The 72089-nt window shown below is 39.0% G+C and overlaps 2 protein-coding genes across 3 annotated transcripts; both read left to right on the top strand.

Moving 5' to 3' along the window:
* The first annotated feature begins 32172 nt into the window (after positions 1-32172).
* Positions 32173-33801, top strand: LOC127108460 (protein WHAT'S THIS FACTOR 9, mitochondrial). The gene is made up of 2 exons (XM_051045928.1): positions 32173-32386; positions 32701-33801. Exon 2 carries the CDS (start codon positions 32720-32722, stop codon positions 33791-33793), a length of 1074 nt encoding a protein of 357 aa, XP_050901885.1. The 5' UTR covers positions 32173-32386; positions 32701-32719; the 3' UTR covers positions 33794-33801.
* Positions 33802-35876: 2075 nt separating this feature from the next.
* LOC127108459 (uncharacterized) lies at positions 35877-41239 on the top strand. 2 transcript variants are annotated; one of them, XM_051045925.1, is made up of 7 exons: positions 35877-36035; positions 36131-36250; positions 37815-38020; positions 39095-39238; positions 39546-39763; positions 40382-40640; positions 40771-41239. In XM_051045925.1, the coding sequence occupies exons 1-7, from the start codon at positions 35960-35962 to the stop codon at positions 40897-40899; spliced, it is 1152 nt and encodes a 383-aa protein (XP_050901882.1). In that variant the 5' UTR covers positions 35877-35959; the 3' UTR covers positions 40900-41239. The 2 variants fall into 2 exon arrangements, with proteins under 2 accessions (XP_050901882.1, XP_050901884.1); XM_051045927.1 differs by having other exon boundaries at positions 35890-36035; positions 36135-36250.
* Positions 41240-72089: the final 30850 nt, after the last annotated feature.

Here is a 72089-nt window from a genome sequence, read left to right as displayed (position 1 = left end):
GCTATTATTGACACAGGTGCGACCCATTCCTTTATATCTTTGGATTGTGCTGTGAAACTTAAGTTAGAGATATCTGAGATGTATGGAAGTATGGTGATTGATACTCCTGCGAAGGGTTCAGTGACTACTACTTCAGTTTGTTTGAATTGTCCCTTGAGTATTTTTGGTAGAGACTTTGGGATAGACCTTGTGTGTCTTCCACTAGTGCAGATTGATGTTATCTTGGGAATGAACTGGTTGGTGTTTAACCGAGTTTCTATCAATTGTTTTGATAAGACTGTGATATTTCCTGAGATTGAGGAAGGAAAGGATTTGTTTCTATCAGCAAGGCAGGTGAATGAGGAAGTAGCAGGTGGGGCAGAGTTGTTTATGCTGTTAGCGACTTTAGAGGCTAAAGATAAACTGGTGATTGGCGATCTAGCTGTGGTGTGTGATTTTCCTGATGTGTTTCCAGAAGAAGTAAATGAATTGCCGCCAGAGCGTGAAGTTGAGTTCTCGATTGAATTGGTACCTGGTACTAGACCGATATCGATGGCTCCGTATCGTATGTCTGCTGTTGAGTTAGCTGAATTGAAGAGTCAGTTGGAAGATCTGTTGGATAAGAAATTTATTCGTCCGAGTGTGTCACCGTGGGGTGCACCAGTGTTGTTGGTTAAGAAGAAAGAAGGTACTATGAGGTTGTGTGTGGACTACAGGCAACTGAACAAAGTGACGATCAAGAATCGGTATCCTTTGCCGAGGATTGACGACTTGATGGATCAATTGGTTGGTGCGAGTGTGTTCAGCAAGATAGATTTGAGATCTGGGTATCATCAGATACGTGTGAAAACTGAGGATATTCAGAAGACTGCTTTCAGAACAAGGTATGGACATTATGAGTATTCTGTAATGCCTTTTGGTGTGACTAATGCGCCTGGAGTATTTATGGAGTATATGAATAGGATTTTCCATCCGTACCTAGACGAGTTTGTGGTAGTGTTTATTGATGACATTTTGGTGTATTCGAAATCTGAAGAAGAGCATGCTGAGCATTTGAGAGTGGTTTTGGGAATTCTACGAGAAAAGAAGTTATTTGCTAAACTGTCTAAATGTGAATTTTGGTTAGAAGAGGTTAGTTTTCTTGGTCATGTGATTTCAAGAGGTGGTGTTGCTGTTGATCCTTCTAAGATAGAAGCGGTATCTAAGTGGGAAGCTCCGAAGTCTGTTGCTGAGATTCGAAGTTTTCTTGGTTTGGCTGGTTATTATAGGAAATTCATTGAGGGATTTTCCAAGTTGGCGCTACCGTTGACAATGTTGACTAGAAAGGGGCAAGCGTTTGTTTGGGACTCAAAGTGTGAAGAAGGTTTCCAAGAGTTAAAGAGAAGGTTAACTACTGCTCCTATTCTGATATTACCGAGTTCGTCGGAACTATTCGAGGTTTATTGTGATGCTTCCTTGTTGGGTTTGGGTGGCGTGTTGATGCAGAATAAGCAGGTTATAGCTTATGCTTCGAGACAACTGAGGGTTCATGAGAGGAACTATCCGACACATGATTTAGAGTTGGCAACTGTGGTTTTTGTTCTGAAGTTGTGGAGGCATTATTTGTACGGATCAAGATTTGAGGTTTTCAGTGATCATAAAAGTTTGAAGTATTTGTTTGACCAGAAAGAGCTAAATATGAGACAGAGGAGATGGTTAGAATTTCTGAAGGATTATGATTTTGGTTTGAATTACCATCCGGGTAAAGCAAATGTAGTGGCTGATGCATTGAGTCGGAAATCATTGCATATGTCTATGTTAATGGTTAAAGAGTTGGATTTAATTGAACAGTTTAGAGATTTGAGTTTGGTGTGTGAGAGTACTCACAATAGTGTTAAATTGGGAATGTTGAAGTTAACGAGTAATATTTTGGATGAGATCAGAGAGGGTCAGAAATCCGATATGCTTTTGGTTGATAAATTGACTTTAGTGAATCAAGGTCAAGGTGGTGAATTCAGAGTTGATGAGAATGGTGTTTTGAGATTTGGTAGTCGGGTGTGTATTCCGGATGTTACTGAGCTTAAGAAGAGCATTCTTGAAGAAGGACATCGTAGTGGTTTGAGTATTCATCCTGGAGCTACGAAGATGTATCATGATTTGAAAAAGTTATTTTGGTGGCCGGGAATGAAGAAAGAAATTGCAAGTTTTGTTTATTCCTGTTTGACTTGTCAGAAGTCAAAGATTGAGCATCAGAAGCCGTCTGGGCTAATGCAACCGTTGGCTATTCCAGAGTGGAAGTGGGATAGTATCAGTATGGATTTTGTCTCTGGTTTACCGAGGACAAATAAGAATTTTGAAGCCATTTGGGTGATTGTTGACAGGTTGACAAAGTCGGCTCATTTCATTCCGATCAGAATGGATTATCCGTTAGAGAGATTAGCTGAGTTGTATATTGAGAAGATTGTAAGTTTGCATGGTATTCCGTCTAGTATTGTTTCGGACAGAGATCCTAGATTTACGTCGAAGTTCTGGGAAGGTTTGCAGAGGGCTTTGGGAACTAAGCTGAGATTGAGTTCTGCATATCATCCGCAGACTGATGGTCAGACTGAGAGGACGATTCAGTCGCTAGAGGATCTTTTGAGAGCTTGTGTTTTGGAGAAGGGAGGTGCTTGGGATTGTTATTTACCTTTGATTGAGTTTACCTACAACAATAGCTTTGATTCGAGCATTGGTATGGCACCGTTTGAAGCTTTGTATGGTAGGAGATGTCGGACACCTTTATGTTGGTATGAGTCCGGTGAGAGTGCTGTGGTTGGACCGGAGATTGTTCAATAAACTACGGAAAAGATTAAGATGATTCAGGAGAAGATGAGAATTGCTCAGGGTCGTCAGAAGAGTTATCATGATAAGAGGAGTGTCATACCCCAAAATTTGCCCGTTGGTATTACAAAGCATTTTCCAAGACCCCCCGACTTATTCTGCAAGGCACCGACATCAAGCCCAGCTCACAACAGGCCCAATCCAAAAGGGGCCCAAAATAGCTTGCTCGCTAGGCGAGCAATCCCTTCGCCTAGCGAATGCTTCGTCATGACACTCGCCCAGCGAAGCGTCAGATCCAGGAAAAGGCCCAGACCTAGTTTGCTCGCTAGGCGAGCAATTCCTTCGCCTAGCAAAGCTTGCGAAGTTTGAGATTTTTGGACCTCATTTTAAGCCCATTAGGTCACCACTACCTCTGCTATAAATACATGCTCCACTGCCACGGAAAAAACACACACAGACGGACGAAGACGGACGGAAACACGCATCCAGAGGGAGAAACACAGAAACCCTGCTGATCCAAAGAATTCAGAAGGCGGAAACCCTGAAGGCCGCTTACTCGCTCCGAAGCTACCGCCGTCCAACTCAATCCGGCTCGCCAATTCAAGGGTACAACTTGATTTGCAAACAGGTTAGCCTCACTATTATTCGCTTTAGCTTCTTAATTGGCATATTCTTAATTGGCATACGATTATCATTTGGTGTCCTTATTTTGCATGTGGTATCACTTTAGTATTTTAATTTGCATGTGATATCGTTTTGTATTTTCAATTGGCATATGGTACCACTTCATGTTCTTAATTTGTGGATTATAATTGAATTCATAAACATTTTGAAGTCTTGCATGAGAATTTAAATGTGTTTGCCTATTGTGAAACTGAACCATATAATGGTATGTTGGAGGCCATAAGCCATGCTGCAGGTTGAGGTCATAATGTTCTCAAATTTCAAACCCGTGGCCGCTCGCTAGCTCATCGCTAGGCGAGCCCGCAGCGAGCCTTCGCTGAGCCTTCGCTAGGCGAAGCAGAGGCGACCGGGCCAGGGGCTGCTTTGCTTTTTGCTGCCTATTTCATGTTTACCTAATGATGATTCTGCATTATTTGACCTAAAGTTCCTGGCTGCTATATTTATCTTATGATGCAATTTCCAATTGTATTTTATGCTTTAATCCGTGTGTTCATGGTAAAGGTTAGCATACTTCCGAAGAAATAGCCGGCTGATACTCCGCTTTGTGCATGGGAAGCCTTCATGGAGGGGGATCCTAAATCATTTCACTTTAATGTGAAGATCCATATTGATTGCCTAATTAATTTTACTATATTAATTTTTAATGTAATGTGGATTTTAATGTATCGATTTAATGCGGTATCACCATAATTACCTAATGAACCTAAAACATGGACTTTAAATAAATGATATTGGACCTCTCTTTATTACCCCACGATTATATAATACGGTCATGTCCCGCGAATATGGGGATATCCTTAGTAAAGACCCTTCGGTAAAATCATCATAGTCCCTCGGATGTTGCCTTCGAAAATACGATATTGTCCCTCGATGACCCTTCGGTATAGCCTACGGTTAAATGATGATAGTCCCTTCGAATGCTAAGGTATCCTCATAACTGTTGCCTTCAATGACCAGCTGATGACCCTACGATGACCCTTCTACATCCCCAGGATAAAACTACTTACTTCTCAATAGTAAGGACAGTTTTACCCTCATAAGGATAGGAAATGCCCGGAAAGACCTCGGACAGGTGTAACCTTAATTGCTCATTCATAATAAAAAATATTTTTCACACCTCACACCTTTCAAACATCTTTTTTGGAAAATCACCACTTAGCATACATCCGTACTAGGATCATTGCCAAGTTATATTTTTCTAAACTACTTTCAAAAAAAAAAAAAAAACTAAATGAGATAACCACTTTGTATACATTCATGCAAGAATCATTACAAAGTTAAATTCTCATTTTTCAAAACATTTTCTACACATTTCTCAACCACCTTTTTCAAACAAAGAAAACATAAATGATTGAGTAATTAAGAGCCCATGGATAACCATGGATACAAAGGGTGCTAATACCTTCCCTTTGTATAAAGTACCTCCCGAACCTAAGAATTTAAAATTAAGGTCTTTCCTGTTCTTTTCCACCTTTCCTTAAGGGATAAAAGAAAAGTCGGTGGCGACTCTTGCTATCCGCGACATTGCGATAAAAAGCAAAATACCCCAAGTCAGTTCACCGTATGACAGAACTGGCGACTCTGCTGGGGACTACAAAGAGAGGTCCATCTAAAAAAAAATCATTTATGTTTTAATTTGTTCTTTCGTTTTAAGGGATTGTCTGAGTGAAAGATCCTACACCCGGATCTAGTGTACCTTAGGTAAGTAGCAATAGATCATCGCGACTATCCGGCGTATACTGGAATGGTTAAAATGATGGCTACGGTTAATGTGACACTTTGGTTGTCCTGATGGTCCTCATGTTATTTGAGGAAAAATTTGGCTTCCGCGTGGTGTCATCAAAGCATTAACCAGACCTTTAGAACCCTAATTGACTCATCCTAGCCATTAGAAAGTAGTGAGATAACTGACTTCGGTTCCGACTGAGGTTGGTTGATACTCGATGCTACACTCTTTGAGATTGGACTTTAGGAAAGCTTCGGTCAACCACTTGGTGTTGCACTGAAGTGGAACTAAAGAAAGGTCGATGATCTGAGATCCTTCTAGAACCCGGTTACTATTCTAGGACAGGTTGAACCAACCAAACTTCAGTGGGGAGGGTACTTACCTATGGAACTCATGCAAGCCTTAAAACCTAGGGATGATTGTTGTGTGACTTGCTTGTGCTTGCATAACATCATAACATCATAGCATCATCATACTAACCATTTCAAGGACTTAGGAATTTAGCTTTGCTCTTTGAACAGGTTATGGCTTCCAGGAAGACTATCCGGATCAATCTTGTAACGATCTCTCCTCAACTCAAGGATTTGGTGTCAGAACTCCCAGATCATGCTCAGTTCAACAAGAAACATGGTCATCTCCTCAATCTGGTTACCACTGGTTTCAAAGAAGATATGATGAGAGTCCTATTCCAGTTCTTCGATCCTAAGCATCATTGCTTCACTTTCCCAGATTATCAGTTGGTACCCACATTAGAAGAATTCTCCCAGCTGCTTGGGATACCTATCCTGGATCAAATACCCTTCAGCGGTTTAGAAAAGATGCCAAAGTCTGAAGAAGTTGCCGCAGCTTTACACATGACGAAATCTGACATTGAGACCAATTGGGTAACAAGAAGTGGAATTAAAGGTTTACTTGCCAAATTTCTGATAAGTAAGGCCCGAGAATTCCTAAAAGTTATGAATGTCCATGCTTTTGAAGACGTTCTAGCATTGATGATCTATGGTTTGGTGCTATTCCCTAATCCGGACCAATTCATAGATGTGAATGCTCTTAAGATATTCCTCACTCATAACCCTGTGCCTACCTTGCTTGGAGATGTCTTGCATTCCCTTCACACTCGTACTATGAAGAAACAAGGGACTCTCATGTGCTGCGTACCTTTGTTGTCTAGGTGGTTTATTTCGCACCTTCCTCAATCAATCTTGAAGAATGATCAAAATCTGAAATGGTCCCAAAGGATAATGGCACTCTCCCATTCAGACATCCGTTGGTGTTCTAACATCAGAGAAAATGTTATCATCATCGACCGTTGTGGAGAATTCCCTAATGTACCCCTCATGGGGATAAGAGGAGGTATTACTTATAATCCTGCCTTAGCCCTACGTCAGTTCGGGCATGCTCGAAGAGACGGTCCACATGAAATGATTATCCAAGGTATAGTGTTTGACTATGACAATGACTCTCAAGGTCTCCGCCAAAGGTTTGTACGAGCTTGGGGCATGGTGAAAAGAAGCAATTTAGGCAAGAAAAATTTTATTCCTGTGGAGCCTTATCTCAGATGGGTACGTGCCAGAGCTCGTGAACTTGTCATGCCATATCTTGCAGACGGACCATTGATTGTTGAATCAGAGGTCGAAGGAGGTACTTCCCAGATCATTCCTTACCCAGATATGCCTACTGATGTTGAGGATTTGAAAAGATCCTGGACCCAGTTGAGAGAGGAGAGAGATACTTTCGAAGCTCAGTTCAATGCAGAAAAGAAGAAAGTATTAGAGCTCACCAGTCAGCTTAATGAGGAACGAAGACTCAATGCATATCTTCGCCCAAAAAGAAGTCGCCCCTGGGAGACTTGAGCTTTCATTGTATTTTACTATTATTCCTTTTGTAATGAACATTGATTAAAAAAGTGGCAATAAACATTTCTCTCTTGTTGGTGATTTATGCAAAGTTAAATTCCAAAAGTCCTTGAAAACATTTCATGCATTGCATCACATAACATTGCATAACAGGTATTCTAAAGGACCATATTCTCACGGTCTGCCTCTTAAACAGAAAAATGGATCTCGAGCAAACTGTCAAAGATCTCCAGACTCAGAATGCTCAGTTCAAGGAGATGATGCTAAGCTTATCCAAGGGGCAGGAGGAACTGAAGGCTCTTTTGGCCGAAAAGAAGAAGGACAAGAAAGCTGTGAGCTTCATTAACCCGGGCAGAAGGCGTAAAGGACAGGCTATGGGAATCAAATTTGGAATCCCGAATGGCCCAGAAGAGGGGGCGGAAAAGGATTCAGAGGAGGAGGACGCTGATTTCTCTAACCCTGAGGATGAGGATGAAGAGTATGAAGATGAACAGTACTCTCCAAGAGATGATAAGTACAAACTGCTGGAAGAACGCATGCTAGCCATGGAGGGTCAGAAGACACCTGGTCTGGATTTCGAAAGTCTGGGTCTGGTCTCCGATGTGACCATTCCCCGCAAATTCAAAATCCCCACTTTCACTAAGTATGATGGTGCGTCTTGTCCTCAGATGCATCTAAGGGCCTATGTGAGAAAGATTCAGCCGCATACCACTGATAAGAAACTGTGGATCCACTTCTTCCAAGAAAGTCTGTCTGGCACTCAGTTGGAATGGTATTATCAGCTCGAGAGCTCTGACATCCGCACCTGGACTGATTTAGCAACGGCTTTCTATAAGCAGTACCAGTACAATTCTGAATTAGCACCTACTCGGCTACAGTTGCAGAATATGGCTATGGGATCTAAAGAAAGCTTCAAAGAGTATGCTCAGAAATGGAGAGATTTGGCTGGCAGAGTCAAACCCCCTATGACTGACCGAGAGTTAGTAGACCTGTTCATGGGTACCCTGACTGGCCCATTCTACAGCCACCTACTAGGGAGTTCTTCATCAGGTTTCACTGAACTTATACTGACAGGTGAACGGGTGGAGAGCGGCGTTCGAAGTGGAAAGTTACAGGCAGCTACTTCTACAAGCAGTAAGAAATCCTATCATGGGAAGAATGAATCGAATGCTGTGTATGGTCAGAAGAATCATAATAAGAAAAATGGTGACCATGCCGTTGGAGCAGTGACAATCGCAGCCCCGCCAGCTCAAAACTTCCAGCAAAGACAAGACAGACCAAGAAGGCAGTTTACCAAGCTCAATATGACTTTAGCACAAGCACTGCAAAGCATGCTGAAGGTAAATTTAATCACTCTCAGAGGTCCTCCTGCAAATGTCAACACTGCTTCGCCTCGTTATAATCCCAATGCCAGGTGTGCATATCACTCCGATAGCCCTGGGCATGATACAAACGATTGTTGGCTGTTGAAGAATAAGATTCAGGACATGATCGACGCTGGGGAAATTGAGTTCGAGCCTCCGGAGACTCCTAATGTCATCACCGCTCCTATGCCTAATCATGACAAGGCTGTTAATGCTCTCGATGACAATCCTCTCATCACTACTGTAGCAGACTTAACATCTCCTCTCCCAATTATAAAGAGGAATTTATTGCAAGCTGGTTTATTTCCAGGTTGTACTGAAGATTGCAATCTCTGCATACTCCGGCCCGAGGACTGTTTGAAATTGAAGAATGGTATTCAACAGCTGATAGACGATCGTACAATTCTCTTTGAAAGGGTTTCTAAGACGGAAAACCCTGTTGAAGAAGTATCTGTGATTGCAAGGTCCAAGGTTCCAGTGAAGATTACTGCTCCCAGAATACCTGTGAAGATTATTGCTGAACCCAGAGTAGCTCCCATGATCATTACTGCACCTGGCCCGATCCCGTATTCCTCAAGCAAAGCCATTCCGTGGAATTACGGAGGTGATGTTTACATCCAGGGTGTAAAGCAAGTCGGCAATTCTGCTAATCCTAATGATATTGTTGGGACTAGTAAGGTTACCCGAAGCGGAAGGATCTTCTCTCCAGAGATCTCACCTCCAGTTCCCGAAAACCGAGGAAAGGAACCAGTCAACCCTTCTCAGTCAGAGACACCGATCGAAGCTACTACTGAAGACGTTGCCAAACGAGAAATGGAAGAAGTGCTGAAAATCATCCGCAAGAGTGATTTTGATGTGGTAGAACAGTTGGGGCATACCCCTTCCAAAATCTCGATGTTGTCCTTGTTGTTGTCTTCTGAATCTCATGCCAATGCCTTGATAAAATTCCTGAAGACTGCCCATGTACCTCAAGAGACCTCCGTCGATCAGTTCGAAAACTATGTTGCTAACCTGACTGTTGACGACGGCCTAGGCTTTTCCAATGTTGACCTGACACCAGCAGGAAAAGACCATAATAAGGCCCTGCATATTTCTATTGAGTGTAAGGGAATCACTTTGGCTCATGTGTTGATTGATAATGGCTCTTCCTTGAATGTGCTACCGAAAGTCGTGCTCGATAAACTTGACTGTAAAGGCATTGAATTGAAGCCTAGTGACATTGTGGTGCGTGCTTACGATGGTGCAAAGAGTGTTGTCCACGGTGAAGTTGTTCTCCCTATCAAGATAGGACCTCAAGTCTTCAACACTACCTTTCATGTAATGAACATTCGCCCCGCCTATTCCTGCTTGCTGGGACGCCCTTGGATTCATGAGGCAGGTGTTGTAGCTTCGTCTCTCCATCAAAAGCTGAGATATCCAATAGAGGGAAAGATCGTCACTGTGCGTGGGGAAGAAGAATACATTGTCAGTAGTGTGCATACCTTCAGATACGTTGAGATGGATGGTGAATTCTTCGAGACTCCAACTCAGTCATTTGAAGTGGTTTCTCCGCCCGATCCTGTCCTTAAGCCAACTCCCCTTGTGCCCGAGGTTATTCGAGCTCCTCCTGCTATGATTTCTCTGAAGGATGCTCAAGCTGTGGTCGAAGATGGTGGATGTACTGGCTGGGGTCAACTGATCAACGTACCGTACAAGTCTGACAAAGCTGGTCTGGGATTCAACTCTGGAAAGATGGTCAAAGATCAAATCAATGCTGTAGAAGATGCTGACAGTGATTGCGACCTGGATAGCTGGATCTACCCAACAATTGGCGACGGACTCAATAATTGGAAGGCTGAAGACACTATCCCGATCTCCTTTAGTCAGGAGTAATTGCTATTGTCCATTTAGTTTTGCAAATCTTTATTTTTTCAATTGAACTTCTTAAAGCATTGTGTCTATACCCGGGGCACAATAGCTAATTTGTTAAGGGTTTTGTCATTTCATAAGCATATTCATATTCAATAAATCAATGGACTTTTTCGCATTCAAATATTGCGCTCTTTATTTTTCCTGTCGTCTTTCAAACAAGCTATGCATTCTTACACACACTCACGTCATAAATCGCAGATCCGTATCCACTCTGGATCCTATTGATAATAATTCCGCTACTGTTCATTATGACTTTGAAAATCCGATCTACCAAGCCGAAGATGGAAGTGAGGAAGATTGTGAAGTCCCTGGAGAGCTTGCCAGATTGTTACTGCAAGAGGAAAGGACTATACAGCCGCATGAAGAGTCCCTCGAAATCGTAAACCTGGGTACTGAGGTAGACAGAAAAGAAGTCAAAATAGGAGCAGATTTGGAAAATAGTGTCAAAGAAAGATTGATTCGGATGTTACATGACTATGTAGAGGTTTTCGCTTGGTCTTATGAAGACATGCCCGGGTTGGATACTGATATAGTGGTGCATCGACTGCCAACGAGGGAAGAATGTCGTCCTGTTAAGCAAAAGGTTCGTCGCATGCGTCCTGAAATGTCCGAGAAAATCAAAGCCGAGGTTATGAAACAGTTCAATGCCGGTTTCCTAGCCGTTACTTCTTACCCTCAATGGGTTGCTAATGTGGTGCCAGTGCCAAAGAAAGATGGTAAGGTGCGAATGTGTGTGGATTACAGAGATTTGAATAAAGCGAGTCCCAAAGATGACTTTCCACTCCCGCACATTGATGTTCTGGTAGATAACACCGCTCAACACAAAGTATTCTCCTTCATGGATGGTTTCTCAGGTTACAATCAAATTAAGATGGCACCTGAGGACATGGAGAAAACTACGTTTGTGACGCAATGGGGTACTTTCTGTTACAAAGTAATGCCATTTGGTCTAAAGAACGCCGGGGCAACATACCAGCGTGCTATGGTGGTTTTGTTCCATGATATGATTCATCATGAGATAGAAGTATATGTGGATGACATGATAGCTAGATCTCATACTGAAGAAGAGCATCTCGATCATTTATACAAACTGTTCGAGAGGCTGAAGAAGTACAAGTTGAGATTAAATCCGAACAAATGCACTTTTGGAGTGAGATCCGGTAAACTCTTAGGCTTTATTGTCAGTGGTAAAGGAATCGAGGTTGACCCGGCTAAAGTGAGAGCTATTCAAGAAATGCCAGTTCCCCGTACGGAGAAAGAAGTCAGAGGTTTCTTGGGACGCTTGAACTACATTGCTCGATTTATCTCCCACTTGACCGCTACTTGCAAACCCATCTTCAAGCTGCTGAGGAAAAATCAAGAGATGATATGGAATGAGGAATGTCAAGAAGCTTTTGACAAAATCAAGAAATATCTTCAAGAACCTCCAATTCTGATACCACCAGTTGAAGGAAGACCTCTAATCATGTATTTGACCGTGCTAGAAAATTCAATGGGGTGCGTGTTGGGGCAACATGACGAGTCTGGTCGAAAAGAGCATGCCATATACTACCTTAGCAAAAAGTTTACCGACTGTGAAACAAGATACTCGCTGCTCGAGAGAACTTGCTGTGCTTTGGCCTGGGCTGCTCGCCGACTAAGACAGTATATGTTGAATCACACCACTTTGTTGATTTCTAGGATGGATCCCATCAAATACATGTTCGAGAAGCCTGCCCTCTCCGGAAGAATAGCGAGATGGCAGATGATCTTAACAGAGTATGATATCCAGTACACTACCCAGAAAGCAATCAAAGGAAGCGTGCTGGCTGATCATTTGGCTCATCAAGCGGTGGATGATTACCAATCTATGAATTTTGAGTTCCCAGATGAGGATGTCATGTTTGTTACTGATAATGAAAAACTGAAACCAGATGAAGGACCCGAGTGGGGATCCCGATGGACTATGGTCTTTGATGGATCTTCTAATGCATTGGGCCATGGTGTTGGGGTTGTACTCATTTCTCCCGAGGGTTACCATACGCCTTTCACGGCTAGACTATGTTTTCATTGTACCAACAATATGGCTGAGTATGAAGCGTGTATTTTTGGACTCAAAGCTGCTATAGATTGGCGAATCAAGTTTTTGAGTGTATACGGAGATTCGGCCTTGGTAATCAGTCAGATCAAAGGAGAATGGGATACTAAACATCCAAATCTCATCCCTTATCGAGAGCAGGTAATGACATTAATCCCATACTTTGAAGAGATCACATTCGAACATATCCCACGAGAAGAGAACCAGTTGGCAGACGCATTAGCTACCATGTCATCTATGTTCAGGGTCAGATGGGGCAATGAAGCTCCCAGGATTACCATTGGACGGTTAGATGAACCAGCATACTGTTATGAACTTAACACTGAGAAGGTACCGGAGAAACCTTGGTTCCACGACATAAGAAGATATTTGGAAGCTCAGGAATACCCTGAAGGGGCATCCATCAATGACAGAAAATTCCTGAGGAAGTTCTCCGCTAAATTCTTTCTGAGTAACGGAGTATTATACAAACGTAATCATGATTCGACTTTGCTTCGCTGTGTGGATAAGAAGGAAGCGGAAAGGATTATGGAAGACATGCATGACGGTATTTTTGGGACTCATTCTAGCGGACATACAATGGCCAAGAAGATTCTGAGGTCAGGGTATTATTGGTCTACCATGGAAGCTGATTACCACCATCACTCCAGAACCTGTCACAAGTGTCAGATCTATGCGGATAAAGTACATGTGCCTCCTGCTCCATTAAACGTGTTGACAGCACCTTGGCCCTTTGCAATGTGGGGCATTGATATGATTGGGGAGATTAAACCTACTGCTTCTAATGGACATCGCTTCATCCTTGTCGCTATTGATTACTTTACCAAGTGGGTCGAGGCCGCCTCATTTGCTTCTGTCACCAAGAATGTGGTGGCACGGTTCATCAAGAATAGTCTTATTTGTCGATATGGCATCCCTGAAAGAATTATCACTGACAATGGTACTAATCTGAACAACAAGATGATTACTGAACTCTGCACGCAGTTCAAAATTAAACACCATAACTCCTCTCCGTACCGGCCAAAGATGAATGGCGCCGTAGAGGCTGCTAATAAGAACATCAAAAAGATCATACAAAAGATGACAGTAACGTACAAAGACTGGCATGAGATGTTACCGTTTGCTCTCCATGGTTATCGCACTTCAGTACGCACTTCGACAGGGGCAACTCCTTTCTCTTTAGTCTATGGAACGGAAGCCGTTTTACCAGTGGAAGTCCAGATTCCCTCTCTAAGAATCATGAAAGAGGCAGGCTTAGATGAAGATGAATGGATTCAGACACGACTCGATCAGATAAATTTGATTGATGAAGAGAGACTTGCGGCTGTTTGTCATGGGCAGATATATCAGAAGCGCATGACCCAGGCATTTAACAAAAGAGTCAAGAGACAAGTGTATCAAATTGGTGACTTGGTGATCAAGCGTATCATTCTGTCCCAAGGTGATCCCAGAGGCAAATGGGCTCCCACGTACGAAGGGCCATTTGTAGTTAAGAAGGTATTCTCTGGTGGAGCCATGATACTTGCTACAATGGATGGCGAAGACTTCCCGCATCCTGTGAACGCGGACATAGTTAAAAAATATTACGCATAAAAGAGACCCGCTAGGTCGACGTACCTAGGCAAAAGTAAAGGCATCCCGGCGAACCAAAAGGGTTCGGGCAAAAATTAGGGATAAACATATAAAGACGTACACCCGGCAAGTCGAAAACCTGAAAAGGCGGCTTGAGCAAGAAAGGGTATCCCGGTGGACTGAAAACCTGAGAAGGCGGTCCAGGCAAAAGTTAGGGATTAAAGCGTATGACTATGTCCCGTTCTCAGTCAACTTTCATCCAAGTTCAAGGGACTAACCAAGCCAATCACTTCTATCCGACAGTAGGGGATGAGATGCTTGAAGACATAATGGCAGTAGTAGACTTAAAATCAATAGGACTTTTTCTGCATAGCTTTCTCTTTGTTTTTGACAATTTCCTCTTACTAGGATTTCTGTCTCCTTGTACACAATTTGCCTGTTTATAGGCCTCCTTTCAAAATCAATACAACCTTCTTTCAAAAAAAAGATACTTTTGTTTTTACTTTTTCTGTTTTGGTTGCGTAAATGTCCATTGATTTAATTTGAATTAATATGTGCATTTGAATATGACCAATGTTTACCAAAATACATGCATAGAATAGCAATAGCAATTACTACCTTACTTCAGGATCAAGGAAAAGGTCTAATCATGCTTCCAATGAATCCACTACCAATTCTCTTCCCCCCAGCAAGCCTGTTTTTTTCCCCAGAAGAAGTTGGCAGTATTCCCCGGCACAGCCAGCTATTCCCCAACAGAGGTCGGCATCATCAGACAGATTGATCATCTCATCCATCCCCAGCCAGGCTCTGTTGAATATCTCTACCATCAGACAGAAATCAGAACCCCTAGCCGAGAAAGGGTCCTCAACACGAATATCTCCAATCAGTAGATGGGGATTTATTTTCCCCAGTAGAGTCCCCAAGCAGAACTTCTCATACGCATAACTCATTCATTGCATCATTTCACAGCATACGCATGCATACAACATTCGCATTTATTTTCGAAAGCATAAAACATCTCATGCATCATGACATGGCATAAAGCTAACTTTTCTTTGCAGGTTAATTATCCTCCTGATATAGTCAAAATAAAAGGCTCATCCAGGCAGACGCCTTTATCAATCATAGACAAGATTCAGATACATATTCCAGATGCAATTCATGGGAACATTCATTCTGACAACACTTCGATATCCTCCTAGCGATGGCATCTTTAAGCCCATCCCAGACATTTATTGCAAGTACAACGTATACAGATACAGCCTAACATACGGTTCGTTCTGATTCAGCTCAACATCTGACTCTCAACAACTCCAATACGGTCTAACGTACGACCCATTTGGACCTCCAGCTCAGATACGATCTAACGTACGATCCGGTCTGATCTTCAACAACTCAAGTATGGTTTAATGTACGACCAAGTTAAACCTCCATCTTCTCAGGTGCTACCTTCAGACAGGTACATTCCTGAATGGTAGTCGAGTATACGGCTACTCCCTTTCTCAGGTGCTACCTTCGGACAGGTACATTCCTGAATGGTAGTCGAGTATACGGCTACTCCCTTTCTCAGGTGCTACCTTCGGACAGGTACATTCCTGAATTGTAGTCTAGTATATGGCTACTCCCTTTCTCAGATGCTACCTTCGGACAGGTACATTTCTGAATGGTAGTCTAGTATACGGCTACTCCCTTTCTCAGGTGCTACCTTCGGACAGGTACATTCCTGAATGGTAGTCTAGTATACGGCTACTCCCTTTCTCAGGTGCTACCTTCGGACAGGTACATTCCTGAATGGTAGTCTAGTATACGACTACTCCCGTTTCAGCAGCTTCAGCCTAACGTACGGCTCATTCTGCAACTCAGATACGATTTAGCGTACGATCCATTCTGATCTTTCATCCCCAGCAAAGTCATCTGCCTAATGAACAACTCCCTCTGGTATTCAGACACGGTCTAACGTATGGTCCATTCTGATCCCTTATCCCCAGCAGTATAGTATACTCTGACTCCCCAACGAAGTCAACAGCATAATGGATGGTTCACTATACGGTCTGATGTATGACCCGGTGTGGCACCCATGTCTCTAGATATCGTCTAACGTACGACACAATCTGGAAATCTCCTCAGCAAGTTTCTTGGGTGGCATCTTTAAGCCCATCCCCGTCAAGACAAATGAACAAGTGCAAATTTTTGGGGCATTCTAAGTGTTCAATAATCTTTCACCTCCAGACCACGAACGGCACCTACCATTCTACTCTCTCGGTTCAAGAATATTGAACAGGGGCAGCTGTCATACCCCAAAATTTGCCCGTTGGTATTACAAAGCATTTTCCAAGACCCCCCGACTTATTCTGCAAGGCACCGACATCAAGCCCAGCTCACAACAGGCCCAATCCAAAAGGGGCCCAAAATAGCTTGCTCGCTAGGCGAGCAATCCCTTCGCCTAGCGAATGCTTCGTCATGACACTCGCCCAGCGAAGCGTCAGATCCAGGAAAAGGCCCAGACCTAGTTTGCTCGCTAGGCGAGCAATTCCTTCGCCTAGCGAAGCTTGCGAAGTTTGAGATTTTTGGACCTCATTTTAAGCCCATTAGGTCACCACTACCTCTGCTATAAATACATGCTCCACTGCCACGGAAAAAACACACACAGACGGACGAAGACGGACGGAAACACGCATCCAGAGGGAGAAACACAGAAACCCTGCTGATCCAAAGAATTCAGAAGGCGGAAACCCTGAAGGCCGCTTACTCGCTCCGAAGCTACCGCCGTCCAACTCAATCCGGCTCGCCAATTCAAGGGTACAACTTGATTTGCAAACAGGTTAGCCTCACTATTATTCGCTTTAGCTTCTTAATTGGCATATTCTTAATTGGCATACGATTATCATTTGGTGTCCTTATTTTGCATGTGGTATCACTTTAGTATTTTAATTTGCATGTGATATCGTTTTGTATTTTCAATTGGCATATGGTACCACTTCATGTTCTTAATTTGTGGATTATAATTGAATTCATAAACATTTTGAAGTCTTGCATGAGAATTTAAATGTGTTTGCCTATTGTGAAACTGAACCATATAATGGTATGTTGGAGGCCATAAGCCATGCTGCAGGTTGAGGTCATAATGTTCTCAAATTTCAAACCCGTGGCCGCTCGCTAGCTCATCGCTAGGCGAGCCCGCAGCGAGCCTTCGCTGAGCCTTCGCTAGGCGAAGCAGAGGCGACCGGGCCATGGGCTGCTTTGCTTTTTGCTGCCTATTTCATGTTTACCTAATGATGATTCTGCATTATTTGACCTAAAGTTCCTGGCTGCTATATTTATCTTATGATGCAATTTCCAATTGTATTTTATGCTTTAATCCGTGTGTTCATGGTAAAGGTTAGCATACTTCCGAAGAAATAGCCGGCTGATACTCCGCTTTGTGCATGGGAAGCCTTCATGGAGGGGGATCCTAAATCATTTCACTTTAATGTGAAGATCCATATTGATTGCCTAATTAATTTTACTATATTAATTTTTAATGTAATGTGGATTTTAATGTATCGATTTAATGCGGTATCACCATAATTACCTAATGAACCTAAAACATGGACTTTAAATAAATGATATTGGACCTCTCTTTATTACCCCACGATTATATAATACGGTCATGTCCCGCGAATATGGGGATATCCTTAGTAAAGACCCTTCGGTAAAATCATCATAGTCCCTCGGATGTTGCCTTCGAAAATACGATATTGTCCCTCGATGACCCTTCGGTATAGCCTACGGTTAAATGATGATAGTCCCTTCGAATGCTAAGGTATCCTCACAACTGTTGCCTTCAATGACCAGCCGATGACCCTACGATGACCCTTCTACATCCCCAGGATAAAACTACTTACTTCTCAATAGTAAGGACAGTTTTACCCTCATAAGGATAGGAAATGCCCGGAAAGACCTCGGACAGGTGTAACCTTAATTGCTCATTCATAATAAAAAATACTTTTCACACCTCACACCTTTCAAACATCTTTTTTGGAAAATCACCACTTAGCATACATCCGTACTAGGATCATTGCCAAGTTATATTTTTCTAAACTACTTTTAAAAAAAAAAAAAAAAAAACTAAATGAGATAACCACTTTGTATACATTCATGCAAGAATCATTACAAAGTTAAATTCTCATTTTTCAAAACATTTTCTACACATTTCTCAACCACCTTTTTCAAACAAAGAAAACATAAATGATTGAGTAATTAAGAGCCCATGGATAACCATGGATACAAAGGGTGCTAATACCTTCCCTTTGTATAAAGTACCTCCCGAACCTAAGAATTTAAAATTAAGGTCTTTCCTGTTCTTTTCCACCTTTCCTTAAGGGATAAAAGAAAAGTCGGTGGCGACTCTTGCTATCCGCGACATTGCGATAAAAAGCAAAATACCCCAAGTCAGTTCACCGTATGACAAGGAGGAAGTCACTTGAGTTCCAAGAGGGAGATCATGTGTTTCTTCGTGTTACTCCGATAACTGGTGTTGGTCGAGCTTTGAAGTCGAAGAAGTTGACACCTCGATTTATTGGTCCTTATCAGATTTTGGAGAGGATAGGGGAAGTAGCCTATCGTGTCGCTTTACCGCCGTCGCTTGCGAATTTGCATGAGGTTTTTCATGTGTCTCAGTTGAGGAGGTACATTCATGATCCGTCGCATGTAGTCCAAGTAGATGATGTGCAGGTGAGAGATAACCTGACTGTTGAAACATCACCTATGAGGATCGAGGATCGAGAGTTGAAGCAGTTGCGGGGTAAAGAGATTGCCTTGGTGAAGGTAGCTTGGGGAGGACCAGCAGGTGGCAATGTGACTTGGGAACTTGAGAGCCAGATGAAGGAGTCTTATCCGGAGTTGTTCGCTTGAGGTATGTTTTCGAGGACGAAAACTCTTTTAGTGGGGGAGAGTTGTAACACCCCAATTAAAATAAGATAATTATTTAATTTAAATTAATATTTTATTTATTAATTTAATTGAATAATTGGAAGTTTGGATTATTATTATTATTATTTTGGAATAATCATGATTGGGTTATTATTTTATTGGAATAAAATAAGTTGGAATAATAAAAAGTCCCATTTTTTGGTAAAAAGGTTATTTTCACGTGAAAAGAGAAAAGAGGCAGAAAAGGGAAAAGGGCAAAAAGCCAAAGAACGAAGGTTGAAGGAAGGGAAAGCTTGAAGCTAACGGAAGTGCCGGATTAACTCAGGTAAGGGGGGTTTATCATCGGTTAAAGGGCATTATGTGATAATATGTACTGGGTAGTGATAACCATTGTTTTACCTCTGATTAGATTGATGCATGAGGAATTTGTGAACTTTTTGGATAAACGAAATTGGGGTATAATTGAGAAAGAATTCGTAGGAATTAGATGTAAAAGTGTCAGATTTTGTGTAATCGAATAAGATATGAATTGTGTTGAAAATATGAACGATTTCTGTGTAGAAATTGGACTGTGGAAGGTTGGATTGGGTAGATCTCGTAGCAGAGAAAGCCATTGCAGATCTGAGAGTTCTGGTTTCTGGTCATACGCGTATGGCACTAGGCAATACGCGTATGAGATGGCTGGTACGCGTATGGCACTAGGCAATACGCATATGAGAGGGCTGGTACGCGTATGGCACTAGGCAATACGCGTATGGATGAGGAAGATGATGTTTTGAACGTGTTTTGGTCTCTGTTGGTACGCGTATGAGGATGTGATACGCGTAGCATACGCGTATGGGCGTGGGCATTACGCGTATGGACTTGGTCAGGAATGGGCCATACGCGTATGGACATAGGCGATACGCGTATGGGCAGAATTGTGATTTTTCTGTGCTGTTGTTGTGCAGTTTTTGGTTGTTTAGGCTGAGTGATGTACTTAGCTGATGTATGATGTAGCAGGGATCATTTCCCGTTGTTTTGAGTAGTATAGGTATTAGTAGAATGTGCTAATACTGTATTTGATTATGTGGCATGATGTGATATGCTTTTGGTGATAAAATGTATTAATGATGTGTGATGATAAGCATGATTGCTGTGAATGTATCAGTTATGTATGCATTTGTGAACAGACTGTTTTATGGCTCAGAGTGTGAGCTTATGTCTATTCTTGAATTGTTGTTGTTGTTGTTGTATTGCTAGGTGATTAGCATGCTTATTCTAGCCTTTGGGGCTGTAGCTAATTCCCATGGTGAGGAATTAGTGAGTGAACCATGGTGGGTTTGTTGTTGATGTTTGCATACTAGATGATTAGTGTGCATAGTCTAGCCTTCGGGGCTGTAGCTAATTCCCATGGTGAGGAATTAGTGAGTGAGTCACTAGGTCTCAAATGAGTGGGACTAGTGAGCTTAGTAGCCGTATCTGGAGGGATCGGTGAGCTTGAACTGTATGTTCAAGAATAGTCGGTACCGCATATGTTGAGTCTCATTGCATAATGAATGTATGGCATATAATATGAATGGATGTATTCCAGTATTATATGGTTATTATGTGTTGTGTTGTTGATGTTTGAGTTAGTACTGCCGTTGCTGAGTGTGTAGTCTGGTTAGGGTGAATAAATGCGTATTTACTTAACATTACATAATGTTGTATAATGCTTATTATATTGATTGAGGAACTCACCCTTACATCTATTTTTCAGGTAACGAGCAGTGAGTTGAGTAGAAGCTAGTGCTATGGAGTCTAGTGTCGTCCTTAGTGGGTCATGCTCTGGTAGATGTAACATCGGGAGGGAATGTTTGACTATGTTTTCATTTAGTTGTTGATTCAACTCTACATGTAATGTAGTACATGATTTGAATGTCGATGTTTTGTACCCGCTGCGAATTATGCAAAAGAGTCTTATTTTGATTTAATAAATGAGCATGACAGGATATTTTGATATTTGTTGTGAAATGATTGTGTGACACCCTTCGGGGCATAATTACTCTGATTGATATGTTATTATTTTAATTAAATATTTTGGGGTATTTAGAAGGGTGTTACATCTGGCATGTTAAAGTTACAGATCATGACTCTCACTCGACCAAGCGTATGATCTTGGAGTGGGTTCGACTTGCTATCATGCATAACAAAAATATATACCAATTTCAGATGAAAAATTGTTAGTCAATACATATATAAAATTATTAGCTGAAAGATGATTAAATTGTGTAAGCACTACTACAAAAAGTATATTCCACCACGGTTGGAATTATGATTTTATCACGGGTGATGATTTGTGGTAACAAAGGGTGAGATAGTAAGTGAGCTACTTACCACCACAGACTATTGGTTGTGGTAATAAACTGGTGGATTTCATACCTAGCGACAACAATTTTAGCATTTTTTTAAAAATTAGATACCACACTACTTTTTACTATAGTTGAAAGAACCAACCATGATGAAATATATTGTTTTTTTTTAAATATATATTTTTTGAATTTACATAAATCTCATTACATTTCTGAATTTTATGAACTAACACAGATCAGAACACATCAACAATATATTTGTGAATCTCCATAAAAAAAACAATACATTTGTGAATCAAAACTAAAATGTCTACTATTATGAACCAAAAATATATATTATTACATCAAAACCAATATGGCACCAAAATGAAATGCATTTTATACACTAGTATATTAAACAAGTAAACAACCAACAAACAAAATTATTGTGCACTAGCTTCATTATTCTGAATGGAGCAAGATGCACAATGTGATCATACGTCTTTAGGTGTCTTGTCTCTAAACACCTATAATTTCAAATAATAATAGATGTCAGTATAACATTTATTGACACACATGTATAAACTCTTAAAAATTATAACAAACAATAAATTATGAATAAACTATAAAAAAATATATTTACTTGTTAGTTTTTCCATATGTCTAGCATACACATAAAATATATCAACTTCTTCATATGAAATATGTACATGTGTTGCGAAAGAAGGGGTCTTTGAAATATCAAAATTAAAATATTGATTTTCATCACTATGCATAATGTGTTTTATGTAACACCCCAAATTTGACATATTATAATTTTCATATATGTATAAATATGTCACCTTATGAATTAGTAGTTATCATTCGTAGATGATTCTATGTGAAGTGTTTGTGCTATTATTTATGATGAATATTTTTGTGTGCATTAGATTAATAATAAATATATAATATTATTGTTATTGTCTTATTTTAATGTATTATTTTACAATAAATTATACTTATATATTAGTGACATTTGATTAGTTTCTCTTATATAAGTATTTTCTAAGATGTGATAATTTTATAAGATTGATATAAAGTATTGGTAATATATTTTAATGTTAGCATTTTAATTGTTTATAAAAATTATAGTATTTTAATATGATAATATTGAATAATAATATTTTATATATGAGAAATAAAATAAAATAAATAGATATATGTATTAGTGATTTGATTAAAAAAATAAGAAAAATTTGACGATAGAAAAGTTCATTTTATCTTTATGGAGTTTTCCCCCTTTTTTATAGAGGTAAAAGTCATTGACTGTGCATGTATCCTTGAGAAAAATATCTTTATAAGATGCTGATCAAGATCAAGGTAAAAAATAAAATCAAAGTATAAATGAAGAGACTTAAGCTGAAGAAGCAAACCTAGAAAATTAAGACCTACCATAGAGTGGAGGACTACTAAAGGTCATCCAATTCATAATGTCATTGGAGATATTTCTAAGGGAGTTACAATTCGAAACTCCCTTAGAAATATATGTAATCATATGACTTTTGTTTTCCAAATTAAGGGAGTTAGAACTCGACACTACTTTAGAAATATATGGAACATGTGACTTTAAACTAATCATACATAGTTCAAATTTCCCTTTCAAATTATTCACTCTTGCCCACCTCGTGAACCTTCTCTCTTTCTCTCCCCCCACTCTCTCTCTAAAAAAACATTTATCTCCCTCACTCTCAAGTTCTTCACACACATTAAAAAATGAGCCAAAGATCTAATGATGCTAATTCATATGAACCAAAGGCAATTATAAATTCTTATGGGGTTAAGATGTTTGGAGTCAAGATATGAGATAAATCTACAAAGAAGACATCTAGGATTTCTAGATCAAACAACAATATTGATGAACGTGATATGATTCTCAACCATGTACTACTGTAAATGGTTGTTTCAGTTGACAATTTAATAAGTAGATCAAAGAGTGTTGCCACAAAGAAGAAGAAATCATCTGAAAAGGTTAGTACCTCTGAAAAGAAACCACTTATGCATGTTGCTACGAAATTTGATTCCAACCCCATTGGGAAAATCATTAATCATGTTGAATTCACTCTTGAGGAACCACATGTGGAACCACATGTTGAATCACATGTTGATCCATATGTTGAACCAAATGATGAAACATATGTTCCAACATCTGATGAACCACAAACTGAACCCCCTACTGAACCAACTATGGATATTCCTGTGTTTGATACTTATATTGTCTAAAAATGTACATGTGTGTGCGTGCTCCCCCTGCAAGGATGGGGAAACTCAGAGGCGCTAGTAGGTATATTACACGAGTGAGATGATGTCTATCTCACAGTGGCAAGTTTCCATGTACGGTGGTTTTTGAGGCTATTTAAAGTACCAACTCACATGAGGTGAGATGCCCTGCTGGCAGCCAACACGACTAGGTTGTAGGTAGGTGGTTAGAATGATGTTGTTAGGGTTACTCGGAGTGGAGTGCTCTCTAAGTAATGTTGAGTCATAGTAAGTGTGTATCACTTGAGTATTTATCCGTTTGAGGGATGAGGTATTTATAAGGATTCCTTATTCCTGGGGCTTTCTTGGAAAAGTTCGCCGCCCACCTAGTCAAAAGATGGACTATTGAATTCTTATTTTCAAGGGATACATGGGTTAGTAACTATCTTAACTTTCCCACTATCCCAAACATGTATTATCCCATGTTTATTCTCCCAGGGGCGAGGAAAACGTAGAGGGCGAGGTGGTACCTCCCTTCGGGAAGCCTTGCGTCGTCACCCCTTTCCTAGGGCAGTCCCAAGTTGTCGTCCTAGGCAAGGTTATTTGCAAATATAACATTACAATACCCGTCTGGATGATACTTCATCTAAAGATTTGAGTGATACGGAACCTCATCATGTAGAGGTTGAGGCTAAAAGTAAGAAAAGTAAATATAATGATAAAGACAATAAGGGTGATGATATTCCCATTACCCCAATATCATGAAGAGGATTATTGAAAAATTTACAAAGTCTCAAGAGAAAAATATAGATAAACATGTGGTAAATATTGATGAAGAAACTAAAACTAATGAAGAACCTATTGTGGCTGTGATGAGAAGGATTGTTAAATCTGTACATGATAGAGTCAAAGACAAGAATAAGCAATTCATAAGTCTGCTAAGAAGGCAAAATAAAAGACTCCTAAAGAAAATCCCATGAAAAAGAGGAAAGTAGAGGGAAAGGTTACTAAGGAGAAGTATTTAAATAGATAATTTATGCAAACAAGTGACTCTGAGACAAATGATGAACCAAATGTCTTGGACATTGTGATCTCTTATAGGAGAAAGATTAGAGGAAAAAGAATTCATGTTAATATTCCAGTTGTTCCTTTGGATAATGTATCCTTCCACTCATAAGCAAGTGTGAATAAATGGAAGTATATGTTTAAGAGAAGAATTGCTTATGAAATAGAGCTTAGCAAAGAAGCTCTTGATTGTCAAGAAATTGTAGATTTGCTGAAGGATGTTGGACTAATGAAGCTTGTGTCAAACATTAGTCTTTCTTATGAGAAATTGGTCAAGGAGTTCATTATAAACATATCTAATGAATGCAAGGTTGAAGGAAGAAAATAATTTAGGAAGGTTTTTTTAAGAGGTTATTGTGTGAAATTCTCACTTGAAATCATAAATGAGTATTTAGGAAGAAACAAGTCTGCAGATTCTGATGATGTATCATCTATGGACAAGATAACTTCAGAAATAACTGTTGGACAAGTCAAGCAATGGCCAAAGAAAGACATACTCCCTTCTAGAATCCTAAGTGTGAATTATGCAGTACTAAACAGGATAGGTGCAACCAATTGGGCACCCATAAATCATAGTTCAGGCACCACTTTTGCCTTGGCTAAAATGATCTTTCAAATAGGAACCAAGTCTAAGCTAAAATTTAGAGAGTATGTGTTTGACCAAACCATGAAACATATGAATTTCTATGTTGTGAAGCTTCCCGTAGCTTTTCCTTGGTTGATAATTGGAATTATCTTGAAGAAACACCCTAATATTGTGCATACTGAAGAAATGAAAAGTAAAAAGGAAGTGCCACTAACTCTTAATTATAGGTTTTTTGTCGAAACACATGTTCCAAACATTGTGGTGTCAAGAAATTAAGATAAAGTTGGTGATGTAAATTCTCTCCCTTTATCCAAAACCACCAAGAAGGATATACTGCTTGAACTCAAGGAAGTATCAAAATTCCTTGAAGAAACTATCAGATCAAGCACCTTAAGAAAGAAAAATATGGATAGGCTGATTAAAATGATGTCCAAAGAAGAGGATGATAAGGAAGAATAGGGAGCTGGAAGTTCATAATCCTCAATTGAAGAATAAGAATCAAGCTCTGAAGGTTGAGGTCATCAAGCTGGAGTTGGTTGTGCTGCTTCTGAAGACAACTATTTTAAAGAATGATGTTATGGTATTTTTGCTCTTGTATATGGGCGTGTTTTTTTGTGGTTCTGTAATGATCCTTTAATAATGAACCTCTCGCATTATAATCATGATTTAGTACTCAACTTATGATTTTGTGATGCTCTGGTTTTCTTTGTCTAACCTTTTCTAAATTGTGGCAAAAAATAGGAGTAATGGTGTGTGCTTGCATGCATGCTTGTGTTGTAAGCCTTGCATGTTATGTGTGTTATCTTCTGCTGCTGCGTAAGTTCTGGATGTGAAGTGCTACTTTGTGCTCTATTTTAATAGTTGTGTGCTCATATGCTGAAACATCAGATTTGACATCTAACCTTCAACTATGTGAGCTTGTGTGATGTATCTTGCTATTGTTGTATACTCAGATATATGTGTATGTGTGTATTCTCCTGAATGAGAATTGTTTTGATTTACTCCTGCACATCTTGTAGAAACGTTGTAAGTTGTTTTAGCAAAAAATTATCAAAAGAGGAGATTGTTGTTCCTTTGTTGGCTACTTTAGCTAAAACAACACGGGAAAAACAAGATGAATTTATGAAGAGGCAACATGTGGGACAAGATGACCCAACACGTGTACAACATATGTCCTCAGTATGGACAATAAATTAAGTGAGTATGTTTGGACGTGCTTTGACTGACTCCAAGAAGATTTGTCATTTATGTTTTGTATCTTTTAGCATTATGAATTTAAGGAAGATGGACTAAAAGATTGTCCAAGACCAAATCAAATTGAATGAGATCAAATCTCTCAGTGAACATTAATGAATAAGAAAATCAAATCTGCATCTGTTTTAAATTAACATCAAACCAAGAATATTTTACTCCATACCCCTACACTTAGACTCATACCCCAACAATTTTTTAAAGATACAAATTTTATCCTTAATTGTTTTTAACCAATTTACTATTTCATTTTTACCATTCAGTTGATACTTCCGAAAATTACACATTCCATCCTCGTACCGGAACTCCTGGAAAAAGACTTCCGGTATGTATTTTTTTCAAACCGGAAGACTTTGAAAAAGACATCTGGAACACTACAAACAGTAAATCGAAAGACTTATTGAAAGAGTTCCGATTCTTTTTTAAAAAAACATTCCGGAACACTTATCGAAAGAGTTCCGGTTAACAAAGTGACACATACCGGAACTCTTCCTTGAAGTCTTCCGGTATTATTTTTATGTATTCCGGAACTCTTCTTTGAAGACTTTCGGTTTGCTTTTTTTTAAACTTTTTTTTGTTGACATTTTTTTTATTTTACAGGAATGGAAAATCTTCCCCAAATATGCGTAGATACTTCTGATGCATTTTTAACGACTGGAAGATTTGGTACACGAGAAGAGGTGATCAAATGGATTAAAGAGGTTGGAATCGATAACAAAGTAACCGTTATTATCACTCGTTCAGATACTGAAATAGGCAAGAGAGGGAGAAGTAACAAATTAATATTTGATTGTGATAAAGGTGGGAAACACAAGGATACTGATAGTGGAACCCAAAGTGTGTCCAAGAAATATGGATGCCCATTTAAAATCAGGTCAACTCCCGCGAAAGATGGGTCTGGTTGGAAGATTCATGTAAAATGTGGGTTCCATAATCATGGTTTACCTGATAGATTAGAATGTCATTCCTTTGTTGGTAGGTTGACCACATATGAGAAGCAACATGTCGCTGATTTGACAAAGAGACATGTACCACCTAGACACATATTGCTTTCCTTGTAAGACCAAGATCCAGAGAATGTCACTCGGATTACGCAAATATACAAGCATAAGAGTGTGATACAAAAAGAGATAAGAGATCCTAGAAGTGATATACAATATTTGTTTAAGGTTATTGAGGATGTAGGCTATGTGTATTGGAGTAGAAAAAAGGATGATTCGGAAGTTGTGGGAGAGATATTTTGGGCCCATCCTGATTCAGTTTAGTTGTTGAATATTTTTCCTATTGTGTTAGTTATGGATATCACCTACAAGACAAACAAATATAGACAACCTTTGTTTGAAATTGTTGGCATGACATCAACCGAGTTGACTTTTGCTGTTGCATTTGCGTATATGGAGTCTAAGCAGACAAAGAATTTTTGCTGGGTATTAGAGAAACTTAAAGAATTGTTTGTGAAGAAAGATTTGTGTCCACACGTGATTTTGACAAATAGAGATCTTGCTTTGATGAAAGCAATTGAAATTGTGTTTCCCAGGTCGATTAATTTGCTATATAGATTTCACATTAACAAAAACGTTGGTGCAAAATGCAAACAACATGTGGTGAATGACCTGCAAAAGACGATAGACACATTATGGATGGAAGTTGTTTGGGATAGTGATGAGGTTGAGTATGGTCAACGGTTGCGTCAACTTGAGCAGGCATGTGTTGATTATAGTGGATTTATTAATCATGTGAAAGGCACATGGTTGACTCCATATAGACATAGATTTGTTGGAGCATGGATTAATCGAGTGCTACATTTGGGTAACACGACGACTAATCGATACGTGTTATAATTTTTTCTATGTATTTTTTTTTATGTGATATTTTTAATATTTTCAATATGTTATTTTTAGGGTTGAATTTGCTCATTGGAAGTTAAAACAGATGTTATGAAACAGTATAGGTGACATAGTCAAATGTTGGGAAGCTATGAATAACAACTTGAGATTACAACTGGGTAACATTAGAGCTTCTTTTCAAAAACGTTTTTACAAAGTTGAGCACGCGCACATAAGTCTATTTTATGGTAATTTGCGTGGTTCAGTGTCTCGAGCTGCTTTGAGACGTATTGCTGAAGAGTTATTGAGAGTTGATTATCTTGGAACTAACATGCAAATATGTGGTTGTACTCTTAAAACATCTTATGGGTTACCTTGTGCTTGTGAGTTAGGAAGATATGCACTAGGTGGTATACCGATACCCATAGACAAGGATAGGTCAACTTTGTATGACAAGTTATTTTGTAATCGGTTGTCAGAAGTGAGAGAACATTTGATGATAGAATCATTTGGTTCACAACCACCAGAAAAATGGTTGACTCTACCAGATATAGGTTACTTGATAGCGAATCGCTATAATGTTGTACTTGTCTGTTTAGGCAATCCGTGCATGACTTTCTTTCCCATGACAAGTTCACATTCACCAAATGTCTCCATTTATTGCATTGATTTTGTTAACCAAAATCATTAGGTTCAGGTACATATTTAATTTTATATGACTTACTGTTTTAATTATTTCACTTTATTAAATATATGTTTTAATTATTGTTATCAGGTTAACATGAAAGAGGGATTTCCGTTGCCACCGGTCACATTAGATTGGAAGAAGTTTCGTTGTCAAGCAGCAACGTCTTGGATGTTAGGATTTGCAGGATGCCTACAACATTGGCAATTACTTACGCCTATATTAGCATGGATATATAATCAAAACATGAATATTATATTATGTCTATTATATTCAGTTCTAAAACTTAATACATAAATCAATGCGAGCGAGAAATATGCAAAGCTTCAAATAAATCAGCAAAATATGGATCTTCCTCTTCGGCATTAACTTGTCTCAGATAACGATGACTCAATGTAGATACACGAGCCTAATTAGGATCAGATGGTCCTGTGTCATAAACAACAACTGGTACCTCTCTTGGTTCGTCACGATGGGGATGGACCAAACGTGAATGCGAAACACAATAATACCACTCTAGATAACCATCTTCTATATCAGATGGAGTGGTGGTCAGGATAGTTGGACGGATCACAACAATAATGCTATGATGGTAACCAATCCAATCAACATCAATATCAGTAGCCATCGTACAATCAAGAGGTGGGGATTGAACATACTGCTTGTACCCGAACTGACGTAAACATTTGTCAGGCAAGTATGGAACAACTGTGTCACCCCACTTCAAACACCCCCTGTAAAGACATAACTCATCAAATTGACGCCATCCTCTATGATCCTCAAATGGACGCCATATGACGTCGGTAGGTGTCAGCTCGTCCAAAATAGGTCGTAAATCATCCATCTTCAGGACTCCTTGCCTATAGGACCATCTCATCGTTCGAGGAAGACCACAATTATCAGCTGGTTTCCAATTCTCTCCTCTTTTTCCAATAGTTGAAAAGTACTCGTGAATCCATCACTGGTACAAAATAAAAACATAATAAACAAAATAAATTAAGTTAACATACTTTATAAAATGAATTCAACACTTAATAAACAAAATTAAATTATATACCTGTAGGAGAGTAGGATATCCATCGAGCTGCTTGCAACTAAACATGGACGCATCTCTAAGGTATCTGTATAGGGTAACCAATGCAGCTGCTCCCTAATTATATCTCGAACATCTATCTAAGTCCGTAAACAGTAGGAGATATCATGCCTCTACAAGTGTAAAGGTCTTGTCGGCAAAAATTGTGGAACCCACCAACATCAACAAATATGCTCTAGTCGCATATGCCCAACTAGAAGCGGCTTTATGTTGTACGAATAAATCGTATAACCACTCCAAATTATTATAAGAACCTCTGCAGCTACAAACATGTGATTGTGCCTCACCATGTGACACTCCTAAGTAGTCAACAGCAAGTTCAACAACAATCTCTTCATTGACATCCTGAGGACTCCAGAAGACACCTCTGATGGGCAAGTGAAGCAGACATGAGACGTCATCCAAAGTAATGCTCATTTCACCAAACGACATGTGAAATGAAGATGTCTCTAGATGCCATATTTCCACAAATATAGATACCATATTTGTGTCTATCTTGTTCAAACTACTTCTCTGAAGTGAAGATAATCTAGACCTAGATACTCAACTCTCCACCTGTTGTGGAAAAGCTAGTAGAACCCTCGTTGTCAGCTTTAGCCCGTGTCCAGCAACCTTTAACTCTTTCTTCGGACCTCTTTCATAAAAACAATTAAAACACATATTATAAAACACAATATAAAATATTCAAATATTATTCAATTTTAAATATATCCCGTTTATTTACCTCACCAAACCATAAATGACGAGCAACATGATACTCGTACTTTACCAAAAGAGACGTATCGTACGACCCTCCTGGATATCCAGCCGGCTCTGCTGCAGATGAAGATACGCCCTGACCTAAACTACGGTCTGGAATCCTACCATTTGCACCTCGTGTTCGAACCACTATAAAAAAAAAGTTATAACAAAATAATTATAAAAAAATATTATAAATTAAAAAAAAAATAAAAAAAAAAAGAAAACACACCGGAACACTTCTTAAAAGAGTTCCGGTGTGAAAAAAAATTAGGTTGACTACCGGAACACTTTTTAAAAGAGTTTCGGTTTAGTGAATGCAAACCGGAAGTCTTTAAGAAAGAGTTCTGGTATATACTCTTCAAAACCGAAAGACTTTCTTAAAGATTTCCGGTTCAATGTCCCAAAACTGCAGCGAACCGAAAGTCTTCTGGAAAGTGTTCCGGTATATATCTTGTGAACCGGAAGACTTACTCTCAGTGTTCCGGTTTACAAGGCCAAAATTGCTCTTCCGGAAGTCTTCAAGCGCAAATGAAAAAAACTTTCATTTTTGAAAAATATATCCTATTTATATGAGGGTATTTTGGTTCAAAAAAAATAATTGTAGGGGTATGGGTACAATTGTAGGGGTACGAGGTAAAATGTCCTCAAATCAAATCTGGTTGCATTGAATTCATTGCCCAAGTCCAGCAGAAGACTTGCTATTTAAGATGACTCTCATCTTCAGAAAAGTCTTTGTAAACCTCTAGAGAAGCATGCATCCAAAGCATACACCATAAAGTTTTTTTCTTTGAGTCTTTGTATTCTTATTGTTCGTTGTAAACCTCTAAAGAAGTCTAAACTAAATATTCAAGACATAGAGGTAGATTGTTAGTTGAGCTGCAATTCAACATCTTTAATCTTTTGAAAACATTGATCAATAGGATAGTGACGGAGAGAAAGTGAAAAATATTCTCATATTTAAGGGAAGTCCTAAATAAAAAGACACGGGTAATATTAGAAAATAGACATTGAATAAGGTTTATTCATCTAAGATTAATTATACTATTACTACTATGAGTGAGTTTTTTTTCCTAAAGTTTAAAACCCCCAAATATATACGATAGAGTGAGTTTTTTTTCCTAAAGTTTAAAACCCCCAAATATATACGATATTGCATTGATATGAGTTAGCGATTCTCTTGTTTTATTTATGACTTTATGTATTATATTCCTACTATATTATAAATTGTTTTATGTGGTAGATATTATTTATGACATTGTGTTCAATATTTATTCTATGAAAAAAATAATTTTCCACTACTCATATCTTTCTTTAACATAATAGTCCCAAATCCAAAAGAACATCTATAAATACCGATCTTCATAATTGAAGAAGGATATCAGAAATACAAAAAAAAAAACGCGGATACATATACTCTTTTGCAACCCTCTACTAAGAATGTTTTTAGCAATAAGACCATAAAGTAAAATGAACTGAAAATTGATTTTTTAAGCAAAATTGAAAACTGAAGTTTGAGAATTAAATATAAAAAACAATTATGCTTTCTTCTCCTTCAAAGAGTGTCATTTATCGCAACTTGCAAGAACGAAACTCCACCGCTCTACCAAAACAACAAAAATGCAGTTCCATTCCTCGCACTGATCTCAACTCGCCAAATTCAGTTAAATCCGGCAGGAAATCGTAGGCGCATCCCGTCGTCGGCCGCCAGAAACAGTGAGTCCAGATTTTCCAATTTCATATAGCACCCGAGGATCTAATTCCGTCGCGATAGCGTACCATATAATCGTGTTCTGATTTTTCTTTTAGGGTTTTAAAGTATTATTATAATATGATTTTTTTTCCAGTAATTTGCAACGGTGTGATTTAATAGTTTTGAATATTTTAAATTCACATATGGTTTCAACTCTAATGCTAAGACCAAGTAGATAACTGATCTGAGTAGTTTTATAGTATCTGTATACAAAAGTTATATAGTTTTAGTCTAGAAAAGAATTTCTACCCTATGACAGAGTGTTTCCACTTTACAGGGTAGTGAGCTGGTTGTTAATGGCTCGTTCCTCCAAACTCTATCACCAGTTCAACCACATTAGGACTTTCGTGAATGCGAGGGTTAAATGGGTTCGAGATCCCGATCTTGACACTGCAGTTCTCAAAGAGAAAAATCTCAAACACGTAATTTCTCTCAAGAACCATATTGTTTCGTCTCCTTCCAAATCCTTATCCATCTACAATGCCTCTATGTTGAAATCTTCGCTCGACCTTCCTATGACAACTATCAAATTCGTTGAGAAATATCGTCATGTTTTCTCTCAATTCCAACCGAGTCCTGGTCTCCCCCCACGCGTCAAGCTCACTACTCAAGCTTTATCGCTCCATAAAGAAGAGATGGAAGTACATAATTCTCCCACTAACCGTGAAGAGACTGCTCGGAGGTTGGCAAGGCTTCTAATGCTTGCTGGCATGGCGAGATTGCCGATTTATGTAATTGAGAAGCTAAAATGGGATATGGGTCTTCCTTATGATTATGTTACAACTCTTTTGGCTTATTACCCTGATTATTTTGATGTTTGTGTGGTAAAAGATCCATCGTCTGGGGAAGAAGTGCTTGCTTTAGAACTTGTTTCTTGGAGAAAAGATCTTGCCGTGTCTGAGTTAGAGAAGAGGGTAATGAGCTTGAACTATGGTGCGGATAAAACAAGACATGATATTGCATTTCCCATGTTTTTGCCCACAAGCTTTGCGTTAGAGAAAAGGGTGAAAACCTGGGTTGAGGGTTGGCAAACATTGCCTTACATTTCTCCATACGAAAATGCATTTCATCTTGACTCGAATAGTGACCAGGCAGAGAAGTGGACAGTGGCAATTTTGCATGAGTTGCTTTCTCTTTTAGTGTCAAAGAAGACAGAAAGAGAGAATTTGATTTATTATGGAGAGTGTTTGGGGTTGGGCTCGAGATTTAAGAAGGCTTTGGTTCATCATCCTGGTATATTTTACATCTGTAATAAGATTAGGACTCAGACTGTTGTGCTTAGGGAGGCTTACAGAAATGAGTTTCTGGTTAAGAAACATCCAGTGATGGGTATGAGATATTGGTACATTCACCTCATGACGAAGACGTAGAAGCACCATATACAGGTTGACTTGAGGATGATGATGAAATTGAAGTTTGGCAACTGAACCTGAAGTGTATTCTAGCTATGGCTATGAGCTTCTGGTTAAGAAACATCCAGTGAAGGGTATGAGATATTGGTACATTCACCTCATGACAAAGGCTTAAAAGCTCCATAAACAAGTGGGTTTGGAGGATGATGATGAAATTGTAGCCTCGCTTCTGAACCTGAAGTAGATTCTACTTCAAACTATCTAACATAGTAATGAAGCAAAATTTCCAAGTTACTTATTTTTGCGACTGACACACTGATTATTAAGATGTTTCCTTTGGAAAATATTGATTGCAAGTTCAAGAGCTATTTATAAACCTAATTTTCATGAATTACTATATTTATTATGCAGTGTGTTGGAAATTCGTGCTAGCTGCCAAAGTTTTAAATTTTTGACAAATGCAGTTGTGGTAACTGACCGCAATTTAAAATCTTAATAGTTGGTTGGTACTAATGCTAACGAGGTTATCAGTCACCGTAAATCATAGAGGAATGGATGTATGCCATGCCTAAACCACTATTTGTGTATAATTTTCAGTGTTGTATGAATTGTGGCTACTGGCTACAATAGTGGTTGATTGTAGACAAACTATGGCTGTGATTAACAGCCCTGTCTTTGATTTTTGCCACGGACAAAATACATGTTTGCCCACTTTAAACATTACCGTGTACATAGGGGCTTACTTGCTGCCCTTCAACGATTGCATACTGAAGTGTTTTATTGTTAGCTTCTTTTGTTTGGTGATGTAGTCATACAAAGAAGGACCGATCTCTATCTATCCTCTGCAATCCACCTATTACTTGGCCATACTTGCATCCAATGCATCTAATCTGAAAAGGGAAAAAAGATACTTGAGTTGCTTGTGGAAAAAGAGGCCATCTCCCAAGCTGAATGATATTATGATAGCTATACTTAGTTAGACACTGTTTATCTTTTTTTGATATCTGTTATAATTATAGTAACTAATATCTAGATGTTTTTCAGTCTGTTAATGACTGTAAGATACTAACTGTTAAATAAATACCTTTTAATCTCTATTATTCAGATCATAATATATGGTTTCAGATTCAACATACATGTTCCATCTGCACTTTTCTCTCTATCTTAGATTCAATCATGGTTGAATGTCTATTACATGGTTTATAATCTCTAATTTCAGAAAATTAGGAAAACAGGCAAAGATATCAGAAATATAAATTAAATCAAGTACATTTCAACACCAGTCAAATCCGTCCTTTTCACAGCTCGGTTGAATTCTAAGTTTAGCAATAAATAAATAAATGTAATTTACATTTACAGTGAGATTATAACATTGCTACTTCCCAAGTGCATGCATTTCTCTAGGTACATGTCTAATCATGTAACGGCACTGCCTCTCAAGCTGGAGCATACAAATGAATGCTCTAAGCTTGGACCAAATAAATTGAACTCTTTTCCCCCATAGGGATTTTGTGAAGATCTCTATTAGTTGATCACTAGAGCTAACAACTCTATTGATGAACTCCTTAGAAATAACTTTCTCAGCTGATCTTCTATTTATACTCTCTTAGCAATAAATATATAAATAGAGACAAACATAATTTACATTTACAAGGAGATGTACAGTATTGTTACTTCCTATAGTGCATATATGATATTCCATAGGTTCATGGCTAACTATATACAACAATCTGAGTATAATTGCTGTACAACTCCCAATACTAACAATAATTCCATCATAGCATCTTTTGGCACCTAAGTTTGACTATAGATTATTGCCAACTAGCCTGTTCCTGTCCATTGAAGGCCGAAGATAGGCCGACCTGGGCCAGCATATTTTGGTTAAGCTAAATTACAATTATTCACTTTTAGATATAATATGCCTTAAATTCACACAATTCTCCCAATTTTTCAAACGTAACATATTTATTTTTTGGGGGGGCCTAACCCGAAGAATTGTGAATGGAAAAATTTACCATATTTTATCAAAAATTTTCTGTCATCTAATTGTAATTTTAGCATTAAAAACATCATCCTAAGTTCATTTTCTATTTTTGTGCAGCTACGGTGCCTTTGGTGGCAGGGCATTAGTTTCTTCCACTTCTTTTTACATGGTATTGGACATCAATTGAGCATTTATGAAGCATGAAAATGTTCAGTGGTTGGCGTCGTTTTGCTTTTGGTGTTCTATTAATTTTACTCCTTACTCACCTATTTTCTGGTAGGCAATCCCTTTCAGTTTTTTCTTTAAGCACAAATCATTCTGTGTCGTATATAATTGATCTTTACAAGTGAACTTGATTGTATTCTCATCAGTCAGAGAGCTGAACAGCTCAAAAATGGCAGAACCCCGTAAACAACTAAACAAGAAATTTGATCATCTGGTTCTTGGTCCTGCTGCTGGCCAAGGCTTGTCAAACCGTTTGCAATGCCAAGGTTACTATTGTCTATAAATTAGTTATTTAAATTATGGTCTATTCTTGAATATTTTTGCTCAGAATGATGCCATTCCTGATAGACTGTCTTAAAATCTTCTGTTGTATCTTATAATGTTACTGACGAGCCACCTTGCACTATGAGTAATAGCATTGTGAAAATTGTCTTTGGGATTTTAATAATATAGCATTCACAAATGTTGAATTGGTGTTAGTTTTTCTCAAATGCCCCATATTTGATATCATCTTAAATGTAATTTAAGGTGCTAAACAGTTTTTTTTGTTCTTTTATTTCATTAATGTAATTGAGGAGTTAATATCAATTTGTGCTTTGAAGTGTTGTTGTTTCTAATATATTACCATGTTTAATGCTGTTAAAGGTAAACCTAGTGCTATTAGGCTCCTAACATGGCATTACCTAGTAAGGTTTGCACTCATTGGGAATTTAGGAGTCAATTATATGCGCTAGGCAGTTGTTTAATCACAAAATCATAAAATTGGGAATGTGTTATTATTGGTGCAGTTTTTTATTTTTAAAATTGATTCTCAGTCTCATTGATTCTCTTGTGTTTCTCTGGTCTGGTTATTTTCCTTTTATAGTTCAATATCAACTTTCTCATGAACCTGCTTTAGCAGAAATTGTAAATTTTACAAAACCACTCTTTCCAATGCGACATATCATGAATTGGTTGTTATTATTGTGTAATGGGACTGGTAATTTGAACCAAATGGCATAATACTTTAGAGCAAGTTTGTGGATCACCTTGATTTCTAATAAATCTTATTCTGAAGATATTTATATCTCAGCATGTTCTTAATTTCCTTTATTTGTTTTATATAAGTTTCTTCGCATAGCGATTGTCATGTTATCAATCTCGGATTGCGGTGCGGCCATCTTCAAAAATGGAACGGAACGGGATCGCAAAGCGGAACGGCCGATATTTTAGTGACGCGGATACTAATATAGTTAATATTAATGAACACATAATTGTTAAAAACTAAAATAAATTAATCAAAATTCATGAAGTATTCATATTTAGAAATAAAAGTCAGAAGTCTTGAGCAAAACACGTTTGCAAATGCAAATAAAATTCATTAAATATTCTTGTTATCCTTTAAAATGTAAGGGTAATATCTTATAACAGCTGACGCGGCTGGAGCAGCCGCTTTGACTTGATGCAGTGTTGTTCTGAATCCAATCCCATTATTGTGGTCGTTTCAGCCGAGTCACCCATATGTGACGGAACGGCACAACCTGACGCGGTTTTCTTGATTTTGCTGTTCCTTGCCGGGATAACGGCCGGAACGGCCGAGTTTAACAACATAGAGCGATTGTGTAAGTAAGGAATTTTTACTTATGTGTGATGTTTGATAATCTAGAAAAACTTGTAATTGTAATTACCTATTACATATTTACATCCAATAAGTATGGTACTTTTTGTAGATTGTAAATGTTTGAAAATTTTAATTTTTTAGGTTTCACATTTTACTCCTTATTAAACGGTCCCTATTATTTTGGTTTCTATTTATTCTTGTAATGCATTTTACATCTCCACAATTCACAGGATCAAAAGCTCTCAACAGGACCCATTCTTCAAATGACAGATTAGGTGTAGATGGAAGTATTACATTTGTAACTGTCTTTACTATTTATAATTCTTCTCTTGATAGAGTAGATGATAAATCATCAAAAACAGTTGTTGGCAACACTTCATATAATAAGATGGGCAGGTCAATGGCTGTGTTGAATGTCTTCATTAACTTCATTCAGGTAACTGTTAAATGAATTTTGTGGGTCTGTCAGATTGCGAAGAGCTTATTTCCTTTGGTTATTGTTTCTACGGTTACTTAATTATCAGAGTATAGTTTGGTTAGGTGTGTTGTCTTCGTCAATATTGATATATATATATATTTTGAAGTTTATCAACTGGAAATAGTGGAACGTTCTTGTCTTTTTCATAACTTGACACAGTCAACATGATTTGTTCTGCCACATTTGTACAAGTATGTACTTGTCAAACTTTGCCTGCATATAGATTTTGTTGATTGATAACTAAGGTAGCTTGATTGATTTAATAGTAAACATCTTGGTATTGTATATTGTACAATAACAAACTGCTTTGAATTTGTATTATTCATTATAACCTTAGCATGAAGTCTATATTATTTGAATTGTATTAGGACCCGTTTGTTTTGGCTTTTTTTAAAAATGATTTCTATAGTGCAACATAATTTTGTGAAAAAAAATTTATACTTAAACTTTTCATAAAAGCTTCAAATGAAAAATTGGTTTGAATAGCTTTTCATAAAAATCATTTTTGAGATACAACTTTTTGAACAAAATTGCGATTTCGACTATGTTTTATTCTCCAATAATGTATGCTTATGTTATAGGATGTCAAAATTAGTATTTTAATTTAGAAAAAACGAATATAAAAAAACTCGTAATATTTTGAAAAACGGTTTTATGAAATCCATTTTTAAAAATACAAAGAAAAAATCTATTTTTTTAAAGCTGAAACAAACAGGCCCTTAGTCATTTGGCAGGCCCTTAGTCATTTGGCAAAAGTCTAAGTAATTTTGAGGTAAATGGATAATTGAGATTTTTCTGTATATATTTTATATACCACACGAGTATGATATGACCCAATAGTGGCTAATGTTTGACCAAGTACATCATCAACTAGTATTTTATAACTTTTTGTTGAACCGAATTTTATAAATCTCGTAACTGTGTATACGGTCCAAATATTGGGTAATTCATATTGTCATTCAGCCTTAAGCTCATTCTGACAGTTATACCAAACAGACATCATTTAACATTTGGTGTGTGTAACATATGCAGGTAGTAATGCCCCAGAGCGACGTGATTATTCTCACAGACCCAGTTTCTGACCTTTCAGTGCACAGAAATAGGGTCTCTCTATATCCCATACAAGGTGAATATTCAAGAGACAAGTTGATGCTTCAAAGGATCAGGTCTTACATTGTAAGATCACATTGTATCCACAGTATATATAGATCTTTTTTGGTTAAAAATAGCTGCTCGTCTTTCCCCTTTCATTCTTTGTCTGTCAACTAAATGCAACATCAATACTATAGCAGTCTTTTCCCTGAATCACATGCACGGAAATAGATCATAGGTGCTTTGTATCTTTATCATTCTTTCTCTTCGGCGTTATGCCACTCTCAATCTCATAGTTCTAGTAGTCTTGTACTCTTGTTTTATCATTATCTGTGAAGATGATAAGGATGTTAAAATTTATATAAATAACCTTTTGTTTGCTTCGTTACAGACCTTTTTAGAAACAAGACTTCACAAGCTTTCTCAGAATCCAAGGGATATCACTCACTACATCTTCACTGATTCTGATATAGCAGTGGTTGATGATTTAGGGCAGATTTTTCGTGACCATCCTAATTTTCACATGGCTCTGACCTTCAGGAACAACAAGGGTCAGCCTTTGAATTCAGGATTCGTTGCAGTAAGGGGTACTTCTGATGGAATTTTAAGGTAAATGTACTGTACAATACTATCTGTAGATTTTGTTTAATTGCTGTTGAGTTTGTGTCTAAAACAGACTATACTCACCCACTTCTATATATTTATAGTATCTTATAGAATAAACACAATAAACCCTAATTGATATGATTTGCTAATTCTTCCTAATAATAAATATTAGGTTTTGATTCTAACAATTGCAGTTACATGATACTATTAGAAAAAATTAAAATTAAAGACTGATTGTGTAATTGGTTAGTATTTATGTTGTTTTCACTGTTTAACAAAATTTCAATCATCTGACTTGGATTTACCCTTTTTGTGGATCACATACATGACCTGCAACTAATTGCATAACAATTGTCATGCTCGTTTCAGGTTTCTGAGGAGAAGAAAACAATGTACTTTTAATATTTAATTATGATCCGTTTATAGTGCAAAAAGTTTTACACTTTAGTATATACTATCTATCAACCAGCCATTTTAATTTTTCAAAGCATTTTCCCCTGTCCGCATCTCCTAAAATCTAAAATAGAGGTTGACTTTGTTATATCTTAATTGTTAAATCCTGATTTATTTCTCCATTTTTCTGTTATCTAATTGTTAAATTCAATTTGAGAATCAACACAGGGCAAAGCTTTTCCTACAAGAGGTTTTGAAAATATATGTCTCAAAATACATAAATGCTTCCCGCATGCTGGGTGATCAGTTAGCTCTTGCTTGGGTTGTGAAGTCAAAACCTCATTTTGATACCAGCAGGTTTGCCAAAACAGTTGCTTTCTCTGATGACATTGGTGGTACTTCAATATTGTTCTTACCCTGTGCCATATACAACTGGACTCCACCTGAGGGTGCTGGTCAATTTCATGGCATGCCTTTGAATGTTAAGGTATAATACTCTCTAGCTGAATGCTTGAAGTTATATTTTCGAGTTTTGCTTCTGAATTTCTTGTTTATGATATATTATTCTTTTAACTTGTAATACATTATTTCACTCCTGGTTTATTTCTGGTATGCAGGTTGTTCATTTTAAAGGATCAAGAAAACGTCTAATGCTCGAATCATGGAATTTTTATTCAGCAACTCCTGACATTGCTGATATGTTATGCCTCATTTTGGGAAGTGGAAGAGCAAAATATGATTTTTGAGAATGGTTTCTTGCAGGAGATTCACATCATATATTGCAGCATCTAATGACATCAACGGTTCCCAATTGTAGGGGCAGAAAAATTCATCTATTTCTCCTTTTGCACTAGTCATTATTAACCTTTTGATTGGTGATAAGGTACTGATAAACGAAAACCAGAAGGTAGGAGCTGGCCCCTTAAGTAGGTTGATCTCTTCTACTCAGGAGAGTTCTTTTCAGAAGGCACGGTTTTAAGGTTCCAACAAATCAAGAGGATGTAGAATGTGTTATAATTGTTTTGAAAAGACAGGTTTATACATTCTTGCACAATTGGAAAAGATATATAAATGAGTTTGAATTAATAGAGTAGTTTACTAATATGCCCTTCATTTTATTTTTCTATTCTGTTTTGCTGAGCTGTCAGCTTTGTTAGTGGTGTGCTGTTAGCTTGTTATGCGCCTCACACCTTTCTGTTTTGGATTACATGGATATATATTGTAGCCTCTTGTATTACTGTTCATCATATAATACAATGAGAGTTTCTTTTCATTCTCTCTCTTTACCTAATTCTATCATGGTATACAGAGCTTAAATTTTTTTTCCGATCCATGGAATCTTTATTCCCTTCCTCTCAGGTGAAACTTTCTCACCTAATTTCTGTTAAGCTTGACGACAAGAACTTCAAACAGTGGAAGCAGCAGATTGATGGCGTCGTCCGTGGTCATCGTCTTCAACGCTTTGTCACTGTTCCGGTGATTCCGTCACCGTCTCCCTCAGATCCTGCATCTCACAGTGCGTTTCTTGAGTGGGAACAGCAGGATGCTCTCATCTGCACCTGGCTTCTCTCTACTATCTCCGATGCTCTCCTTCTTAAGCTCGTTGACTGCAAGCATGCGTGGCAGGTGTGGACAGAAGTTCATCGCTACTTTGATGTTCTTCTCTCCACCAAGGCTCGTCAACTTCGTTCAGAACTCCGGCGTCTTACGAAGGGTTCACTAACGATTACTGAGCTTATGACGTGTTCTCGTGACATCAGTGAGTCGCTAACCTCCATCGGTGATCCCGTTCCTCTTCGTAACCTAATTGAGATTGTTCTCGATTCGTTACCTGAGGATTATGATTCTATTGTCGCCGCCGTCAACAGCAAAGATGACGTTAGCTCCTTGGAAGAGTTGGAGTCTTCCTTGCTTGCTCATGAGTCGCGATTGGAGAAGCATCGCAAAGCTGCGATTACAGAACCTGCGACGGCGACGGTCAATCTCACTCAAGCAACACCTTCTCCTACTCCAGGCGCTTCCGATCAAGTCGTCTCCGAGGCGTTTCCTCAAGGAACGAGTCACGTCACCGCTAATGCTGAAAATCATTCCTATGGTGCACGTGGTGGTCGTTCTGGTCGCGGTGGTGGTCGTTTTGGTCGTGGAGGAGGTCGTTTTGGGAAATCACCGTGTCAGATTTGTCACAAACCTGGTCATGATGCTTCTGTATGCTACTATCGTTATGCCAATTCCAGTGGTGCTAGTTATCCACATCATCGAGCTCCCTTCAATCCTTTTCACGTGGCTCCTCGTGCTGTTTATCCTGTGCCGCTTGCTTATGCTTCTCCCAGAGCTGCACCTCCCAGATCTTCTGCACCACAAGCCTTTTATGCCGGTACTGAAGCTAGCAGTGCAAACCAGTGGTGGTATCCTGACTCAGGAGCTTCTCATCATGTTACTCCTGATGCCTCTAATGTGTCTGACTCTGCCTCCGTGCCTGGAACTGAACAAGTTTTCATAGGTAACGGCCAAGGTTTGTCCATCAACTCTGTAGGTTCTATGTCCTTTCCCTTCCCTCACAAACCTCATCTATCTCTCACTCTTAACAATCTCTTACATGTCCCTCACATCACCAAAAACCTTATGAGTGTGAGCAAATTTGCTCAAGATAATTCTGTATTTTTTGAATTTCATCCTAAGTTTTGTGTTGTCAAATCTCAGGCTACTTCTGAAGTCTTACTCAGTGGTCTTGTTGGTGCTGATGGCCTCTATAAATTCTCCAATCCAGCTGCTCCTCCGTTGTCCAAGTCTTCTTCCTCTTATAGTTCTAGTCATAGTTATCCTGCAGCATACAATTGTAATGGTTCCTATAGGACAGATGTTATAGATTCTATATCTCAGTGTACTGAATCTGTTGCAAATCATCCTATAAATCCTTTGTCTTCTTGTAATGAATCTTGCAATTATAATGTTACAAGTACCTTTTTCAATCCTTCTCTAAACTCTGTCAGTACTGTTTTACCTTCCTCTCACTTTAATGCTGCAAATTCTATTGCATCCAATAAATATGTGCTTTGGCATACTAGGCTGGGACACCCCAATCATCATGCCCTCACTGAAATCTTCAAACTGTGTAATCAGTCCTTTCCATCTAAACCCCCTGCTGAGTTATGTCATGCTTGCTGCATTGGCAAGTCTCATAGACTTCCTTCTTCTTTATCTACCACAGTTTACTCTCATCCTTTTGAGCTGGTTGTATGTGATCTCTGGGGTCCTGCCCCTATGCAATCTTCCAGTGGTTATACCTATTTCCTAACCTGTATTGATGCCTTCTCTAGGTTTGTTTGGGTTTTTCCTCTCAAACTTAAGTCTGACACCATGGTTCAGTTTCTTCAGTTTAAGAAAATGGTTGAACTTCAGTTCAATTGTCCCATTAAATGTGTCCAAACTGATGGGGGAGGTGAGTTTAGGCCTCTTACCAAATATCTCACAGATTTAGGGATTGTTCACAGATTCACTTGTCCCCATACACATCACCAAAATGGCCTTGTTGAACGTAAGCACAGGCACATTGTTGAGACTGGCCTCACACTCCTTGCTCAGTCCACCCTTCCCTTAAAATTCTGGGATCATGCATTTGTCACATCTGCATATCTCATTAACAGACTTCCTACACCTATACTTGACAATGTCTCACCTTATTTTAAATTACTTCACAAAAACCCTGACTATACTACCCTTAAAGTCTTTGGCTGTGCTTGTTATCCTTTCCTTCGTCCCTATAATTCTCATAAACTTGATTTTAGATCTCAACTGTGCATTTTCCTTGGATACTCTACCTCTCACAAAGGCTATAAATGCCTTGCTTCAGATGGTCGCATTTTTATTTCCAAGGATGTTGTTTTTAATGAAGCAAATTTTCCTTATTCCACCTTGGTTTCTTCTTCAAAATCTGTCTCTCTTCCTAACACTCCATCCTCTTCCTCTCCCTCTCTCAGTTTTCCTCCTGTTCCCTCTACTCCCTCTACTTCTAATCTGTCTTCTATGCCTTCTTCTTCCTCAAATTCTGCTTTTCCTCAACTTAGCAGTCCCACTATTCCTAATATTTCTCCTATCTCTTCTTCCTCTTCCTCTGCTGCTCCCTCTAACTACTCTTATTCTTCCGGTCAGCAACCTATCCCTTAACCTCTCACTGCCATTCCCATTACCTCTTCTCCTTCTTCCTCTCCTGCCCTCATTCTCTCTGATCCAGCTGAAGCTAGCACTCTTTCTCCCTCCTCTTCATATTCCTCTCCTTCAGTTGGTCCCTCCCCTGGCCCTAGTCCTATTTCCCACCCTGCTGCCACAACTTTACCTTCCATTCACCCTCAAAACATTCACCCTATGCAAACTAGAGCCAAAAGAGGAATCACCCTTCCTAGACTTCACCCTACTCTATTAATAGCCCACCTTGAACCTACATCTGTTGAACAAGCCTTGGCTGCTCCTAACTGGTTTCAGGCCATGAAGGAAGAACATCAGGCACTGCTGAGAAATCAGACCTGGACTTTGGTGAAAGCTCCTGCTGGAAGGAAGCCTATTGGATGTAAGTGGGTGTTCAGGACTAAGGAGAATCCTGATGGTTCCATAAACAGGTATAAAGCCAGATTAGTGGCTAAAGGGTTCCATCAAAAGGCTGGTAATGATTTTCAAGAGACTTTCTCTCCTGTCATTAAACCTGTCACTGTGAGAATTGTTCTTTCTATTGCTGTTACAAACAGGTGGCCATTGCAGCAGATTGATGTTAACAATGCCTTCCTCAATGGCACTCTTGAAGAAGAAGTCTTTATGCAACAGCCCCCTGGCTTTGAAGTTGCTGACAGCACTCTTGTTTGCAAGTTAAATAAGGCTATTTATGGTTTAAAACAGGCTCCTAGGGCCTGGTTTGATAAGCTAAAGTGTGCCTTGGTTCAACTCGGGTTTAAGGCTAGTAGATGTGATCCTAGCTTGTTTTTGTTGCATCAAGGTAAACTTCAGATTCTAATTCTGGTCTATGTAGATGATATAATCATCACGGGTAATTCTGCTCCTTTTATAGCTTCCTTGATCAAGCATCTCAATAATTCTTTCTCTCTCAAACAGCTGGGACACCTTGATTATTTTCTAGGGATTCAAGTGACTCATCTCCCTAATGGTTCTCTTCTCTTATCTCAGACTAAGTACATCACAGATTTGCTTTCAAGGCTTAATATGTTGAATGCCAATGGCATGCCTACTCCCATGATCTCTAGCAGCAAATTGTCCAAGGTTGGGTCTGCTGCGGTTGATGACCCTACTCAGTTTCGGTCTGTGGTTGGTGCCCTTCAATATGCTACCTTAACTAGGCCAGAGATCTCTTTTTCAGTCAACAAAGTCTGTCAGTTTTTGTCCAATCCTTTAGAGGATCATTGGAAGGCTGTTAAAAGAATCTTAAGGTACCTAAGTGGTACTCTGCACCATGGTCTTCTCCTTCAGCCTGCTCCTATTCAGCAACCAATGCAGTTGCTAGGGTTCTGTGATGCAGACTGGGCATCAGACCCTGATGACCGGAGATCTACTTCAGGGGCCTGCATATATCTTGGGCCTAATGTTGTTTCCTGGTGGTCCAAAAAGCAACAGGTTGTTGCAAGGTCCAGTGCTGAGGCGGAATATCGCAGTATGGCTCAGCTAGCTGCTGAACTCATTTGGATTCAGTCCTTGCTTAAGGAACTCCATTATTCCTCTTAAGTTCCCAAGATCTTGTGTGATAACTTGAGCACTGTTACTTTGGCTCACAATCCTATTCTTCACAACAGGACTAAGCATATGGAGCTTGATATTTTCTTTCTGCGAGAGAAAGTACTCAGCAAAAGTCTGACTGTTGTTCATGTACCAGCTCAAGATCAATGAGCTGACATTCTCACTAAGCCCCTCTCTGCTGCCAAGTTTGTTCCTCTTCGTTCCAAGTTGCGTGTGTATGATAAGGCTACTTTGACCAGTCTGCCATCAGCTTCTAAGGGGGACTAATAGAGTAGTTTACTAATATGCCCTTCATTTTATTTTTCTATTCTGTTTTGCTGAGCTGTCAGCTTTGTTAGTGGTGTGCTGTTAGCTTGTTATGCGCCTCACACCTTTCTGTTTTGGATTACATGGATATATATTGTAGCCTCTTGTATTACTGTTCATCATATAATACAATGAGAGTTTCTTTTCATTCTCTCTCTTTACCTAATTCTATCATGAATTGCTTGGTTGGGTTCATAGGGTATTAAAAAGTCATTATTCACTTTTTATGGATCATACAGTGTCTCTATACAATCATTTTACACACTTTCATTTGTTCCAAACATTAGGGGTGTTGGTCAAATTAACGTTAAGCTAGGTTTATTTGCATAATGATCATAAATACTTTCTTTTATTATGCTCACATATGATCAACAAGAAAATATATAACAATTTGCCCAAACTTTCAGGCGAGTTTTTTTTAAAAGAGCAAAAACATCAATATATTAAATGAAACAAAGACATAAGAAATGCCTGAGATAGCAAACTAAACTAGTAAACAAAGAGCATTTCTTAACACACTCTATAAGTAGAGTTTCTATTGCACCATGTGGATTTCAAAAATTATCATGATTTCGGAGATGCATCTTCGGATGAATCCGAATACACATTTAAGTAAGATCATTGAGAGTAATGTTATATTGTTTTGTTTATTTTATTTCGGAGATGCATCTTCGGAACATTTTAAGAAATATCTTATGTATTTACCAGTTTAGTGGAAATTTTGGATATGCATCTTCGGAACATTTTAAGAAATATCTTATGTATTTACCAGTTTAGTGGAAATTTTGGATATGCATCTTCGGAATTATGGGCGAGACTTTAAATTTTCTGTCACCTTTGCATGTCAGATATTTTCGGAAATACATATTCAAAAATATTTGATAAAAAAAACAGCTACATGATCGCACAAGCATTGTTGTCATAATTGGTTTTCAACCAAACCCTTCACCAAAAACCCTTTATTCTCAATCTATTTTTTCACTCTATCCATTCTTTTGGTTCATCACATCATAGAGAGCAAAAGAAGATAACATTCCAGGTAAAGATCCTTCATTTTCCTCTACATTCCTTACATTAATCATGTTTTTTTGCTGAAATAAAAAGCGTCGTGTTCGAAAATATATCTCCGAAATGAGTATAAACTTGTTCGGAGATGTATTTTTGGAAATTGTCTGTGTTTGATTTCCAATACTGTCTTCAGCAATAGCGCTTATATGCTGTTATGTTGTAATTGTTTTCATTAGATACGGTGCACCCCGATGTTTTCTCAAAACAAGTTGTTTCTCCGGATGTCCAAGGTGTTGTCGTGAAGGCGGTAGATGTTGGCAACCAATTCAAAAGCAAATAAAAGTTTGAATCTCGTGATCAAATGCTTCAATGGATTCATATGGAGCCCTCTAAACTTGGGTTTGGTGTGGTTATCAGAAGGTCTGATAATGGTTCGGATAGAAGATGCGCTTTTGTGACAATGATGTGCTAAAGAAGCGGAAAATATAGAACTCCTCTCAGGAATTTTAAAAGAGATGACACTGGTTTTAGAAAATGTGAGTGTCCATTCAAGGTGCGTGGTTACATGTTGCCAAACAAAAACTGGAGATTTAATGTGATATGTGGTGTGCATTCATGATTTGTGTGAAAAACTAGTCGGTCATCTTAGTGTGTGTCGGCTCATGCCGGAAGAGAATGAATGTGTTGTTGACATGACCTTGAATATAATTCAACCGAAAAATATACTTGAAACATTGAAACGGAAATGACCCGAAAGTATATCAAATATCAAGCAAGTGTATAATATCTGATACCTAATTAACAAGGTATTTAAGGGGGATAGAACTGAGATGCAACAAATCTTGAAACTGTTGAATGATAACAATTACGTGTCTAGGTACCGAATGTACGAGGATGGAGTTACTGTTAGAGATATATTTTGGACTCATTATGATTCCATAAAGTTGTTCACCATGTTTCCTACGGTGTTCATACTTGATTCAACCTACAAGATCAACAAGTATAGACTTCCATTATTGGAGATGGTTGGTGTTACCTCAACTGAGAAAACATATTCTATTGGATTTGCATTTCTTGAGTGTGAAAAAAAGAACAATTTTACTTGGGCGTTAGAGGTGTGTCGGGCACTGTTGAAGAGTCAAGGTGAGATGCCTAAAGCAATTGTTACCGACTGTGATACTGCATTGGTGAATTCGGTTACAAATGTATTTCCTTCTTCTAATACATTACTTTGTAGGTATCACATAACAAAGAATGTGAGAAATCGGGTTAAACCTGCAGTAGGAAAAAAACAGTGTTCGAAGATGGAAAAATGGTGAAGACGGGAGTGGTTGTGAAAAAAAATAATGGATGCATGAAATCATATAATAAATTCTTCCACAAAATAACTATATGCTGATTCCGTTATACATTTCAGGAAAGTGTGTGAAAAGTATCCAAATTTGTTGAAATATGTTGAAAGCATAATTTTTGACTAAGTGAAGGAGAAAATTGTTTGTGAATGGACTGATAATGTTAGACACATCCGAAATACAACAATTAACAAAGTTGAGTCTGTCCATGCTACTTTGAAAAATTGGTTGGGAAACAGTAAGGGCGATTTGTGTAGAGACTGAGACTTCATGAACCACATGATTCAAAACCAGCATAATGAGATACAAACATCATTTGATCAGAGCATCACAGTTTTGGAACACAAATTTAAAGACAACACTCTATATTCTCAGTTGGTTGGTAACATTTCTCAGACGAGTTTGAACTATATTTTTCACGAGGCTAAACGAGCTGATAATGTAGGCTTCAATAACACAAAATATGGATGCACAATTGTGAAAATATATGGCCTCCCATGTGCTTGTGTTATTGCTAAAAAAATGAAATTTGCTGATCCAATAAAAATGGACGAGGTTTGCACTCATCGGAAGAGACTTAGTTTTGATGATGATGGTGTCATGAATGACGGTAAATCGAACATCTCTATTTTGACTGAATGGGAAGTGATACAAGATAGATTTTTGAAAGCCGATGACAAAATGAAACTCTACATCAAAGAACAATTGAGGAAGATTGTCTATCCGGAAACCACCGACATGAAACCGCCCTCTCAACCGTTAAAAAAAAGGTGCTTCGAAGAAATGAAGCCTACACCGAATGACAATTCAACTACACGATATCCTTCATATTTTGAACATATTGACAAAGTTTTTCCCGACTCACCAACTCCTAAATCTCAAAAAAGTGTTGTCAAAGGAGCTCGCATTAGCAAACCACCTTCGCCTTCGCCTCCGCCAAAGATTCCATTCATCGATGAAATGTCGGTTTTTATGCACAAATATATCGAGTGGATCGTCAATGTTGAGGGAGACGGAAACTGCGGTTATCGAGCCGTTTTGACTTTAATCGGTAAAGGAGAATATAGTCATACACTTGTCCGTCATCAACTTATCCAATAGTTAAAGATGCATAAAGAATAATGTACATGGTTATACGCAGAGAAAGAAAACTTCGATAACATTTATGAGTCTCTTGTTCCTTGCCTTAGAGGTCCGGCACCAGAGGAAAAATGGATGTGCTTTCCTGACACGGGTCACCTAATAACATGTATGTATGATAGAGTGTGTACTGACTGACATGATATGGTTTTTCGGAAACATTTTCCCCACAACGCACCGCCCCACCTCAAAATCTAAATGATCGTATTTTGTGTATTGCGTGGCTTTAAAAATCAAGTCATTTTCTTCAAGTTTACTTGAAACCGGGATGCCCTATACCACTTACATCGTCGGAGTGGACGACTCATTCAACAACAAAGTCAATACTTGACCGAATCATTTTATAGAAAAGGTGCAAGAGTTCGAGAAATTGAGCAACATTGAAAGAGAATCAAATGCACAAAAGTCCAAGGGGGTATCGGCAACAGATTTAGCCGATGACATATGTTTCGATTCATTTTAATTTCTTGTTTTATTGGATAAATAAGTGCATGTAATTGTGTCTCAATATAAATGAAGTGTTATATATTCACGCTTTATTCATATTTTGTCTTAATGCATTTTTTATCTTCCCCATAACAACATTTGTGTTTTTTGTAAATGAAAAAACATGTTATGTTATAGGTTCTGTTTTGAAACTGGTTCAGGAGAAGTTTCGGAGATGCATCTCTAGAACAAGATAATAGGGTGCGGTGCCAGAGATATATCTCCAGAATCAGCAAGCCAGTCATTGAGTGGTCCATATTGATTTATGGCTCTATAAAATAAGGCGCTCTTATGTTTATTTTACACAAACTGAAAAATGTCTCAAATGTCACAACTAAACATTAACTAGTATGTCGCAAATATCTCGTTCTCCAGCTCTACACCTGGGCACAAGTTCAAGCTCAACGAATTCACCTCCCTCGAAGATATTAAAGATGGAATCCATTATCTCATATCTTACGGAGACAATCAGAAGATTGTGAAGCTCGAGTACCATTCACTGTCGATTGACAATGGAGGGAAGATTGAGTTTAGAAAATTTAAGCTCAAGACACAAACGGGTGTAAGGGCTTTGTGGAATACGTTTTTCCGTTTCAAAATAAAAGTTTCGCTCGAGTTTGAAGCGACGATTTCAAGATTGATCGAAGATATTCTCAAGACGCAAACGAGTGTAAGGGCTATATGTAATGTTATATTTTATGTTGAGCTCATCTTGTTGGTGTAAGCCCTAGAGGCCAATACTTTTGGTACTTGTATCGAATTATTTATTAATAATAAAAGGTTTTTTCTTTATTATGTTTGTTTAATAAAGTCCCTAGAATAACTAGTCCGTTTAATGTATCAAGTATGACTTAATCATGAGATCACATTAAACATAAGGACATTATTCTTAAAGTATCCGTAGTCGAGCTTTATTGTGAAGTGAGATAACATTAAAGCATTAAGACTATTATGTATATAGACTGATGATCACATCTCATGGATCATGGATAAGGAGTTATCAAGTCTTAAACATAGGTATGAATATTAAGAGTAATATTTATACTGGATTGACCCGCTATGAGAATACTATATAAAATGTTATGCAAAGTGTCATAAGTTATTCTCATGGTCATAATGGTGTATACCACCTTTCAACCTGAAACCACTATGGACCCTAGATGTAGAGTCAAGTGCCTTATTGCTGATCAAACATTGTCCGTAACTGGATGACCATAAAGACAATTGATGGGTACTCCACGAAGCATGCTAAGGGACATGAGTGACCTAGATGGAATTTGCCCATCCTGCGTAACAGGATAAATGTCTATGGGCCCAATATTGAACTGGACAAGGATGACACAGTCTATGCCTTGTGTTCAATATAGACATAAGGGCAAAAGAGTAATTATACACATACGTATTATCACAGAAGGATTTGTCAGATCACATGACATTTTCGTGTCTTGGGTAGCAGTGATGTGTTGCTAGATACCGCTCACTATTTATTATGTTAAATACGTGATTTAATATAATTGCCAATGCCGCGAAAACCTACAGGGTCACACACAAAGGACAGATTGATGAGAGATAGAGTAACTAAGGAACACCGTAAGATACAATGCACTTAAGTGAATTGTAGAACATCGTAAGGTACGGTGTACTTAAGTAGAGTACGAAATATGGTAAGGTACCACGCGCTTAAGTGATTTTGGCATATTATAAGATATGTGCCACTTACACTTAAGTGGGCTTTTTAGCTTATAGCCCACACAAGTGGTTCTATAAATAGAATCCTTGTGCAGAAGCATTCATTGCAGTTTCATTTTTCGTTTCTCTCTCTCTCTCTCTCTCTCTCTCTCTCTCTCTCTCTCTCTCTCTCTCTCTCACTCAAAGCCTTCATTCGTAGCAGCTAGCACTGAGATTGAAGGAATCCGTTTGTGTGGACTGAGTAGAGGCGTTGTCATCGTTCAACGTTCGTGATCGCTCCGTAGATATGCATCAAAGGTTTCAATCGTCACAAGAGCTAACGATTCTATCACTGATCATGTCTATTCGTAAGGATCACTAAAGGATAAATTTTAAATTCCGCTGCATTTTGGATCGCCCTTCTCCTTCACATCTATGTAATCCGAATTTTATTTTATGAATGTTAATTTCAATTTGGAAAATTTTGTTTTTCTGGATCTGGTACTGATATCTCTGGCTTACAGAAATGTAACTACGGGAAATTTTCGGAGATGCATCTTCGGAATAAAATAAACAAAATAATAGGGCCTCACTCTGAATGGTCTCACTTGAGTGTGTGTTTGGGTGCGTCCGAAGATGCATCTTCGAAAATAGGGGATATTTTTGGAAATTCACGGGGTGCAGTAGACATATAGGATGCGTTAAGAAGCTCTCAAACAAAATTAGTGTTGTAGTGTAGTTATTTTTACAAATTTATATTTGGGCCTTTAGTTCATTAGTTAGGACCATTAGATTAGAATAACATGTATAAAGAGAGGGAAATGCTCTTTCCACTCTTAAAGGTATGTCCCACACCTCTAGAAATTCAAAAATATCACTCATGTGTTCAAAGATGCATCTCCATACGCATTTAAAATTACACAAGCCTTCGTAATTTATGAAAGCCACTCCATTTTGAATAAAATATAGTTTAGAGATGTATCTTCATATATTATTGAGGGTGGATCCGGAGATGCATCTCCGAAATACCCCTTGTACTCATTTATAGTATTTTTATTCATTAGGGTGGTTCAATTAATAACTCAGTGATGTTTCCGGAGATGCATATCCGGAAATGTCAAATGGGAAATTGGATAAAACACCACCTTGCATAATCTTCTTCATGTTGAAAGTAAATTTATCCTTTAAAACCATTAAAAAAAATTATCTCATTCTCAATCAATTTTCAACACCAAAATACCATTATTGTATTTTATCACATCAAAGGGAGCAAAAGAAGCTGGAATTCCAGGTAAATCTCATTCATTTCATCCTTCATTCCTTACATTATTATGTTTTTTGAGCTGAAAATATGAACATTGAGTTCAGATATGTATCCCCGGACAAAGTTTGGTGTGGTCCGGATATGCATCTCTGGATTTGCCTTATAGTTTGAATTTTAAAATTGTTTTTCTGTTATTGGTGGTATTAGATATGGTGCACCCAAATATGTTTCCCAAAGCTATTGTGAGGTGAATGTTAAACCAGACGAAGTAAAACATGATATTAAACTGAATGAAGTGAATGATGATGTTATATCAGATGGTATTAAACCGGGTGATTGACTGGGTGTTGTCGAGGTAGATGTTCGTGCATAATTAACAAATAAACAAGAGTTTATTGTTTGTGAACAAATGCTACAATGGATCTGCATGAAGACCAGAAAATTGGGGTTTGACGTTGTAATTGGAAGGTCTGACAATGGTTTGGATAGAAGACAAGCATTTGTCACAATGAGATGCGAAAGAAGTGGCACATACCAACCACTGATTAGGAAGTTGAAACAAGATGACATTGGATTGAGAAAATGTGAGTGTCTGTTTAAATTGCATGAATACCGTAATGCGATGGCACATGGAAATTTAATGTGATTTCTAGTATACATAAACATGCCTTAAACGACAAGCTAACCAATCATTCCATTGTATGTGGCCTTATTTTGGAGGAGAGGGAACTTGTTTCAGACATGACATTAAAGATAGTGGCATAGAAAAACATACTTGCATCTTTGAACGAAAAATACCTATAAATGTTTCAAATATCAAGCAAATATACAACGTGCGTGCTCAAAACAACAAGGTGGTAAGAGGACTAAGATCGGAGATGCAACAACTGTTAAAGCTTTTGGAAGATGACCACTATGTTGAAGGAGAAGGGCGATCCAAAATGCAGCGGAAATTAAAAGTTTCTCCTTTAGTGATCCTTACGAATGGGCATGATCAGTGATAGAATAGTTACCTCTTGTGACGATTGAAACCTTTGATGCAGATCTACGGAGCGATCACGAACGTTGAACGATGACAACGCCTCTACTCAGTCCACACGAACGGATTCCTTCAATCTCAGTGCTAGCTGCTACGAATGAAGGCTTTGAGTGAGTGTGTGTGTGTGTGTGTGTGTGTGTGTGTGTGTGTGTGTGTGTGAGAGAGAGAGAGAGAGAGAGAGAGAGAGAGAGAGAGAAAACAAAAATGCAACCACGCTCAATGCTTCTACACAAGGGTTCTATTTAAAGAACCACTTGTGTGGGCTCCAAGCTAAAAAGTCCACTTAAGTGTAAGTGGCCCATATTTTATAATATGCCAAAATCACTTAAGCGTGTGGTACCTTACCATATTTCGTATTCTACTTAAGTACACCGTACCTTACGATGTTCTACAATTCACTTAAGTGCACTGTACCTTACGGTGTTCCTTAGTTACTCTATCTCTCATCAATCTGTCATTTGTGTGTGACCCTGTAGGTTTTCACGGCATTGGCAATTATATTAAATCACGTATTTAACATAATAAATAGTGAGCGGTATCTGACAACACATCACTGCTACCCAAGACACGAAAATGTCATGTGATCTGACAAATCCTTTTGTGATAATACTTATGTGCACAATTACCCTTTTGCCCTTATGTCTATATTGAACACAAGGCATAGACCGTGTCATCCTTGTCCAGTTCAATATTGGGCCCATAGACATTTATCCTGTTACGCAGGATGGGCAAATTCCATCTAGGTCACTCATGTCCCTTAGCATGCTTCGTGGAGTACCCATCAACTGTCTTTATGGTCATCCAGTTACGGACAATGTTTGATCAGCAATAAAGCACTCGACTCTACATATAGGGTCCATAGTGGTTTCAGGTCGAAGGGTGGTATACACCATTATCACCATGAGAATAACTTATGACACTTTGCATAACATTCTATATAGTATTCGCATAGCGGGTCAATCCAGTATAAATATTACTCTTAATATTCATATCTATGTTTAAGACTTGATAACTTCTTATCCATGATCCATGAGATGTGATCATCAGTCCATATACATAATAATCTTAATGCTTTAATGTTATCCCACTTCACAATAAAGCTCTACTACAAATACTTTAAGACTAGTGTCCTTATGTTTAATGTGATCTCATGATTAAGTCATACTTGATACATAAAACGGACTAGCTATTCTAGGGACTTTATTAAACAAACATAATAAAGAAAAAGCCTTTTATTATTAATAAAGAATTCGATACAAGTACCAAAAGTATTGGCCTCTAGGGCTTACACCAACAATCTCCCACTAGCACTAGAGCCAATCAAGCATACCCTTAATGCCCATAGATCTAGTATGGCCATCATGCTTCAGCTGCGCAAGAGGCTTTGTCAGTGGGTCAGCAATATTGTCAAGTGTAGGTACTCTGCATATTTTCACATCTCCTCTATCTATTATCTCTCGAATGAGGTGATAACGCCTAAGTATGTGTTTGGATCGTTGGTGAGATCTAGGCTCCTTAGCTTGTGCGATAGCACCATTGTTGTCACAATAGAGATCAATGGGATCCACAATGCTAGGAACTATGCGAAGTTTACTAATGAACTTTTTGATCCAAACAGCTTGCTTTGCTGCGCTTGAGGCAGCAATATACTCGGCCTCATTTGTAGAATCAACAATTGTATCTTGCTTTGAACTTTTCCAGCTCACAGCGCCACCGTTTAAGCAAAACACATAACCATATTGCAATCTAAAGTCATCCTTATCTGTCTGGAAGCTAGCATCGCTGTATCCAATTACAGCCAACTCTTCCTGACCTCCATATATCAAGAATGAGTCTTTAGTCCTTCTCAAATACTTAAGGATATTCTTGACAGCTACCCAATGAGCATCACCAGGATCAGATTGGTACCTACTCGTTGCACTTAAAGCATACGAGACATATGGTCGAGTACATAACATGGCATACATGATAGATCCTATTGCAGATGCATATGGAATCTTATTCATGCGATCCCTTTCTTCCTCAGTTGAAGGGGATTGTGTTTTTGATAGACACATGGCATGTTGCATAGGTATGAATCCTTTCTTGGAATCATGCATATTAAAGCGTCTCAGCACTTTGTCTATGTATGTACTCTGACTTTGGCCAAGCAGTTTTTGTGATCTATCTCTATAGATTCTGATTCCTAATATATAGGTTGCTTCACCTAGGTCCTTCATAGAAAAGCATTTCCCCAACCAAGACTTTACTTGTTGCAGGGTAGGGACACCGTTTCCAATGAGTAATATGTCATCTACATATAATACCAGGAAAACGATCATGCTCCCACTAACCTTCTTGTAGACACAAGGCTCATCTTCGTTCTTGATGAATCCATATTGTTTTACTGTTTCATCAAAACGAAGATTCCAGCTTCTGGAAGCTTGCTTCAATCCATAGATTAATCTTTGTAACTTACATATCTTTTGGGCTTCTTCTGGTATGTCAAATCCTTCAGGCTGTGTCATGTACACATCCTCAAGAAGATTCCCATGAAGGAAAGCAATTTTGACATCCATCTGCCATATTTTATAATCATGATATGCAGTGATAGCAAGTAAAATCCGAACAGATTTAAGCATTGCAACTGGTGAAAAGGTTTCATCATAGTCAACCCCATGAATTTGTTTATATCCTTTTGCAACCAGTCTTGCTTTATAGGTATGTACCTTACCATCCATGTCAGTCTTCTTTTTGAAGACCCACTTGCATCATATAGGGTTAACTTCTACAGGAGGCTCTACCAAGGTCCAAACCTGGTTTGTGTACATGGAATCCATTTCAGATTTCATGGCTTCTAGCCACTTCTCAGACTCGGGACCAGTTATGGCCTCTTGGTAGGTCACAGGCTCATCTTGATCCATGAGTAATACATCACCTTGATCAGTTATGAGATATCCATATCTCTCAGGTAGGTGACGTATCCTGCCTGACATACGCTGGTCTTGTTCTACTTGAGCAGGTTGCTCTTCCACAACTACTTGTGTTTCCTGCTCTAATTCCTCCATAGGTGTATCAATGCTTTGTGATTCTTGAATTTCTTCAAGCTCTACTTTCCTCCCACTGATTCCTTTGGAAATAAAATCCTTTTCTAGGAAAACTCCAGTTCGAGCGACAAACACTTTGCCCTCGGAAGGATTATAGAAGTAATACCCTCTTGTTTCTTTAGGATACCCCACAAATAAGCATTTTTCAGATTTTGGCTCAAGCTTTGTTGAAATTTGTCGTTTCACATAAACTTCGCAACCCCAAATCTTCATGTAAGACATATGTGGTTTCTTACCACTCCATATCTCATATGGTGTCTTCTCAACCTTTTTGGATGGAACACGGTTAAGTGTGTAAGTTGCTGTCAATAGTGCATGTCCCCAAAAGGAGTTTGGAAGATCAGTGTGACTCATCATGGATCGGACCATGTCTAACATGGTTCGATTTCTTCTCTCAGATACACCATTCCATTGGGGTGTTCCAGGAGGAGTAAGTTGGGATAGGATCCCACACTCTTTCAGATGGTCATTAAACTCTAGGCTTAAATACTCACCACCTCGATCTGATCGAAGAGTTTTAATATTCTTACCTAGTTGGTTTTGTACTTCATTCTTGAATTCCTGGAACTTTTCAAAGGACTCTGATTTGTGTTTCATTAAATACACATAACCATATTGTCATACCCCAAAATTTTCCCGTTAATCTTGCAAGACATTTTTCAAGGCACTCCAATTCATTTTTCAAGACACTGGTCTTACAGGAACAAAGACCCAGCACACAGGTGGCCCAAATCCAGAAAATGGCTTAAAATGGCTTGCTCGCTAGGCGAGCAAAATCCTTCGCCTAGCGAACCCTTCGCTACACCACTCGCCTAGCGAAGCTTGCGAATACCAGAAATTTTGGGCTTCATTCTGAGCCCATTAGGTCACACAAAAAGCATTATAAATACCAGAACTTCAGTCAGAAAGGGGGAGGACGAAAGAGGAAAGGGGAGAAACAAAAACACCCACAGACAGCAAACCCTGGAGGCTAACCCAGAGAATTCAGAGCAACCCTAAAGGAAACCCTGAAGGAAACTCATTTGCACAAAGGTTACCTCCGCCCAACTCAATCCGGCATCAACCCTAAGAGCGATCTGCCAATTCAAGGTTGCAATTCAATTGCAAACCGCTTTGCATTACTATTACCGCTTTATGTTCCTAATTCACATGTGATATCATAATTGAATTCATAAATATATTTGAGGTTTTGCATGTGGACTTAAGGATGCCTGGGTATCTTGAACGTTTAACCATGTAATTTCTGTAACGGATGCCATAGGGTTTGGAGCTTGCTGAAATCGTACTGTTCTAAAATTCAAAACCCGCAGCCGTTCGCTAGCACATCGCTAAGCGAACATGTAGCGAGCGTCCGCTAGGCCTTCGCTAGGCGAGGCAGCAGCGAACCTGACAGTCGCTGATTTTTCTGTTCCGATTTTTGCTCGTCTGACATGTTTTATTATCACCATGCATTGTTTACCTGACATTATTACTGTTGTGATTCCTTTTGTTTGGTGCGATTCTCGATTGCACCCTGATTTGGTATTCTGACCTGTTTGCTGAATTTTGTAAGGGTTCACATACTCCCGGAAAAGGTAGCTTGCTAGGTATTCCACTTTATTTGTGGGATACCCTTGTGGAGATTCATCCTAATTACTTAATTGATTTTAATGTGGAGATTCATCCTAATTATTTAATTGATTATAAAATATTGCCTTTGAATATGTGATCTTGGACCTCTCTTTGTTGCCTTACGGTATTACGGTATTGCGGTATTATGGTCATGTCCCGCGAATGTGGGGATACACTTAGCAAAGACCCTTTGATTAAATCATCATGTCCCTATAAAATAAATCATCGTCCCTCGGATGTTGCCTGCGAATATATATGATTTTGTCCCTCGGTAACCCGTCGTTGTAGCCTACGGTTAAATGATGATTGTCCCTTCGAATGCTAAGGTATCCTTACAAATGTTGCCTTCAATGACCAATCGATGACCCTACGATGACCCTTTACATCCAAAGGATAGAACTACTTACTTCTCAATAGTAAGGACAGTTTTGCCCTCATAAGGATAGGAAATGCCCATAAAGACCTTGGGTAGGTATAACTCCTAAATGCTTGCTCACAGCTTAAACTACTTTTCACACCTCACACTTTTCAAAACCTCTATTAGAAAATCACCACTTGGCATACATTCGTACTAGAATCATTGCCAAGTTATATTTTTCTAAACAGCTTTCAAAATTAAACGAGATAAATACTTTGTATACATTCGTACAAGAATCATTACAAAGTTAAACTCTCTTTTCAAAACATTTTCTAAACAGCTCTCACACACTTTTTCAGACAAGAAAAATATAAGTGATCAAGCAATTAAGAGCCCATGGATAACCATGGATACAAAGGGTGCTAACACCTTCCCTTTGTATAATGTACCTCCCGAACCCAAAATCTAATCAAGGTCTTTCCTGTTCTTTTCCGTCTTTCCTTATTGGATAAAAGAAAAGTCGGTGGCGACTCTTGCTATCCGCGACATTTGCTTTCCAAAGCAAAAACACACAAAGTCAGTTCACCGTATGACAGAACTGGCGACTCTGCTGGGGACCCTTAAAAAGAGAGGTTACCTTAAAAAAAAAGATCACTTATTTGATTTGCCTGATTGCTTGGGTATTTTATGCCTGAGTGAAAGATCCTACACCTGGATCTAGTGTACCTTAGGTAAGTAGCAAGAGATCATCGCAACTATCCGGCGTATACTGGAATGGTTAAAATGATGGCTATGGTTAATGTGACACTTTGGATGTCCTGATGTTCCTCATGTTTACTTGAGGAGAAATTTGGCGTCTGCGTGGTGTCATCAAAGCATTAATCAGACCTTTAGAACCCTAATTGACTCATCCTGGCCATTAGAAAGTAGTGAGATAACTGGCTTCGGTTCCGACTGGGGTTGGTTGAGACTCGATACTACACTCTTTGAGATTGGACTTTAGGGAAGCTTCGGTCAACCACTGGGTATTGCACTGAAGTGGACTTAAGGAAAGGTCAATGATTTGAGATCCTTCTAGAACCCGGTTACTATTCTAGGACAGGTTGAACCAACCAAACTTCAGTGGGGAGGGTACTTACCTATGGAACTCATGCAAGCCTTAAAACCTAGGAATGATTGTTGCGTGACTTTCTTGTGTTTGTTACTTACATAACATCATAACATCATAACATCATGGCATTGTACTAACCATTTCAAGGACTTAGGGATTTAACTTTGCTCTGTAACAGGGCTATGGCTTCCAGGAAGACCATCAGGATCAATCTGGTGGCGATCTCTCCTCAACTCAAGAATTTAGTGTCAGAACTTCCCGATCATGCTCAGTTCATCAGGAAACATGGTTCTCTCCTCAATTTGGTTACCACTGGTTTCAAAGAAGATATGATGAGAGTTCTATTCCAGTTCTTCGATCCTAAACATCATTGCTTCACCTTCCCAGATTATCAGTTGGTACTCACACTAGAAGAATTCTCCAGGCTGCTTGGGATACCTATCCTTGATCAAACACCTTTCAGTGGTTTAGAAAAGATTCCGAAGTCTAAAGAAGTTGCCGCAGCTTTACACATGACAAAGTCCGACATTGAAACCAATTGGGTAACAAGAAGTGGAATTAAGGGTTTACTTGCCAAATTTCTGATAAATAAGGCCCGAGAATTCCTCAAAGTTATGAATGTCCATGCTTTCGAAGATGTTCTAGCATTACTAATCTATGGTTTGGTGTTATTCCCTAATCCAGACCAATTCATAAACATGAATGCTATTAAGATATTTCTCACTCATAACCCTGTGCCTACCGTGCTTGGAGACATTTTGCATTCCCTTCACACTCGTACTATGAAGAGGCAAGGGACTCTCATGTGCTGCGTACCTTTATTATCCAGGTGGTTTATTTCGCACCTTCCTCAATCAGTCTTGAAGAATGAGCAAAATTTGAAATGGTCTCAAAGGATAATGTCGCTCTCCCATTCAGACATCCGTTGGTGTCCTCATCTCGAAGAAAATGTTATCCTCATTGACCGCTGCGGAGAATTCTCTAACGTACCACTCCTGGGGATAAGAGGAGGTATTACTTATAACCCAGCTTTAGCCCTACGTCAGTTTGCTTATGCTCGAAGAGATGGTCCACATGAAATAATCATTCAAGGCACTGTGTTTGACTATGACAACGACTCTCAAGGTCTCCGTCAAAGGTTTGTACGAGCTTGGGGCATGGTGAAAAGAAGCACTTTAGGACAGAAAAACTCTATTCCTATGGAGCCTTATCTCAGATGGGTACGCGCAAGAGCTCGTGAACTTGTCATGCCATATCTGGCAGTCGGACCGCTGATTGTTGAACCAGGAGTTGAAGGAGGTACTCCTCAGATCATTCCTTATCCAGATATGCCTACCAATGTTGAAGAACTGAAGAGATCCTGGATCCAGTTGAGAGAGGAAAGGGATACTTTTGAGACTCAGTTCATTGCAGAAAGGAAGAAAGTATTAGAGCTCACCAGCCAGCTTAATGAGGAACGAAGACTCAATGCATATCTTCGCCCAAAAAGAAGTCGTCCCTGGGAGACTTGAGCTTTCATTGTATTTTTATTATTTCATTTTTGTAATGAACAGTGATTAAAGAAATTATTAATAAAAGTTCCTCTCTTTTTGGTGGTTTACGCGAAGTTAAATTCCAAAAGTCCTTGAAAACATTTCATACATCGCATAGCATAACATAACATTGCATAACAGGTATTCTAAAAGATCAATGTTCTCACGGTCTTCCTTCTAAACAGAAAAATGGCTCTCGAACAAACTGTCAAAGATCTCCAGGCTCAGAATGCTCAATTCCAGGAGATGATCCTGAATTTATCCAAGGGACAGGAGGAGCTGAAGGCTCTCTTGTTCGAGCAGAAGAAAGACAAGAAAGTTGTGAGTTACATCAACCCGGGAAGAAGACTTAAAGGACAGGCCGCAGGAGTCAAGATTAGAATTCCGAAAGATCAAGAAGAGGAGACAGAAAATGATTCAGAAGAGGAGAATGTTGATCCCTTCAACCCTGAGGACGACGACGAAGATTATGAAAATGAACAGTACTCTCCAAAAGATGATAAGTATAAGTTGCTGGAAGAACGTATGCTAGCTATGGAGGGTCAGAAGGCGCCCGGTCTGGATTTCGAAAGCTTGGGACTGGTCTCTGATGTGGTCATTCCCCGCAAATTCAAGGTCCCCGCTTTCACTAAGTATGATGGTGCGTTTTGTCCTCAGATGCATCTGAGAGCTTATGTGAGAAAGATTCAGCCGTATACCACTGATAGGAAGCTATGGATCCATTTCTTCCAAGAGAGTCTGTCTGGCACACAGTTAGAGTGGTACTACCAGCTCGAGAGCTCTAACATCCGCACCTGGACTGATTTAGCGACAGCTTTCTACAAGCACTACCAGTATAATTCTGAATTGGCGCCTACTCGGCTACAATTGCAAAGTATGACTATGGGATCTAAAGAAAGCTTCAAAGAATATGCTAAAAAATGGAGAGATTTGGCTGGCAGAGTCAAACCCCCTATGACCGATCGAGAATTAGTGGACATGTTCATGGGTACACTGACTGGCCCGTTCTACAGCCATTTACTGGGAAGTTCTTCACCGGGTTTCACTGAACTTATATTGACAGGGGAACGTGTTGAGAGCGACATTCGAAATGGAAAGATACAGGCGGCTACCTCTGCAAGCACCAAAAAGTCCTATCAGGGGAAGAACGAATCAAATGCTGTGTACGGTCAAAGGGGTCATAACAAGAAAAATCGTGACCATGTTGTTGGAGCAGTGACGATTGCAGCACCGCCATCTCAAAACTTCCAGCACAGACAAGACAGGCCAAGAAGGCAGTTTACCAAGATCAATATGACTTTAGCACAAGCACTGCAGGGTATGCTAAAAGCAAATTTAATTACCCTCAGAGATCCTCCTGCAAATCCCAACACTACTTCTCCTCGTTATAATCCCAATGCCAGGTGTGCGTATCACTCCGATAGCCCCGGGCATGATACAAACGATTGCTGGTTGTTAAAGAATAAGATTCAGGATATGATCGACGCTGGAGAAATTGAATTTGATCCTCCAGAGACTCCTAATGTCATCACTGCACCTATGCCTAACCATGACAAGGTTGTTAATGGTGTGGATGACAATTCTCACATTTCTAATGTAGCTGACTTAGCATCTCCTCTCCTGACCATCAAGAAGAATTTATTGCAAGCTGGTTTATTTCCAGGTTGTGCTGAAAATTGCGATCTCTGTATACTCCGACCCAATGATTGCTTGAAGTTGAGAAATGGTATTCAACGGCTGATGGACGATCGCACAATCCTCTATGAAAAGATTCCTAAGCTGGAAAACCCTATTGAAGAAATATCTGTGATTGCTAGGTCCAAAGTTCCGGTGAAGATTATCGCTACTAGGGCGCCTGTGAAGATTACTGCTGAGCCCAAGGTAGCTCCCCTAATCATTACTGCACCTGGCCCAGTACCGTATTCCTCGAGCAAAGCCATTCCGTGGAATTATGGAGGTGATGTTTACATCCATGGCGTAAAGCAAGTTGATAATTCTGCTAATCCTAATGGCATTGTTGGGACTAGTAAAATTACTCGAAGTGGAAGGATTTTCTCTCCAGAAATCTCACCTCCCGCCCCTGAAACTCGAGGAAAGAAACCAGTCAACCCTTCTCAGTCAGAGACACCGGTCGAAGTTACTACCGAAGATGTTGCCAAACAAGAAATGGAAGAAGTGCTGAAAATCATCCGCAAGAGTGATTTTGATGTGGTAGAACAGCTGGGGCATACTCCGTCTAAAATTTCGATGCTATCCTTGTTGTTATCTTCTGAATCTCATGCCAATGCATTGATAAAATTCTTGAAGACCGCTCATGTACCTCAGGAGACATCCGTCGATCAGTTCGAAAATTATGTTGCTCACTTGGCTATTGACAACGGCCTAGGTTTTTCCAATGCTGACTTGACACCAGCAGGAAAGAACCACAATAAAGCTCTGCATATCTCCATTGAGTGTAAGGGAATCACTTTGTCTCATGTGTTGATCGATAATGGCTCTTCTTTGAATGTGCTACCGAAAGCTGTACTCGATAAGCTTGACTGTAAAAGCATTGAACTAAAGCCTAGTGATGTTGTGGTGCGTGCTTACGATGGTGCGAAGAGTGTTGTCCATGGTGAAGTGGTTCTCCCTATCAAGATAGGACCTCAAGTCTTCAACACTACCTTTCACGTAATGAACATTCGTCCTGCCTATTCCTGCTTGCTGGGACGCCCTTGGATTCATGGGGCAAGTGTTGTAGCTTCGTCTCTCCATCAAAAGCTGAGGTATCCAATAGAGGGTAAGATTGTCACTATGTGTGGAGAAGAAGAGTATATTGTCAATAGTGTGCATACCTTCAGATACGTCGAGATGGATGGTGAATTCGTTGAGACTCCTTCTCAGTCATTTGAAGTAGTTCCTCCGACTAGTCCTGTCCTTAAGCCAACTTCCCGTGTGCCCAAGGTTATTCGTGCTCCTCCTGCTATGATTTCTCTGAAAGATGCTCAAGCCGTGGTTGAAGATGGTGGTCGTACTGGCTGGGGTCCCCTGATCGATGTACCGTACAAGTCTGATAAATTTGGCCTGGGGTTTAGATCTGAAAAGGCAGTCAAAAATCAGATTAATGCTGCAGAAGCTGCTGATAGCGATTGCGACTTGGATAGCTGGATTTTCCCAACAATTGGTGACGGACTCAATAATTGGAAAGCTGAGGACACTATCCCGATTTCCTTTAGTCAGGAGTAATTTTTATTGTCTATTTTAGTGTTGCAAATTTTTAATTTTACAATTGAACTTCTTAAAGCATTGTGTCTATGCCCGGGGCACAATAGCTAATTTGTTAAGGGTTTTGTCATTTTCATAAGCATATTCACATTCAATAAATCAATGGACTTTTTGCATTCAAATATTGCGCTCTTTATCTTTCCTGTCATCTTTTCAAACAAGCTATGCTTTCTTACACACACTCACGTAACAAATTGCAGATCCATATCCACTCTGGATCCTGTTGATAATAATTCTGCTACTGTTCATTATGACTTTGAAAATCCGATCTACCAAGCCGAGGATGGAAGTGAGGAAGATTGTGAAGTACCTGGAGAGCTTGCCCGACTGTTACTGCAAGAGGAAAAGACTATACAGCCGCATGAGGAATCAATTGAGACTGTAAATCTGGGTACCAAAGTAGACAAGAAAGAAGTCAAAATAGGAGCCGGCCTGGAAAACAGTGTCAAAGAAAGGTTGATTCAGATGTTACATGACTATATAGAGATTTTTGCTTGGTCTTATGAAGACATGCCAGGACTGGATACTGATATAGTAGTGCATCGTTTGCCGATGAAGGAAGATTGTCGTCCTGTTAAGCAAAAGGTTCGTCGCATGCGTCCTGAAATGTCTGAGAAAATCAAAGCCGAGGTTATGAAACAATTCGATGCAGGTTTCCTGGCTGTTACTTCTTATCCTCAATGGGTTGCTAATGTGGTACCAGTGCCAAAGAAGGATGGTAAGGTGCGAATGTGTGTAGATTACAGAGACTTGAATAAAGCGAGTCCCAAAGATGACTTCCCACTTCCGCACATTGATGTTCTGGTAGATAACACCGCTCAACACAAGGTATTCTCATTCATGGATGGATTCTCAGGTTATAACCAGATTAAGATGGCACCTGAGGACATGGAGAAAACTACGTTTGTGACGCAATGGGGCACTTTCTGTTACAAAGTAATGCCATTCGGTTTAAAGAATGCAGGGGCAACATACCAGCGTGCCATGGTGGTTTTGTTCCATGATATGATCCATCATGAAATAGAGGTATACGTGGATGACATGATGTCGCATCCGCGAAAAACAACCGGCGGGCTAAAACAAAAACAACACAGAGCCGCCACTGCGCGTTATTTATCCCAAGATAGGGAAAGGAAACGCTCAGAGAAACCTGGAAAAAGCATGGTCTCGCGACCAAAGAGAAAGGGTAAGGGAGTCGGTTACGCAAGGGGAAGGTATTAACACCCCTCACGTCCGTCGTACTCGACGGGATCCACGCTCTAAGAAAAGAAAAGGTTGCTAAAACACCACACACACACGCACCGAAGACAACACAGGTGGGGTTAAGAGGAAGAGAGCTCGATAGGACGTCGCATCCTATGCCTACGTATCTCGTCTGGAACGAGAATCAGAGCTGCCGTAGTTCGGCTCACGCACGCCAAACAACGCAAACACAGGCAAACATGGAGCCTGAATGCCAACCACTGGACTTACATCAGCATCCGAACCAAAACACACGCACACTGGAACCCGAATGCCACTCGATGGACTTACATCAGCTTCCAAGCACACAACAACCAAACAAGTTAATAGGGAGTCGGGAACTCGAGCCTATAACTGTCAAGCACACACACAAAAAGAAAAAAAAAGTGCCCGGAGAGACCTCGCACGGTCTCCTGCCTACATACCTCGTCTGGAACGAGGATCAGGGCGATGTAGTTCCCCTGAAAGGGAAAGAAATCCTAGCCAGAAACCAAGGGAAGACACACTACCAGGGAGCTGTACTCGAGCCTAGTGTTATCATGCATCATTGCCCTATGTTCAGGTTTCTACCTACTTGCACAACAGCAAGCTAATCCTATCCAGGAAAACAAGCATACAAGCAAACAGAGCAAACAAATATTCACAAAGCACACACTATAACCAGTCAAGTGAGGCTCAAACAATGGGTTTGACTGCCGAAGCAAGTCATCTGTACATGGGTAGTATTCGCTCTTAACCTTGCCATTGCGGGGCTAAGGTGAAGCAGATGAAAGGTGAGTGAAGATTAGACTTCACAGCTCTTATCCCTGACCAGGGAGAGCTTCAGACAAAGGAGCGTGGGTCCAGAATGGAGGGACCCTTCTACGCTCAAGACTCTGACTCGATTGTGCAACAGCACAAGATCTTGGGTTTGTGTCCCAATGCATCAACACACAGCCGTGTGAGCAGAGGGACGACTCAACAGAATAGCGGGGGATAGATTGCATATCCCTATGATCCGCCAATTGCCTCATAGAGGTCTTTACCTGCTTGGGCACAAATGTAAACAACCACAAACATCGCCTCTTAAGGAGGACTTCAGACAGTTGCCTGGCTAAATAACAAGCCAGGTCTTCCAGACTACATGAAGAATAGAAGTCCTACCTCAACTGGTTTAAAAACCAAGCAGCAGCAAGCAAGTTCTTAAAGAACTGTAAGCGACTAAATGTACCTGAAATCAATCAAGTATCATCAGTACTCAGACAGACAAACAGTAAACAGCAAATGGTTAATCAGTTAATCTGTACAAAGCAACACAAGTTAATGCACACAAGTGCAAGCCATAAGCCTAAGCTCAAGCATCAATCCCTACAACACAAAGCCAATGTTAGTTCACAACATCAAACAAAACTCAATTTAATCAACTTGCACTTTTTCCCTTAAGCCTTTTGCATTTCGACCTGAAAATCCAAACCAAATGTGAGAAACTAGACCACTAGGCCAAGCCTAGGGTCCAAAGGGGATAAAAAGTTCTAAACAGCAAGTGCAAACCAACCAAAATCACATTAAAACAAATCAAAAGCAAATGCAATTGGTCCCATACTCATATCAATCACCATTATCATTTCATGCACAATTTAACATCAATCATGCAATTTGCAACTTCAAAAGACCAAACAGAACTATCTCACTCAAAAGCATACCAAATCAATTCAATTAATTCCACAAAAATTCACATCTAAACAGGACATATTCAATGTATGGCATGTCAATTTTCAGCTCAATTGGACAAAATAAAGTAGGTCAATGAAAATCAATAAGTCCAGACACATTTATACAAGCCAATTCAAGACATCAACATAAGCATCAACTTCCATAATTCATAAAACAGTGACAACAATTAAGAAATGAATGGGATCAAAACTATGATGTCCTATAATGTGTCTACAATCCATATATCAAATTTCATCTTCATCCAATACACTATGAGAATTTCACAAGCAAAATGCCAACATGTGTCACACAATGTCACAAAATAAGCATACAGAGAAGAAAATTATCAATCAATTTGAAAATGCAACCAAAAATTCCAGTAAAATTCACATGTTATCTTGACATACCAATGCTCATTCATGCAAAAAATTGGAGTAATCAAACATTTCTAGGCCATGCAAATAAAATCAGAAAGTTGACCTAGCTTGGTGTGACACAAATTGTCACACCTTACTTCAAAAAATCATATCTCCATCACCAAGTATCCAAAAATCATAAACTTTACATGGAAATCACCATCAACATGTCCAGAACAAGCACAAAAAATTTCATTCTTTTCTTTACAAGTATGAGCATTTCATGTAAGTTTTGGTGAAACATGCAAAAAATGTACACAAGTCAAAGATCAATAGGCAAGGTCAAAATTTCTCCAAGCACAACCTGTGGTACTATGCCTATAAAATTCTAGACAAAATTATGAATCCAACAAAAAAAGTCTCACTAATTTTGGATTAAAAATGAATTTTCTATGATTTTTTGAAGTTTGTTAAATTAGTGAAATAATTATTTAAGTGGATTATTGATTTATTAAAGCCTGAATGGCAATCTTGTAATTACCGTGTCAAGGATCAAAACGACACAGTATTCATTTATTTGGTGTCACGCGCTGATTGGCCGGTGTTGGGAGGGAAACACACTTTCGAATTGGCACGCGAAGGCTCAGGATCAAACGCGGAAAATGTCCAGAATTTCATCTTCATCGCGCGCTCATGTTCATCATCATCTTCCAATTCGGTTACGCTCAAATCCTCACCAAAACTCACAAATGATATATGGTTGGAAAGGTCTAAGCATGTAGATTAAGGATATGTGATCAATCTAACCTAATTCCTACTGTGGCGAAGGGATCGAGCATTTAAAGTTTCACATTCAAAGCATGATAACTCAATCTACAGTTAACTAAATCAAAAACCAAGCCTATCATGTTGATCTACTTTGGAAGATCTACACAACGCATATCTCAAGAAATAATGAGATTCAAAAATTAACCTTAAGTTGAAGACAGTGATGATTCTGGATGTTTCCTCGAGCAAAAACCAAAAACAGATGGAGATTAAGGTTGAGGAAGTTGAATGCCACGCTTAGCTTAGCTCAATGTTGATCCAAGTGGAAGAAATCTCAAATCACCATTGTTGAACACCACATGAACAGTCGCGATTTGGACATTGTTGGCAATGGAGATGTCAAAACAGATGGAGATCTTGATCCAAGGAAGATGAAGCAACAAGAATTTCTCACTTTGGTGGAGAATTGATGAAAATTTGGTCAAAAAAGTTTGGATGAAGATTGATGGATTTTGGTGAATTGGAGGGAAAGTTTGTTATGAATTCTTGAGAATTGTGATTATGTGTGCAATTCAGTTACAATTAGCACTTTATACTTCAGCTTAATCACCTTCTAATCACCAATTAACGAAAAATGAAATAATTAGCATAATGTGAAATTTGAGTGAAAGCCCTAAAATGCCCTTGCCAAATATTGCATCTTGAAAACTCATGACAGTTGGAACCACTTCTAATTTGCATTTGTGATGTGTTGCAAAAACTCCCATTCCAAAATTCCAATTATTTCTCAAGTTGGACCATTTTGCCCTTGGATTTTAATTAGTGCACTTGAAAATTGACCTTTTGCATTGACCATTTTTGATGAACTTTGATTATGCACCATGAAAGTACATGTTAAATGGAGTTTGCTCATAAAAAGATCACTCATTTTGGACACTCCATGTGAAAGTTATGCCACTTTGATTATGGGTCTTTTTTGAAATTGAATGGACCATAACTTGCCAACCATACATGGGAATTTCAAGTTCTTGGACTTTTTGGAAAGGTGAGACCAAGATCTACAACTTTTATGTTGAACAAATTTTCATTTGAAGCTTTTTTGGACATGTAATTTTATGGTCAAAAACTTTCCATTTTTGGAAACTTCCATTACAAGTCACTTTCTATTTTTGGCAATTTTCTGTCTGACTTGATTTTCTTCATTCTTAAGCTTTGCATTGTCAAATAACACTTGTTCCAACATGAATGAAGTGTATCCAACTCAATTCCACCTCCAAATCCCTAAAATCAAGCACAGTTGACTACAGTTGACTTTTTCAATTGATAGATGAATTTGGCCATGCACTGATCAATCTGAGCCCCAATTTTCTGATGAAATGGCTCAATGATGAAACCCTAGCCTCAATAAGCTCAATAAAATCATGAAATGATCCTCATATCCATCATAGACCCTATCTCCTTGCTATGCCCTGATTGGCCCAATGCAATTGATTAGGGTTGACCAGTGGTCAAAACCCTAATCTCAAGGTATCCTGATCAAACACTTGATGATGACCAACCATGATGATGATGATGATGAATCATTTCAAACAAGATAATGACCAATCCCCCTTGAGAACCACAAAACCCTAATTTGGACCTCCACATCCTCAGATGATTAATGACCAGTCCAAGGAAACCCTAGCTTGCACCATGACCTCTTCATCTTCTGATCAAGACTTGGGAGAATGGCTTGCACAATGTATCCACATGATATGCAATATGCAATGCCTAATGACCTACAAATGCAATGTAATATGTTATGCTAGTCCCAAGAGAGGAGGGCAAATTTTGAGGTGTTACAGCTGCCCCTATTCAATCCACTGTGAACCTGTCGATATGAACAACCTCGGCTTTCAGATGATCAGGATGAAGAGTGATTGAATACCAAGAACAGACGAACAATTTGCACTCTGATGGGATAATAATTAACAACGCCCGTCAGAATCAGCGAAGAAACAATCTCTGAAACAAAAATCCGTCTGGAACGGAGAAAGTCGGCTTGAATACCGAAACAAAAATGTCGACCTGGATACCAAAATAAATGGTAACGCAGGGACAACTATGGCCTGAACACCACATCCGCTCGGGATTATTATTCTCTCTTCTTTTTATGCTTTTCTTGAACCCCGAAACTTTTCTGCGCAAATGATCCTCGGATCTCTGCATTCGAACCCCGCTCTCCTGTTTCCTTGTGATAATCCCGCTGGCAACGTCGGAAATAACACCAAACACCACTCTGATGGCGACATGTCAGAGGGTACACCTTCAACCAGACACGGACTGATGACTGGGAAGAAACTCGACGTTTACTGGACATCGAACGATGATGTTTTACAGGACACCAAAGAAAACTCGACCAAACATTAAACAATGACTGGGAGAAAACTCGATGTTTACTGGACATCGGACAATGATGTTGACGGGACATCGAACAAGGATGTTGACAGGACATCGAACAATGATGTTTACAGGCATCACGCAATGATGTTTACAGGCATCAAACAATGATGTTTACAGGCATCAAACAATGATGTTGACAGGACATCGAACAATGATGTTGACAGGCATCAAACAATGATGTTTACAGGCATCAAACAATGATGTTGACAGGCATCAAACAATGATGTTTACAGGCATTAAACAATGATGTTTACAGGCATCAAACAAGGATGTTGACAGGACATCAAACAAGGATGTTGACAGGACATCAAACAATGATCGACCAGACATCGAACAATGATGTTGACAGGACATCGAACAATGATGTTTACAGGCATCAAACAATGATGTTTACAGGCATCAAACAATGATGTTGACAGGCATCAAACAATGATGTTTACAGGCATCAAACAATGATGTTTACAGGCATCAAACA

Source organism: Lathyrus oleraceus, chromosome 7 (assembly GCF_024323335.1).
Source record: "Lathyrus oleraceus cultivar Zhongwan6 chromosome 7, CAAS_Psat_ZW6_1.0, whole genome shotgun sequence".
Classification (NCBI taxonomy): Eukaryota; Viridiplantae; Streptophyta; class Magnoliopsida; order Fabales; family Fabaceae; genus Lathyrus; species Lathyrus oleraceus.
This window is presented reverse-complemented; position numbering and strand designations above follow the sequence as displayed.

Bases quoted from the DNA above. Each gene is read 5' to 3' on its own strand.
- LOC127108460 (XM_051045928.1), top strand. From the start codon at position 32,720: ATGGCTCGTTCCTCCAAACTCTATCACCAGTTCAACCACATTAGGACT.
- LOC127108459 (XM_051045925.1), top strand. From the start codon at position 35,960: ATGAAAATGTTCAGTGGTTGGCGTCGTTTTGCTTTTGGTGTTCTATTA. The intron at 39,239-39,545 runs GTAAGATCACAT...GCTTCGTTACAG, and splicing joins AAAGGATCAGGTCTTACATT to ACCTTTTTAGAAACAAGACT. The intron at 39,764-40,381 runs GTAAATGTACTG...GAATCAACACAG, and splicing joins ACTTCTGATGGAATTTTAAG to GGCAAAGCTTTTCCTACAAG.